The 72,089-nt window shown below is 40.4% G+C and overlaps 1 pseudogene; it reads right to left on the bottom strand.

The window, feature by feature from the left end:
• Nucleotides 1–29,061: 29,061 nt before the first annotated feature.
• LOC115519720 lies at nt 29,062–71,641 on the bottom strand (annotated as a pseudogene).
• Nucleotides 71,642–72,089: the final 448 nt, after the last annotated feature.

The following is a 72,089-nucleotide window of genomic DNA, read 5'->3' as shown; positions in this document are numbered from 1 at the left end:
TGGAAATATTGAGGCTTGGTATATACATTCCAGGGCCTTCATTAATCCCTCACAGACATCTTCTGTAGCCCTAAATATTCAAGGGTTTTCCATTTGTTTCATTTTTTAAAAATAATGTTTAGTATTATGCCATAACTAGGATTGCCATTTCCCAAAGCAGGACCATTCTCTTGGCTCTCATGGCATTACCTTCTGTGCTGCCGCTTGGAAGGATTTACCACCTTTACTTTATTAGAGCATTTTTATTGCTCAATAAAATTTTTTACTTTTATGTCCAATATTGTAAATGGTGAGAAGATGATGGAAAACTTTGAGAACAATCAAATATCTAAGGAAGTAACCAAATCAATTTAATAAAAGCCACATTCTTTTTAAAACTATTTCTTTCTCAGACACACAATGAGCAGAGCCACCCAGGGACATTTGTGCTGATGTGTCTTCACCCCTTGCTAGGGAAAAGAAGAGACTCGGTTTCTTGCCTATGGTCAAGAATAAGTCCTCTCTTTTATTGGCATTCAGTTTCAATCCCATCCCACTGAAAACATTTAACAAACATTTGCGAGGAATTTGCGAAATAAAAATCAAGGCCATTTATGGAAGGTGAGTTGTACATGTGTAGGGGGCCTCTGATAACCATCTACTTACTACTTATGTGACAGAGTTCGTGTTTCATCTGGAGAAGATAATATTTTTTCACACTGATGATTTCAGAGTCTAAGGAGATTACATATATGAAAACACTTAGCACAGTATTTAGCCCATCACAGGCAAAAACAGAAAAAAGAAATGTATGCTCACATTTTGTAATGAGGGGTATGTGATTAACAAATATGAAACATCTCATTTGACATATAAAGGAGGCAAAGAAGAATTCCAACAGGCAAACACTATTTAGGGACCACTCTTTCTATACTTTCTTCCATCTCCTAATGCCAGATGCACTTACAAGAACGGTTAATGACTTTATAATCCCCTCTGATAATCAACTCTATTTCATCACTAAGATCAGGTTTTGCTTGATACAACCATGCCTGGTATTTCAAAATTACTTCTTGCCGATTCATCTTCCTCCAGTAAAATTCTCCTTCCCTTAGAACAATGATTCTCAAATTTGGCTGCCTATATAACTAACTAGGGATCTTACAAAACAAACAAATAAATTAAAACAAAACAAAACAACTGATGCCAAGATCCCACAGAGATTCAAATGTCACCGATCGGTGGGGAGAGCCTGACCATGCGATTTTTGAAAGCTCCCCCAGTGATTCTAATGTTGACCTGAGGTTGAGAACAATGCCTTGAATTTGAAGGTTAGGAAAGCAATCTACGGATAACATGAATGGTTTTCACACAGGAAACCACATCTGAACTTTTTTAGAAATACAGATTCCAGAGCCTGTCTCAGACCTACTGGATCAGAATTTGTGGGAGTGGGTCCCAGAATACACATTTTTAGCATGTCTCCCAGGTGATTCTCACAGAGTTTGCACAGCACCAAAACATAATGAAATCTGATTATGCTCTGTGACCTCAATGTGAGTCATACCTGTTACTCATCCCTGGTACTTGGTCCCTCCTCTCCAGCTGCTAGCCGCTGAACATAGTGTATAGGCAATGGTTTTCCAAGAAAGTCAACAAAATATTATTAAACATTAATTGATACTTACAAAATGCTTACCAAACTGCAGGGACAGTGATAAGAAATTTGTATGCATTATCTTATTTGAATCCACACAACAAAGCTGTGAACTGGGCTCATTTCCTAGCTGAGGAGATGGTAGTTTGGAGGGGTAGTTTTCCCATGGTTATGCAAGTGGAAGAACTGGGATAGACAACTAGGTCTAACATTAGACTTAGCACCTGTGATTATGATTAACCTCCACATCAGTAGTTCCCAGAGTGTGGTCCACCAGTATCAGCATCATGTGGGAACGTGTTTGAAACACAAAATCTTAGGCCCCACCCCACACAGAATGAATCAGAAATTCTGGGGCTTAGGCCCATCAGCCTGTGTTTTAACGAACGCTTCAGGTGGTTCCGTTGCACGCTAATGTTTCAAAAGCACTGTTCTTCGCTATACCACTTACCCATTGAAACAGGATTCTCTTTCCCCAAGGCACTGAGCAGCATCTTTCAATCTCAGTGTCCTATAAAGTTCTCTGGGACTCTTCCTAGAAAATGAGGCAGGACATGTCCTGCAGGAGGGTTTGGATTTCAGCTGCAAGGGGAACAAATCAGACCCGTTAGGAGACAGATGAATGGAAAAGTGATTGACTTCACCCAACAGCAGGAAAAGTAATAGGAAGATAGAATGCACTGTCTCTTCACCCTTGACTGGCTTTTCTCTCTACAACCACTGTTGGCTCCCGCTGACTCCAGGAATACTAGAATTGAGACAGCACACACAACGGTAATTATTTTCTTATTGTAAATGACTTACCGTTACTACAATACACAATAATAATCATCACATCATTATAGAGGCTTTTAATTAATTTCAACCTTAAATCTTTCTCATGTGTGTGTAGTCCTCACACAGTCTGAATGTCTCTCATTATTTAAAACAATTACAGTGAGTATTGCTTCTGGGTTTGTGTGTGTGTGTGTGTGTGTGTGTGTGTGTGTTTCTTTTCCATGCCCAAACGAGTCTGATCATTTTTTCAATTTTTTTAATGTTTAGTTATTTTTGAGAGAGAGACAGAGAGAGAGTGTGAGCAGGGGAGGAGCAGAGAGAGAGAGAGGGAGACAGAATTCAAATCAGGCTCCAGGTTCTGAGCTGTCAACACAGAGCCTGACCCAGGGCTTAAACCCATGAACCGTGAGATCATGACCTGAGCTGAAGTCAGATGCTTACGACTGAGCCACCCAGGGAACCCACAAGTCTGATCATTTTAAATGCTTATGTGTGACATGTGTATAAATATCATCACTATATGTGCATGTTTTTCTCTTAGTTTAAAGTTACCACAATGTGGGGCGCCTGGGTGGCGCAGTCGGTTAAGCGTCCGACTTCAGCCAGGTCACGATCTTGCGGTCCATGAGTTCGAGCCCCGCGTCGGGCTCTGGGCTGATGGCTCAGAGCCTGGAGCCTGTTTCCGATTCTGTGTCTCCCTCTCTCTCTGCCCCTCCCCCGTTCATGCTCTGTCTCTCTCTGTCCCAAAAATAAATAAACGTTGAAAAAAAAAAAATTTAAAGTTACCACAATGGTATCTTTTGGCCTTATATAGTAAAGTCCCCTACCCTAGTAGAGATTGATGGATTTTCCATGTAGCTTGCAGAGAGCTGCTTTACTGCTACTGTGATAGCATAAAGCCAAATGGGTGGTGATATTTCAAGAGAGATGTGGGAGAGGACAGTTTGCACAGAGTAATGTATCTTGGAAAACTCCATTCTTGCCTCCCTCCCCAGTGTCCTTTTAATGATGAAGTCACTGAATAAGCCAAACATTCTAGGAGCATTTTAAATTTGTGTTTGTTAGTGGAACAGCTGATCAATATGAAATACAGGCAAAAAATGAAACCACAGACCTAAGGACAAATAAACCACAACTCACCAGTGGGTCAGATTTGCCTTCCTTTCTTCCTTCCTAATTAACCATGTGTTTATGGAATATACTCCAATGGAAAAAAGGCTGGATTTAGAGTGACTCAAATCAACGTTTGATTCTCAGTTCCACCTCTAAGCCTGAGTGCAAGCTTGTTTGGACAATTCACCTACCTTCTCTGTGCTTTGCTTTCTTCATTTGTAAATAGAGATACAATGAGTTACTGAGAAAATAAGGTAAGTGAGTGTGCATGTCAAGTCTTAGCATAGTGCTTGGCCTGCAACTCAACAAATAGATACCTTATTTATCTCTGCCCCTTCTACATAGTTCAACTGTGGCTCTATTCACACTAAGGATTCTCTTATGCTCTTCTTCAGAGGCCTCCAAGAGAATGATCAACACCACACTCTCCCTGACACATAATTCCCCATGGTATTGGGTAATTCTCTGAAAAATAGAAGAGAATGACCTCCTCAAGAGAATGTTGTTGCTTAGTAATGATTTGGGATGTCCCTCAAATATAGTCTCATTGTCTTCTAATTTGGAGCTGGCTGGAAAAATAAAGGTATTTCAGAGTACCAAAAAGATCCTGTATTCCCTTCCCAAGTTCTCTGTTATGCTATCTGATATCCCAATTCTCATGTGTTTCACAGGAGGGAACAGAGGTAAATAATGGCCAAATTATACAAAGAGCTCAAATGTCCATTGATTGACAAATGGATAAAGAAGATGTGGTGTGCATAATTATATACATACACATACACACACACATACATATACACAGTGGAATATTACTCAGCGATCGAAAAGAATGAAATTTTGCCATTTGCAACAATGTGGATGGAACTAGAATGTATTATGCTAAGCAAAATAAGTCAGTAGCAAAAAGATAAATATCATATTATTTCCCTCATATGTGGAATTTAAGAAATAAAACAGATGAACATAGGGGAAGGGAAGAAAAAATAAGATAAAAACAAAGAGGGAGGCAAACCATAAGAGACTCTTTTTTAATTTTTTTTTTTCAACGTTTATTTATTTTTTTGGGACAGAGAGAGACAGAGCATGAACGGGCGAGGGGCAGAGAGAGAGGGAGACACAGAATCGGAAACAGGCTCCAGGCTCTGAGCCATCAGCCCAGAGCCTGACGCGGGGCTCGAACTCACGGAACGCGAGATCGTGACCTGGCTGAAGTCGGACGCTTAACCGACTGCGCCACCCAGGCGCCCCAAGACTCTTAAATTAAGAGAAAAATCAGAGTTGCTGGAGGGGTGTTGGTGGGGAGATGTGCTAAATGGGTGATGGGCATTAAGGAGGGCACTTGTTGGGATGAAAACTGGCTGTTGTATGTAAGTGATGAATCACTAAGTTCTACTCCTGAAGCCAATATTACACTACATGTTAACTAACTTAGATTTAAATAAAATTTTTTAAAAAGAAGTAAATAATGTGCCCAAACAGGCACAGTCTTGCTCAGCCAAGAAACTCAGGAGCTGAGTCTGAAACCTAAAAATCTACAAGATTGCATACTCTGAGGCTAGGACCTGAGCCCAAATTATTCTCAAGTAGACATAGTTGGGTGTGTTAGGAAGGACTATTGAGCAGACAGCACTCACTGCACTTTCTGGCCATGTGATCTTGAAGCAATCTTGCTCAGAGTCTCTTTGAACCGTACTTTGCAATAATACTTGTTTGCACACATTGTGAGGATTGAATCAAATGAGGAATCTAAAGCGTTCAGTGTGTAGAAGGTAGTCAACACCTGGAAACCACGAATATTTTTATTTAAGGGATTTTTCTCCCACTCTTTTATCTGTTACTAAGCCCCAACTTTGACCTGAGAAACAGAATTTAATTATCTTGTAAGGCACAATAAGCAGCCACCAGTCCATTTTATCCAACATGGAGCTCACTGTAAAATATTAACATTCACCCATATGTCCTTCAATAAGTGAATGGATAAACGATGCTACATGCAGATAATGCAATATTAGTCAGTACTAAAGAGAAATGAGTTATGAAGCCATGGAGGAAGCTTAAATACATATTGTTAAGTGAGAGAAGTCAATATAAAAAGGCTACATACTATATGATTCCAACTACATGACATTCTGGAAAAGCAAAACTATAGAGACAGTAAAAAGATCAGTGGTTGCCAGGGGTTGGGGGAGGCAGCAGCAGGGGGTTGAGTAGATAGACAGAGCACAGGAAATTTTTAGGGCAGTAAAAATATATTGCATGATATCACAATAGTGGAATCATATCATTATACATTTGTCCAAATCCATGGAAGGTATAACACCAAGAGTGAATTCTAATGTAAGATATGGACTTGGGGTGGTTATGTGTCAGTGTAGGTTCATCAAATGTGTCAAATATCATGTACTACTCTGGTGGGGGAAGTTGATAATGGGCAAGACTATGTGTGTGTGAGGGCAGAGGTATGTGGAAAATCTCTGCATCTTCCTCTTAATTTTGTTGCGAACCTTAAACCACTCTAAAATAATAAAGTCTTGATAAAGTGATAAAAAAATAAAAAATGACACTCTGACCTTGGTCTAGTCCCACTGTTTGATACTATCTTTCTTTATCTAAAAAGTAGACAAATGTACCTAATGAATCTAATAGTTACACATCTTATTGTATATGGTTTGCAGCATATGTCACAATTAGAATAAATTCCTTACTTATTTAATTAATATCTATGTCTCACATCAGAATCCAAATCTCCATGAGACACTATCTTGTTCATCCCAGCATCCTCTAGGATCTGATATAGTACCTGGCACCTAGAATATATTTAATAACTCTTGTGAAATGAATCAATAAATATGACATAGAGGTGACACAGAAATTAATTGTTCTTTCACTCAACTCTTTCATTTATACAATAAATATTTTTAAATGACTGATATGTACAAGACCACATGCTCTGTGGTTGGCAATGCTGTATTCTCCTGAGATAATCTCATTCACAAAACATTGTGGGGAGAATTTGCCATTAGGCCCATTTTACAGATAAGAAAAGCAGAACTGAACGATATTAAGGAATATTAAGGAACGAAATAAGGATATTAAGGATATTAAGGAATCTATTTTATGATCACACAAATGTCAGTGAAAAAGTGAGCTAATAAATCACTTTTTAAATGTCAAGATATTTTCTGAGGAACCTCCACACTGCTTTCCAGAGCGGCTGCACCAATTTGCATTCCCACCAACAGTGCAGGAGGGTTCCCGTTTCTCCACATCCTCTCCAGCATCTATAGTCTCCTGATTTGTTCATTTTGGCCACTCTGACTGGCGTGAGGTGATACCTGAGTGTGGTTTTGATTTGTATTTCCCTGATAAGGAGCGACGCTGAACATCTTTTCATGTGCCTGTTGGCCATCTGGATGTCTTCTTTAGAGAAGTGTCTATTCATGTTTTCTGCCCATTTCTTCACTGGGTTATTTGTTTTTCGGGTGTGGAGTTTGGTGAGCTCTTTATAGATTTTAGATACTAGCCCTTTGTCCGATATGTCATTTGCAAATATCTTTTCCCATTCCGTTGGTTGCCTTTTAGTTTTGTTGGTTGTTTCCTTTGCTGTGCAGAAGCTTTTTATCTTCATAAGGTCCCAGTAATTCACTTTTGCTTTTAATTCCCTTGCCTTTGGGGATGTGTCGAGTAAGAGATTGCTACGGCTGAGGTCAGAGAGGTCTTTTCCTGCTTTCTCCTCTAAGGTTTTGATGGTTTCCTGTCTCACATTTAGGTCCTTTATCCATTTTGAGTTTATTTTTGTAAATGGTGTGAGAAAGTGGTCTAGTTTCAACCTTCTGCATGTTGCTGTCCAGTTCTCCCAGCACCATTTGTTAAAGAGGCTGTCTTTTTTCCATTGGATGTTCTTTCCTGCTTTGTCAAAGATGAGTTGGCCGTACGTTTGTGGGTCTAGTTCTGGGGTTTCTATTCTATTCCATTGGTCTGTGTGTCTGTTTTTGTGCCTCAGAAAATTAAAAATAGACCTACCCTATGACCCAGCAATAGCACTGCTAGGAATTTATCCAAGGGATACAGGAGTACTGATGCATAGGGGCACTTGTACCCCAATGTTCATAGCAGCACTCTCAACAATAGCCAAATTATGGAAAGAGCCTAAATGTCCATCAACTGATGAATGGATAAAGAAATTGTGGTATATATACACAATGGAGTACTATGTGGCAATGAGAAAAAATGAAATATGGCCCTTTGTAGCAACGTGGATGGAACTGGAGAGTGTAATGCTAAGTGAAATAAGCCATACAGAGAAAGACAGATACCATATGGTTTCACTCTTATGTGGATCCTGAGAAACTTAACAGGAACCCATGGGGGAGGGGAAGGAAAAAAAAAAAAAGAGGTTAGAGTGGGAGAGAGCCAAAGCACAAGAGACTGTTAAAAACTGAGAACAGGGGCGCCTGGGTGGCGCAGTCGGTTAAGCGTCCGACTTCAGCCAGGTCACGATCTCGCGGTCCGGGAGTTCGAGCCCCGCGTCGGGCTCTGGGCTGATGGCTCAGAGCCTGGAGCCTGTTTCCGATTCTGTGTCTCCCTCTCTCTCTGCCCCTCCCCCGTTCATGCTCTGTCTCTCTCTGTCCCAAAAATAAATAAATGTTGAAAAAAAAAAATTAAAAAAAAAAAAAAAAAAAAAAAAAAACTGAGAACAAACTGAGGGTTGATGGGGGGTGGGAGGGAGGGGAGGGTGGGTGATGGGTATTGAGGAGGGCACCTTTTGGGATGAGCACTGGGTGTTGTATGGAAACCAATTTGTCAATAAATTTCATAAAAAAAAAAAAATAAAATAAATAAATAAATAAATAAATAAATAAATGTCAAGATATTTTTATATTGTGATTATTATTGCACACACTATTTGAAGCACTTTGTAAGTATGAAATTCACTTAATTCTTAGCAAAAAAAAAAATGCATTGAAGTGATTACTATCATTATCCATCATTTTCAGATGAGGAAACTTGAGACCAAAAAAAGGTAGATGACTTTTCCAAGGACATAAAAATAATCAGAGATTAAGCAATTTGTCTCTGAACTCAGTAGATGGTAGAGAGGCAGGGCTTAACCCCACAGACTCCATGCACTTAGCCATTATATACTACGATACTTCTCAGAAACCTAAACATGATTGCAAAGGAAACACCAAATGTTGTCGAGCCTCCTTTGGATGGAGTCAACTGAGCTAGTGAGGGGATGGCTAAAAACTAAAGTATGGTAGGATTGATGCCTGTATGATCTTTAGGAAATTATTTGTTTCTCCTTATGAAATTATTTATGTCTAAGTTAACACAATGATGTGCTACATTTGGTGTATGCTCAATAATTTTTAACTATGTTATTATCAAAGTATACATTGTGAACTATAATCTGAGTCACAATCAAGAAATTCAAATAAAGGATAAATCAAAGCAATTGCTAATTATTCAGCTGGCCCTCTTTTCTTAGCATAACATCTGATATTCCAGAATAAGAGTTTCAACAAGAGTTGGCTTGGAATTTATCCTCAACAACTTCAGTTTAGTCCAGTTTGATCTCAGTACAGTAAACGTGTTATTCCCTTCATCTAAAAAGCAACTAAAATTGCTTGGAACTGGGGCTTTTAAAGGGAGGATTCATTGTGTAATATCATTACTGTTAAAAGTCAAGAGCTCAGGGGCACCTGGGTGGCTCAGTTGGCTGAGCGTCCGGCTTCAGCTCAGGTCATGATCTCCCGGTTCGTGAGTTCGAGCCCACGTCAGGCTCTGTGCTGACAGCTCGGAGCCTGGAGCCTGCTTCAAATTCCGTGTCTCCCTCTCTCTCTGCCCCACCCCCGCTCACATTCCGCCTCTCTCTCTCTCTCTCTTAAAAAATAAAATAAACATTAAAAAAATTTTTTTTAAAAAGGCGAGAGTTTATTTTTATAACTTTGAGGAGGGGCAGAAATTAGAATAAGAACCTCGAAATTCAAAACTAGTCTCTACTTGAGAATAACCTCATCTTCCATCTTAAGATGCTGATTTTAGTTTATGAAGCCTCAGCAACAAGAGTACCCCAAAATATGGGTTGTGGGGTCTTACAACTTAAGGTTTGTCAGACTGAGGACCTCCCTACACCCTTGGAAAGAAAACTAGCTGTAAAATCATGAAACTTTAACTGTTCGCAACTCTAAGCAGTTGCAAAATGAGATTGTGCCAAAGAAAACTTCAGAAGTAAGGGTGAATGCACAGAAAATAGCTGGGCTATAATGAGCCTTAGCTTCTCACAGCTACCTTAGTTTGAGCCAAATATATTTAAATAACATTGGCAATAGCTCATCTGGCTGAGATTCAAAAAGAATGAACTTTTCTCTTTGTTGAGGTAACTTTGAGACCAATTAGACAACCTCTGGGACATGTCAACAAATCCTGAGTTTAAAAAAAAAAAAAAAAATCCCCATACCTGTATTTTTATTTTCCTCAGCTATATTGTAATTTTCCATTGTACAACTCAGGCATATATCATGTATTCATTTAGTCATTTCACAGATATTTATTGAGTGCCTACTATGGATAAGATAATATGAAAACTTACATTTACTCTTTCAGTTCCTGTTATATAGCAGCTCAGTAAAATGGTTTGAATAATGCAATTTTTGATTTGTTATTATACTCATGTTCATCACACGTATGGTGTATCAACTTTTATTCTTCATTTAATATTCATGTAATAAATCTCTGTTGATTGTTCTTGAGCTACTATGTCAAGCACTGAGAACACAATGGTAAGTCAAACACATGTGGCCTCTGCCTTATGCGGCTTATGGTCAAAGACTCACCAACACTTATAAACATTTTACTGGAATGTGCTATGAAGGAGCGATTCTCATCAGTAGGAAAAGGAAGAGAACTTTAGGTAGTCAGCCACTCCTAAGAAGTGACATTTTACCTGAGATCTAAAGTAAGTGTACTATCTAGGTGTCTTAGATGGAGGTTCCCTAAAGGGCCTGAGACACACATTCTTCTACTAGAGATTTATCATAGAGTTGGGTAAGGGCTGGGAAAGTAGTACAGAGAAGGGGAGGAAGCCAAGCAAAAGTGTGATCTCAGGTAAGGCTATGCAGAGAGTAGCTGCAGCTAGAATCCTCAGGGGGACTCTGGATTGTAAACCTTGCCTCAGAGTTGTCCTGGTCTGTGACAAGCTTGCTCTCCCTTAGAGCTATTGGTTTAAGGCCCCTATGGGACAGGGGTTCAAACTCACAGGCACCTCCTGTCAGCAAAATGGCTGCAGTAACCAGAAGGGAATCTTCCCCAAAGCTGTTGAAAGTACCGTGTGGAACACATAGAAGGAGAGGTGCAAAGAACTTATATAAATGGCTCCTAGGAAATTGGGAAAAGCACTAGCACTGTCCTCCAAGGGTGGACCAGAGACTTGCCAGGATAAAGAACCGAATGAAATATAAAATAGTTGAAGCCGGCCAAGACTATGAGTAGATTGATGTGGGATAGACTGGAGAGGGAGATTAAACAGGTCATAGGTGGGATGAAAGCCATGACTTTTGTCCCATGTGAGGACACTGAATGGTTTTCATTAGAAACGCAATTGAATTTGCATTGAAAGACTTTTTCCAGCTGCACATTGGAGAATAAATTGAAAAGAGGCATGCGTGCAGGTCGGTAAACCAAGGTAGAAAGTAATCTAGAGACTAAATGATGATGTATCAGAGTTGGGTTTGGTAAAGAGAAGCATGCAGACTGGAGAAATTTTAGGTGAAATAACTAGGAATTGTTGATGGACTGGATGGGGGAGGGAAGACCTGAGAGGTATCACAATTTCTGGCTTCCCTGTCTAGATAGATGGTGGTTGCATTCACATGAACCTGTGAACACTGGAAAGTTAGGTTTCAGGGCTCAAAAGCAACAAAGACATAAACATGCACATGTGGGTGGGGGTCATCACCAATGGCTTTAATTCTGCCAAGAGATTACCCGTTGAGTGGGTAATATTTTGAGAACAAGGAGAAGAACCAGCAAGCAATTTCCAAATAGCAATTGGACAAATCTAGACAAGCATTAAATAGTCAACTTGCTCCAGAGATGGTAATACCCAATGAATGAGGTGGTACCTACTGGGAAGGCTGAACTAGTATAGATGAAAGAACCATCAAACAACATTAAACAGGATACAGTTAATGTCCATGTATGTGATTTAACTGTAAGTCTAAAGTACCTCAAAAAAGCTTTTAATTGAGTGAAATAATTAATATTCTAGCTTGTGATGGGTCACCAAAGTTGGTTCCAATGTTTTTGGCATGCTTAATAATGTTTCTTATGGGGTGGTGAGAGAAGTGGTGAGAGTATCTAATTGTTTTAACGTGTTTTTGTTTCATTTCTTGTGTAATTAGTTTTTAGTATCATTTTTTATCCAGTTTTCAAAAAGATCCTTATTGATTTTCCCCAATATATCCTGGGGTATTAGTAATTTTTCTCATTAATTTCTATGAACTCTTTACATATGACAAACTTTGTGTATACTTAACATAAATGCTTTCCCAAATACAGTTTTTATGTCCAGAATCTTTCTATCTAGTCTAAGGAAACTCTGTAAGATTTTCCTTCCTTTGGGATTTCTTCACTGCATTTTCAGCTTAGAAAGCTGTCATAGACTCTGGGTTTAGAGTTCTCTCTTGTTTAGCAACAGAGAGGATGCAGGATTAAAATGCAAGAGAGGCTAATGTCTTAGCCTCTCTTTTTTATAGGATCAGACCACTTACAAGTGTGATGGGTGTGCACAAAGAGACAATGAAATCATTAACATTAACTCATGGGAGTGGGGGAAAGGGGGGAGTTTGAAGATATGCCGTGTTAGGGGTTTGGGTCAATATAAAACAAAATCCTGGGGCTGGGCAGAAGATTGTTTACAGCAGACGTGAGCACCACCTCTGTTTACCTAAACTGGCCTAGGGGACTAGAAAGAGCATGCTACCTCAGGGTCAACAGGCACCGTTCTCTTGCTAATTAGCTCCCCTCTGGGCAACTCCCCTCTGCTGTGGTCTAAAGTCCTGTTTACCTGTTTACATATTTTGGTCCTTCCTACAAAAGCAACTTTCTGCTATTGTACTAAATTGGGGGGTGTTTCCGCCTAATCTTACTTACCTCATTTTTGATGCTTTCATCCCTAGGTATTTCTATTCCCATATCTTTGTCCTATACTGGGACCTTTGCCCTGTTTATGTAATCTTGTTTACCTAATCTTGGGTGCTTACATTCTGTGGCTTTCTATTTCTTTATGCCTTGTTAACCCTTGGGTGCAAGCTCAGGAAATTCCTAGAATTATTCCCCACAGAAAGCTTTCCTTTATTTAGAGATCAAAGTATGTCTAAAATTTGTTTTAAAGAAATCCAACAGGGTTGGAGGGTTAGTAATGAGTAGGTATATTAATGAACCAAAATTAGTCATGTGTGTTGTCCGTGTTGAGTATGGAAGTTCATTACGTTTTTTTTTTAATTTCACTAAATTTTTTATAGTAAATATTTTAAAAAATTTATAATAAATATTTTTTAAATTTCCATAAATTTTCACCAAAATTTTTATAACAAATATTTTTAAAACTTATTTCTAATTCAAAAACAAACAAAAAAATAGTTCTGCATAGTCTTCTATCTGGACTTCTTGTTCTATCTTCTTTCCTATCATCTGTTCTCAACATGACAACCATTGTTCAAATGTAAGCTTTTTAGCTCCTTGTTTAACTCAACCACCTTCAGTGGCCTACAAGACCCTAGGTGATCCATATACCATCATCCTCATTTACTGCTCTGATCTCACTACTCTTCCCCTTTGCTGACTCTCCTTCAGCTACACTTATATCCTTGCTATTATTTGAATAAGCCAAGCACACTTCCACTTCAGGACTTTTGTACTTGCTTTTCTTCCTAGTGCCCCAGACTTCTGCACGTGAACCCCATACCCTCCAGGTCTTATTCAAATATACCCTTCTCAGTGACACTATCCCTGCCTACTCTAGGAAAAGAGTACCTCCTCAGTTCTCTACCCTCTTACCCTTCTTTTACCTCATATCATCTGCCATAATTATGTAGTTACTTTTTTTTTTCATTATATATATCTTCCAGACTGTAAACTCTTAGAGTCCTTCTCAGTTTTCATTTTTACCGAATTTCCAGTGCCCAAAACAATGCTGATAAAAGAAATAGTCACTAAATAAGTATTGATTGAATGAATGAATGAATGAATGAATGATATATTCAGGCATCAAAGAAACGCTTAAGAACTCTAGCACATCTACGACAGGATACGAAAGTTATTGTAATTGAGATGACTTTTGGGGCACTTGGGTGGCTCAGGTGGTTCAGCATCCGTCTCTTGATTTCAGCCCAGGTCATGATCCCAGGGTCATGGGACTGAGCCCCACATCAGGCTCTGTGCTGAGCATGGGGCCTGCTTAAAGATTCTCTCTCCCTTCCTCTGCCCCTCTCCCCCATTCATGCTCTCTCTTTCTCCCTAAAAAATAAAATAAAATTGAGATGACTTTTTAATAATATAGAAAAATTCTCATCTTCTAATGCTAAGTGGAAGAAAAAGCAGGACACAAAATTTTCCCCTTAAAAAGTGTTGGTGAAAAATATCCGTGGGGAAATTAATCTTAACAACTCCATCTGAATAGAATTTTGTGTGATTATTTTGTATTTTTGTATATTTTTCATGTTTTCTTCAAAGATTTTTATAATAAATAGCAGTATTTTAAGAAAATATAACAGCAAATTATAAATCTAAGTTTTCACTTCTGCATCAATATCTTCTATGGCTAGTCATAATGTCTATACTCTATTTGTATATACGTCTTTCCTACTATACTAGACTATTAAGGTTTGTGTTGACAGAGGCTATATCTTCTCAGCTGATCACTATCATCCAATTGCCTTGCCCAGGGCCTGTCACATAACAAAGACCCAGTAAATATTTGTGCTATGATTGATGAATGGATATGCCCCAAATTCCCAGGTAGGCAGCATGTAGTAAACGTCATAAGGGGTTCAAATGGTTTAGGGAATTTAGGGAAGCAGAATTCACATCTTGTTTAAAAGAATCTGCAAAATACAAAAAAAAGAAAAAAAGGTATTTGAGCTTTGAGCCTGACAAAGAATGGTTGGATTTTTACAGGTATAATAGGAAAATGTCATTTCAATCGAAAAGAATAGAATGATTAGTGGCATCAGATGTGCTCCGGTGAGTTTTTGTGACTTGGTGCCCTTTGGAAAGTTAGTCCCATTTAAAGAAAAGTTTAATTGTAGGGACCCACAGCTGGTACCTTAAGTGCCAGATGCTGGTTTTGTTTTATAGTTAACGGTGGCGACACCGCTTAATTGTATATTTACAAGCAAACACATGTTGTTTCATGAAAACTACTTGATAATTACACAGCGACTACTGGAACCCCTGATAATTACACAGTTACACGTGTTACTGCTACCAAGTTATCTCCTGATAGCTGAGTAATTAACTTGTCAACTCAGCAAATGGGGCTGCAGGGGAGACGTCTGAAATGCTTGTTCCTTTTCTTACCGAGTTCTGTGGGTTCAGTTGGCACTTGTTGAACCTGGTACCATCCTCCTTTTAGTTACTTGGCACTTACACTAGAGGTTGAAGAAATGCTTTCTGCCTCCCTCAACTCCTAAATCTCTTCATATGTCATGTGACTGTAAACACACTTTACCTCGCTGGAAATTTGGGGCGTATGCATCCATCCATCAGTCCATCTATCCATTATTGCAGAATTACTTATTTAGCCCCTCCGATGCACCAGCCCCTGTCAGGGAGTCATTGTTGCTGCTTCCTAACACAGCATGGCACAGTCCAAAGAGTACAAATTGGGTTTCAAATTCTGGAACTGTCATTCTTCAGGTCTGTGATTTGCGGCCAATGTCCTAATCTATAAAATGGGTTTAAAATTATTTTTAACAGTGTGATTGTTAGGATGACAACAAGAAAGGTTAGCATAAAATAGCACTCAATAAATTTTAACACCCAACCACTGCCTCCCCCCAACCCCAGGCCCCAATTAGTCTTTACTGTTTTGCCGCTTCATCAAAATAGATCCCAGAATAACCTCGACTTAAGATTGTTAAAATTTCTGGATATGGTTGAAATTAAAATTAATTAATTAATTAATTAATTCTCAAAATTCAGATGTATTAACTAAACCGACAGGCCTTTTTCCAAAATATATTGAAATTAACAATTTTGCCAAATGGTGTCCAAAACACCTGAAACATAACACATATCTGTTTACTATTTCAATAAAACCAATGCTTTAGTGTCTGGGTGGCTCAGTTGGTTAAGCAACTGACTCTTGGTTTCAGCTCAGGTCATGATCTCATGGTAATAAGATCGAGCCCCACATCGGGCTCTGCTCTGAGTGTGGAGCTCTTAGGATCCTCTCTCTTCCTCTCTCTCTGTCCCTCCCCTGCTCACATTTTCTCCTTTCCCCCTCTCTCTCTCTAATAAATAAACATTAAAAAGAAACCAATGCTGGCGCATCTGGGTAGTTCACTCGTTTAAGCACCCGACTTGCACTCAGGTCATGATTTCGTGATTCATGAATTCAACCCCATGTCAGGCTCTGTGCTGATAGCTCAGAGCCTAGAGCCTGCTTCAGATTCCATGTCTCTCTCTCTATCTCTCTCTCTCTCTCTCTGCCCCTCCCTGGTTTGTGCTCTGTCTCTCTCTCCCTCTCTCTCTCAAAAAATGAATAAACATTAAAAAAAAATTTAAAGAAAAAGAAATCAATGCTCATGTAAAAACCATGAGCCCTAATCACATGGAGTGTATATTCTTAGAAGGTGGAATTTAGGAGTCCTCAGTGCTCCTGGTCATTGGAGACTTCTCCCTGCCCTCACCTCTGCTCCCTGCCTTGCCTGTCACAAAGCTTCCGTTCATGAGGAAGCAGCTCTCTGTCTGGAGAATGGGCCGCCAGACACTGTGCCGGGACACAAATAAAACAGAAGGTGAAAATAACACCGACCCCTGGGATTAAGTCATATTGAGGCTGAGACAGATGGAATGGCTTGTCCATGTTCATGAAAGTAGGAGGTGGTAGATCTGGAGTTCAAACTCATCATTTTTACTCCCGACCCACCCTCTTCAGAGAACACCACCAAGTCACTTTGCACAGTGCCTTGAAAAACCTCCCATTCAATGCTCTATTCTGTGTTTACATTTATTAAGTGTCTACTACATGCTGATAAAACGTTATGCCCTAGAGGAATAAAATTACATATAACTAGCAACTATTCAATGTCAGCTAAGCGACGGGTACGATTAGCCTGTACACATTAGCTCACTGGATCATCTAAACTGCAGTGTAGAAAAGATGCCATTATTATCCTCACTAAATGCTTGAAGAAACCAAGGCACAGAAAGCTGATTTCACCTGCCTGAGGGCACACCCCCCTGAAGTGGCAGAAGTGAGATTTGAACGTAAGCTGACTATCTCCAGAGTCCACGCTGTTTGCCACCAGGGTAGCTCTGCTGTTTTGGTAAGATAGCTACAAGACCCAGCACAGTAGTGAAACAAGGGGAAATGTGCTCCAGACCCTGGACACAAAAAGCTCACAGTCTAACAGAGACGAAAGACACAGAAACAAATACACTTCAGTGTGCCGGGTGTTATCGTGTGTGCCAGGATCCCAATCCCTGCTCAGTCACTTAAAGCTCCTGAGAAAATATAACACAAAAGATGCCAACCATATGTGCCCTGGTTATTCCTTGCCATGGTTCTTGCCTGACTCCCTGCCTACTCTAGAGAGCTGGAATAGATCCCATACGGAGTAAGTGAATCAAAAGTAAATTTCAGGAGAGAACTCTAAGACAGAGCTCAGATCAATCCCAAATAAGTATATTTTTCCCCCTTTTGCATTCTCTCATGGTACCTACCTGGTCCCATCTGGCTCTCTCAGTATTGGGATCTCCCTAGTAAGGGTCTACCCAGCCTAAATTTTATGTTCCAGCCACAGGAGAGGACAGAGAGTGTCACATGGCAGGAAGTCATATTGACCCCTTTGTCCTTCATACATCACCAGAACACTCTCTCTGGTTAAAGACGGGAGAGGACTCTGTGTCACCGTAACAGAGGACTGGTGACATGCCCAAGGGAACAACTCTACACACTGCCTGTGAGGAGAAACAGAGGTTTCCGAGAGGAAGGGATGTTTGATAGATGAGTTAGAAATGCCAAACACACGAGGAAGAAGAAAATTCCCGACAGCGAGAATGTACAGAGGCACAGAACGGGAAATGGTAAGAAAACCAATGGGCACTTGGGCACCTGGACAGGTACAGGGAGGCAAGTGATAAGGGACATAACTGGAGAAGTGATTGGGGCAGATTAAGAAGGAGTTTGCTTGTCAAGGTGAATAGTTCTAATTTTTCATGGGAGATCTGAAAGCATGGGACTGGCATGATTTATTTTAACATCATCAGAGGCAGGAAGACAAGTCAAGAGCCTATTCTAATTTTTCAGAGAATGTGAGGTTGTGAATAAGCCAGAGACTGAACCTGGGGTTATTTATGAATAATAACCTTCAGGGCTCAGTGTCAGAGATGGGGAGAGATGGAGAGAAGAGCCTCAAAGCCTCAACAGAAGGGAGAATGACACATAGAAACACAAACAGAAAAACCCTATAAATCTGTTCTTAAAGAATTATGATAGCAACGTGGCCAAAACTGTGGGCAAGCTTACGTTTCAGACTCCTGTTCTCCTGATAGGTAGATGGTGCTAGACATGGGTGGCAAAGTAGGGGAGATTAAACTGGACTCCCAGGTAGAACTCTTCTTCTCAGTCCTAATGGCCCCCATGCAGACTATGGTGTCCAGTGTGGGTGGGTGACCCCCTCTGAGAGAATATCCCATCTATGCCAGAATGCCCCCTAGCAATTGGCTTCTGAAGAACCTATATCTGCTCCAAACACAAGAATCTTAATTTTCAGATTGGATCTACCCACCTAAATAAAGTATTCATCAACAAAATGCTGGAATCTAACCTTTAACTCTACACATGAAACAAAAGTATTATTGAGAATGACTGAACCCATTCTCTGAAATTGTAATAGTTTAAATAAGAGCTAATGTTTACTAAAGACTTTTTTAATTCTCAACCTTGTACTAAGGGGGTTTATATATAAATAGCTAATGCAATCTTTGATGTGATATAAATTTGAGTTTAGGTGCCTATTCTCCTCCCAAATTCACTCCCTATAGTCCTCCACAGCATTACCAGCTACCATGGGAACAAGAGTAGGTCCATTGTTTATTTGGGCCAAAACGTAATAGAACTTTTACAGCTAAAATGGCAAGCAGTGAAGTATAATGGGAAATGTTTGGGGCTTTGAAGACAGTGAAAACTGGCTTCAGTTCAGTTCAGTTCAGTTCAATTCAGTGCAACAGAGAGACGTTGAGCCTCTATGCCAGGAGTTTTAATAAATGCCCACTAACATCAGGCAAGCACTATATTTCTTAGCAGATATACGAAAGAGAATGAAGACAGAACACCTGCTCTTAAGGAGCTTGCACATAAATAGACATTTCCACAATAAAGTGGACAATATTAAGAGAGAGGTAAAGAGAGTGCCATGGGAGCACGGAGGAGAGGCACTTAGCACAGCTGAGGTGATTCCTGACCTTCATCGTAGAAGATAAGGAAGCAATCCCAGCCAGGAATGGTGAGAATCCAATTCCAGGCATTGAGAATATTACGAGTGAAGACACCCAGGAAGGACATACAGAGGATGAATGAAAAATTATATAGAAGATAAAGTTAAAAGGAGGGCACACAGACTGTGAGCCTGAGCAAATTCCCTTACCTTTCTGAACCCCAGCGACCTCTTTCTTCACTAGCTGGTTGCAAAATTTAAAGATGAAAAGCACATTGGGGCGCCTGGGTGGCGCAGTCGGTTAAGCGTCCCACTTCAGCCAGGTCACGATCTCGCGGTTCGTGAGTTCGAGCCCCGCGTCGGGCTCTGGGCTGATGGCTCAGAGCCTGGAGCCTGTTTCCGATTCTGGGTCTCCCTCTCTCTCTGCCCCTCCCCCGTTCATGCTCTGTCTCTCTCTGTCCCAAAAAAATAAATAAAAAACGTTGAAAAAAAAAATTAAAAAAAATAAATAAATAAAGATGAAAAGCACTAAAGGCCCCAGAACAGTGTTTATATCAGAAATTCGAAGTACAATATTCATAAAACATGTACTCTATGGGATGTTAACAGATGTTCTAAGTCCCATGGTCAGTTGTGATTTGGAATATGCTGTTGAACTAGGTACAGACTTTGAGCGTATTTCTTTAGAACTACAGCTTTTCATATGCTAATTTTCATTGTGGGTCTTTAAGGGTATGAGAGAGAGTAAATTCAGCTTTTCCAAACCTTTCTTTTTCTTCTTTCTTCTTTCTTTTTCTTTCTTTCTTTCTTTCTTTCTTTCTTTCTTTCTTTCTTTCTTTCTTTCTTTTCTTTTCTTTTCTCTTCTTTTCTTCTCTTTTTTTTTTTTTTTTTCTAACCAGGCATCCTAAAGGACTCATGCTCCATAATCACACTGGGAAATATTGGCCAAGACAGACAGAACATACAGGACTACAGGATGCCCAGCACAGCTTTGATCCCTCTGGTTCTTACCAGTAGGGAAACTGTTGCTTCATTAACTCATCACTATATATGAAAGCCAAGATTTTTTTTAATCCTATACAAATCAAAGTCTGTGTGACAATGACCCATAGTAATTGATGGTTTTATCTATGTAAAGTCATTGAAGAGTTTTCCTTCAAGCCTTCAAACAGCTGGCTTGTTGGAAGGGCTGGGCTTCAACCCCTGGTCTTGTAAGTATTTGAAAGACCATCTGGATTATAATCTATTGCCTTATAAGTAAGGAGGCAGCCCATGTGGTGGCTTCGAGCTCCACAGTGATGGGAAAAATCACCTCAATTCTCTACACCTCAGTTTATAATTTTGAAAAACAGGATATTATTATACATTCCTATAAGATTCTACAACAATATCATATCCTAGGCCAGCCTGGAGAATACTGTCAGACCTCTGAATTTGGTGAGGCAGGAAGCCATGGTTTCCAGAACAGAATTTCATAGTTTCAGGAGGACTCTGCATTCAGTGATACCTGGGCAGTAATGTAAGGCAGGAAGAATGGATGAGCCAAGTGGATAAGAGTAGTATCTCCATCTAGCCTAAGGCGTCTTGAAAGAAAGTAAGTATAACAGCATGTGTTCAATTGAATTAATTTTTTTAAATGTTTATTCATGTTTGAGAGACAGAGAGAGACAGAGCATGAGCGGGAAGGGGGCAGAGAGAGGGAGACACAGAATCTGAAGCAGGCTCCAGGCTCTGAACTGTCAGCACAGAGCCCGACGTGGGGCTCGAACTCATGAACTGTGATATCATGACCTGAGCCGAAGTCGGTACGCTCAACTGACTGAGCCATCCAGGCGCTCTTTGTTCAATTGAATTAAAAGAGGCCAGTGGACAGAAAAGACTAGGAAGAAAGTTATTTGCATAAATGCAATTTGGCCAGCTCAGGAGACTTCCATATCATCACCTCCAAGGCTATAGACTTATACATCCAACTTGCAGGTAAACATCTCCACCTGCCTATCCAACAGACACCTCGAAATAAATGTGTTTAAAACAGAACTTGTGTTTTTGCTCCTCTACATATCTCTGAAGCAAGGCACTTCTAAGAGACCCCACAGGTCCAAGGAGGCATTTTCCTGCCCTAGGCTGGACAGTCCTGATGGCATTTTCCTAAGTGGACAGGAGAGAACCACCAGGAACTGTATCCTTTATCTTCCATGTTTTCACTTGTTCTCTCTTATTTAATCCCTCATAAAAACCACAAATAATTGTGTCTTTATCCCTATGTTTACAAATGCTGAGAGGTGAAACTCCAGAGAAGTAAATGATTGCTCAAGGTCACATAGCCAGGAAGGCTGGGAGCTGGAATCTGTACCTACGCTTGACTCCAAAGCCCACGTTCCTTGGACGAGGCTGTCTGTCAGAGTTGGTGCAAATGATGGCAGGGCACAAGGCTGGCGAGCTCCGGGTCTGGGGAAAGGCTGCTCCTTGTTCTGGGTGGTACATTCTGTCACAAGTGAGCATCTCAGAAGCACTGGCTGTCACTGCAAGAAAGTCGTAGAACTGTCAAGCAGGGAAAGAGATGTTAGGGTCCAGGTTCAGCAAGTGTCTCATGTGATAGATTAGCAGTGCTGTGCTCGCTCTACATGTTACCAGAGAGCCTCGCTCCCACACACACTGTAGCTCATCCCACTACCTTCCTCCCTCCCCCCTCGCGTCCTTCTCACTCTCTTGGTCTCTCTCACATGTGTACACACGCATACACACAACACTCCCTCTGCCCAATTTCTGTGGGCAATGATAAAAACATACAAGATTTATTTTGAGTTACCAGACAGCTATCCCCAGCTCACATTTTATAGCTCTCATTTACTGAACACCTATTATGAGCATCTGCTCCTCATGCCCAGGCCAATTTAATTCTCACAAAATTCCTCTGACATAGGTGTTATCTATTACATTTTGAAGATGAGGAAACTGAGGCACAGAAAGATGCAAAATTGTTCACGGTCACACAGCTAGTAAGAATGGAGAAGTAGAGGAGAGGATACCCAGATGCAAACTCAGGTCTGTCGGGCTCCAAAGCCCAGGATTTGGCCAGGGCACCTGGCTGTCTCAGCAGGCTCTCTCCGTGTGGTGCTGGGTAGACAATCCCATCAAGACAGCTTCTTGATGAAGAAAATTAATTTTAAAAATCACTGATCCCTTCATTGCCTTAAATTTAACCCTCACAGCAGCTGAAAAAGTGCATATCGAAGAGTTCTTATCCCTTTTCTTTGGAGCAGAAAAAAAAAAAAAATCTAATGAATGCTATTTCATCCTGGCTCACCTAAGAGTTAGTTGAGTGAGGAAAGCAGGAAGCATTTCCTGCTGCCAAAGACAAGTTCCAGAGACCTCCCTCCAGTGCAGCAACAGTGACACCGTGTGGCCAAGTGAGGTCTCCCCAGCCCCTCCCTGGATCCCCTCCCACACTCAGACTCTCAGGAGGGGGGGGTGTTAAGGAGGACAGAATCTTTGAGAAAGAACCAGCCACTGGGTTGGGATAGCTGCTGGTGGAGTTCATTTTGCTTTCATCAGAAGACAAATCCTGTGGTAAACAACCAAATACAAACCTAGTTCGTGGCATGGGAGAACAGGAAATTAGACATCTTTTTTCTAATTTCTGCATTTGCTCATTTATCAGTTTCTATATCCCTTACTTTGTCCCAAATATACTTATAGGCAGCTTTAAAAAGATACATTGGTGTTCAGTTAGGTAATTGGTTTTATAATTTGGTGGGTAAGGTGAAGCAAAGATAAACAATGCCAGAAACACAGGTCCAGAAATAAAGTATATACAATATGCATAACTAGAAACTGTAATCCAAGGGCATGGATAGGACATAGATTTATCTCTGGGTCTTTGATAGGCCAATGGAAATCTGGGAGCCTCATTGGTTACAGACTAGGAGATAAAAACGAACCATAAGCCAGAGAGGAACACAACTGCTCTTCAGGCTAACAGCAGGGAGGGAAAACCCTCCCAAAGTCCTCATAGACCTTTAGGTCATAAATACTGTCAGTACACACATAGCATAACTGGCCCAGATGATCTTTCTCTGGGGCTCAGCAACTCAGAAAATGCTTACGCTCAACTCACCCTTCTACCTTTGCGTTCTTAAAATAGTGCAAGGCTTTTCTTTCTTTCTTGTTTCATTATTGGTCTTGATTGTGTTTGTGTGTTTAGAACACTTTGTGCTTCCCCTTTAAATGATTGCTGCCAATTAGTTGTATTGGTCTCAAATGCAATAAGATTCCATTTTAAGAAGTCGATGCGGGGCTTTTACTGAGGAACACAATAAATTAATCATTAAATCAATTGTATTGATTGGACCTTACAAGACATGAAAAATTGCAGTGTAAGAGATATTTCCTCCAAGGGGTAGGAAGGGACTTCAGCATCCTAGGGGAGCTTGAGTCAGTATTCCCTTATAATGTCATTCTATCCCTTCTCTTTTGTTTATCCACTCTAAAATAAATATGGAGATCATTTAATTTTAAACATCTACCCTAAATAACAGTTTTCATTTATGAAGTACTCACTAAGCACTCCACACTATACTTAGTGCCCTTATACATCATCTCACGTAATTCTAACAATAAATCTGTGAGGAACCTGTTCCTATCCCCATTCTGTAGATGAGAATACTGAGGCTAGTGAACCTAGAAACTTGCTCAAGGTGACCCACCTAATGAGAAGTAATCTCGGGATTTGAACCCTGAGTTCTGAGTAAACCCAAAGCCCATGCTCTCAACACTAAAGTACACCTTAAATTAATAAAAGGATATAGGGGTAGGTAAAAAACTCTACAGCACACTTTTCTGCCTCTTTCTGGGCTGTTCATGCTTCCTCCTATTGTGCCAACACAAGTACACAGAAGGGGAGCCAAGATCAGATTTTATTTGGAGGAAAAAGTGAATACTGGTTACCGATGTCTGGACGATGAGCAGAGACCCAGGTTAAGTACTGAGACACCAAGCAGACCCCAGAGTGGTTCACCAACATGGGAGCTCATAGAGAGGAACACGAAGGAAGGTAGGAGTCACGGGCTGAGTTGTCAGCTGCCCCCATGAAGTGACACAAAGTGTTTTCGGCAGTACCTACCATGATTCGGGGGATATACGGATGTAGTTTTCAACCTTAAGGTTCACATACCTTCAACATGCACCTTAAAATCTCTAAGCCTGGGGGCGCCTGGGTGGCTCGGTCTGTCAAGCGTCTCACTTCAGCACAGGTCATGATCTCACAGTTCCTGAGTTCGAGCCCCGCGTCGGGCTCTGTTCCTACAGCTCAGAGCCAGTAGCCTGTTTCTGCTTCTGTGTCTCCCTCTCTCTCTGCCCCTTCCCTGCTCATTCTGTCTCTCAAAAATAAATAAATGTTAAAAAAATTTTTTTAAATAATAAACACAGGGCACCCGGATGGCTCAGTTGGTTGAGTGTCCGACTTCGGCTCAGGTCATGATCTCACAGCTCATGAGTTTGAGCCCCGCGTCAGGCTCTGTGCTGACAGCTCAGAGCCTGGAGCCTGCTTCTGCTTCTGCGTCTCCCTCTCTCTACCCCTAACCCACTCACATCCTGTCTCTGTCTCTCTCAAAAATAAATAAACATTGAAATAATTTTTTAAAATAATAATAAATACATAAATAAAATCTCTAAGCCTGTTTCCTCACCTATAAAATAGGAGTCATAGCCACCGCACAGAGCTGTTGTGAGGTTTAAATGCAATAATGTCTGTGAAGTTCTAGAGAGAGCACCTGGTGGCTAATAAAAGCGTGCCCCTTTCTCCTCTCTCTTAATTTCCCTTAGCAGAGCCTCTATTAAGGAAACTCCGAGCTGGACGTTGCCACAAAGGGTTCTTATTCCCTAGCTGTTTCCTATGGTTCCAGTCAGTTTATCTCTTTGCATGCTAAATAGCCTGCCCTGAATCTGAAATCCAGCTTTGCCACTTTTACTCTCAAGGGAATCTCCACTCATGGACCAGGTACCAAAGGGTAATCTGCCAGTAATCCTCACAAGTGTCGGGAGGGGTGGGGGTGCTGATGACAAAGGTGTCTGCTTTGTTTCCTGACTCTGCTCATTTTCACGTGACCAAGCCATCTGGTCTCAGAAGACTGGTCTTGATTTCCAAGGAAGCAAAGACAGAAAGAAACCAAGGCCGATCTCCCCCACTACCTTCTCTCCCAGAAGCAGAACCTCTCCCAGGCTTAGGGCCAGAGGTAACTATTTTTCAGGATGAATCACTCAGAAAGACTGATATGAAAGGCAGAAGAGGCACTATTGCTTGACCAAATTCTAGCCACAAAGAAACAAACAAACAGACAACTCAAGTGGGCTTTTCTTTTGCTGGGCACATTTGACAGATGCGTACCTGTCGGCCCATGAAAAGTAAAGGCGGTTACTTATTCATGCCACCACTTCTCGAGGAGGCCAGAACTAAGAGGAGAAAAAGAAAAGTCTCCATCACAGCTGCAACAGCGTTTAAGGATGGCTGAGTATTCAGCTGAGATTTGAACTTGAAATTCTGGTACCAGATACAGTTTAGGATTCTAGGAAGGAACAGGAAATGGCCTAGCTCAGAGTATTTCTTTTCACTTCTTGAGTCCATTTATTTTATGGTTCTGACCGCATGCCAAAGCCATTTGGAATTTTCAAGAGTTTAAATAGCGAGGTCCAATTAATAAGGCATAAAACTGCAGCTTCCTCACCCCCGTGCATTTAGCGAGCCCTTCTCTGTTCTGAATGTCTGATTGATAGGAGACACTCGCAGCCTGTGTTTCCAAATCCACGCTAAGGATGGGAGCAGTCAGAGTGGTAGTGGTCTCCAGCATGGCTTTGTGTGTTTGGAACCATTCGAGCAGTCATGTTAAGATGAATTACAGTTCCTCATGGACATGTGTCTATGATTGGAATAGGATGAAAGTTCTGGTACTTTTATTTCTTTCTGAGACATTCTGGAACATTTTAGCAGTGAATGTGTCTCCTGGCTTTTTTGGACTACAAACTGCGCACGTATTATTTTAATAATGAGGCATTCTGCTGAGGAATTAATGAGTTAGAATTGCGGGGTTCAAAGTGACAATGAAAGCTGTTGTTTGTTTGTTTGTTTGTTTGTTTCTCCCGGAGATGTATTCATCTCTTTCAAAATGATTATTAAAAAAAAAAAAACAACTCATGTTTAGATTTTACCTTTACTTGAACAGAGTCAAACTGGCAAGTATATGGGAAACAACTTGGTTCCAGGAATATTCGATCATATTTAATGGGAGAGTACATTAAATCTTTCCTCTTCTGTGTTTTTTTCCCCTTTATTGAACTGGTTTTAGGTTATAGCAGGTATTCGCTATCCTATGTAGAAAGCTAAAAAATCTCTTTTTTTTTTTTTGCTGAAGCTTTTAGGATTGGGTGGGGGAGGCAGGAGAGAATGCAGTGAGGACCTGTGATCTTTTCCCTACATAATTTGTAGATTACACAAGCCCTTGTGCCTTTAATAGATGGTTCCTCGTTAGACAGCACAACAGAAAAAAAATAATTGTCCTCTATTATCCTTGAGAGGCAGGGCCAAGTATTCCCCCCCAAGACATTATCATATCAAACAACTACTTTAAACCCAACGCGAAACACAGGCTTTATGGGAAACCTTTGGATTTCTCACTCCTGCCAAAGGAGTTCTAAAAGATGAGCCCCTTTGTTATGGATGGCTCTGGAGTTCCTCTAATAGGTGTACCAGATGAAAGATGACTAAAGGCATCCCAGATGGAAGAGTTGGCTAACAGCAGCGCCATAAATACCTGATGGATATACAAGCCTCTTGGCGTGAAATATGGTCTTTGCTCTGATTTACACTTTTAGGACATATTTAAAAGAATGCCACATTTGCTGGGGGGCGGGGTGGGCATTAATAAAATAAATTCAGATCGGTGGAGAGAAGGTAAAGAGAATCTCTACTCCTTGACACATACGTTGTTGCTTTTCCTCACTGGAGCCCCACTTTCTAAGGACACCGTCACTTTTCTGAACAGAAGTTTTTGCTGGAGAGGGCGAATGCCATTTGTCTAGATTAACTCTGAGCTATTCTGCTGGATGTGTAAGCTATGGTATTATGGAAATAGGGCTGAGTCCATAGATGGGACTCTTTATTTTCATACACTTTTACTTATTGGCTTGCTTACCTTTGTCACACTGTTGGTGACAGTACTGAATCTGGTACTTAGTAGGCATTCAGTAAATACTTGTTTATCTGGGCCTCAGTTTTTTCATCTACAGAGTGAGAGCGAGTTCTACGCCATAAGGACCCAAACCATGTTTAACAAGAACCTCTGTGGGCTATATTCTTTGCTCACACCTGCCTGGACAAGTGCAGGACAGAAGGCAAGTGAGTAACAACACATCAACATGTGAAGAGGTCATAATGTAGTGAAGGTAAGCAAACCTGAATTCAAGTCCCAACTCGGCTACTCGCTAGCTTAGCTGGCCTGGGAAACATACTTGGCTTCCAGTTGCCAATTTGTAAAATGGAATCTTAGAAGTTTCTACCTCATATTGAAAACATCAAATAAGATGATGCTTTAAAACTCTGAAGAAATTGCCTGCATATTGTAAGTACTCTATAAATCTCAGTCAGCACCTTGGCTGGACTTCATGAAACCTAGTGCCTAGAATGAGCTCTTCACTACCTTTCCCTGATCTAACCATGTCTGGGATGTTATTTTTATTTGTGGACATCACAACTTCGATATGTATTGTTACATACAAAAAAAAAAGACAAAGTTTTGAAATTATTTTATATGAAAAATGGTTGAACCACCTAATAGCTCGGTTTAAAGGGAAAAAATCCATCACTATAACACATATTTGAAGAAGTATTTAAGTCCGAAGGGAATTAAAAAAAAAATTAACTTTTATTCATTTTGGAAGGACAGAGAGAGAGCACAAGTTGGGGAGGGGCAGAGAGAGAGGCAGACACAGAATCCGAAGCAGGCTCCAGGCTCCAAGCTGTCAGCACAGAGCAGGACGAGAGGCTCAAACTCAGGAACCTGTGAGGCCACGACCGGAGGCAAGGTCGGACGCTCAACTGACTGTGCCACCCAGGTTCCCCTGTCTGGAGGGATCTTTAAGGGCAAAACTAGCACCATGTGGCAGGAGGTAGACACCATTTCTATCTAGAAGAGGATTGTCTGATATTTAAGGCTTTGTGAAATGAAATGTTCTCTTCTGTGTAGGCATTAATCTCCTGCCACTCAAGAGAGTAGACCTCCTTTCTGCCTGACATGGATCCAAGCATAAGGTAGAGGACTGGACTTCCTTCAACCTTAAATGTTCTGTGACTCCGCAGAACAATCAGCTGGCTCACTCCCCTAATGTTATATACTGAATGGCAAAAATCCAGACAGATGCCGACTTTCCAGCCACTTAATGGTAATGTGTGCTATGGATTCACTTGGCTAATTCCATTCCATTTATAGAAAGTCACCGCTTCACTGTGAGCTTCTCCAGGTGCCCCCCCCCCCTCCTTGTGTACAGGGCCAAGCCCCTCACATTTGTTCTTGACTCTGTTCCCGCCCATATTCTCTAGAGTTAGATCTGAAGCCTCTTCCTCTCTAACTTCTTGCTTCCTGGAAAAACAAAAGGAGTCAAACCTCCCCTAAAAACAGTCGGTGAGCCCTCTTGTGGGCTCCCCTATCTAACACTTCATTTTTCATTTTGTGTCTCAGTGCAGTCTTGCTGCCTCCCATTACTCACCTCCCGCTTAATTCTCAGTCTACCTAACACACGACTGAAACAACTCCAGGAGACACTTCTCAGACCTTGCACACCGCCAAATCCGATAGACGTCTTTCAGACCTCCGCATACTACGCTTCTCTTATGCTCATCTGTCTGGGCTTTCTCAGCCCACCACTATCACACGTGTAGATATACTGTGGCAACAGGGAAAAGTGCCCTAAACACAGCAACAGATTAGCAATACTGCGAAGATAAGACATTTTGAGGACGTATAAGAGAAACGACCAGAGTGATTCACTTTGGCTCTCTGTGGCCTAAGGATAATGTTGGTGGTGAGGCCTAACAGCATTCTGCAAGGCCTTACATGCCAGGCTAAGGGACTGAGAATGGTTTATATCTGCAACAAGAAGCCAGTTCATGTTTCTTAGTAGAAAACGGTCATGACCTTTAATTATGATACACTGGATTGAAGACTTGGGGTGAGAAAATCGTTAAGGGGTATGTATTTATTTTCTGAATCCTTCTTTCTGCTTGCTACCTAGTAATCTGTGTTGTTTCACCTGAGATGGTATTCAACATGCACACCTGCTTGACTTCAGAAGAGAGACTAATAATATCATCACTATCCTGATGAGTTTCCCAAAGTATGGGCATGGGACACTGACGGTCCTAGATGGTGTGGGGTGGGCTAGAGAAAGCATACATAGCTTTGCACCACATAAAGAGAATTTCTCTCTCTTTTTTTTTAATGTTCACTTTTTTTCTGAGAGAGAGTGCGTCCAAGCAGGGGAGAGGTGGCGGGGGGAAGGCGGTTAGAGAGGATCCCAAAGAGGCTGTACACTAACAGCAGAGAGCCCGATGCAGGGTCTAAATCCATGAACCATGAGATCATGACCTGAGCCAATTCGGACACCCAACCAACTGAGCCGCCCAGGCACCTCCACAACAAGAATTTCAATTCTTTCGATCTGTTTGATTCCATCAAAGAGAAAAATATCATTTTGGTTCTCCATGTCTTTGGCACTGCTCTAACACTTAGCTAATCTTCCACTTTCATGAGGAAAGTATTCCTTGGACACAGAGCCTCCCAGACACAAGACTCTACAGCAAGAATTCAATAACCCTATTGCATTTTCATTTATTTACTTTTGTTATTACCATCTATTTGTGGCAAGTGAAATTGCTTTCCATTTATGATGGCACCATACATCTTCCTTTTAAAATGCACTTGTGTAAGTAAAATTTGGGAAGGAGAGGAACTGATTTGCAGAAAAATGTACAAGTGCATGCAGATATGGTGAAACACAAAAGGGAACACTAGTTAAGAGAATTCGGAAAACCATAATTTGGTAGAAAATGTGGAACTTGGCATCAGACAAAACTGGCTTCATATCCAGGGCCTGCTGAATAATGTAAAGCAGTTTCCTTAAACTGTTTCGGTCTTCATGTCTTCATTTGGAAAAATGAAGAAAATAAGACTTACTTAATAGGTCTGTAGAGAGGAATTAAAAGAGGAAATATTTAAAAAGCACAGAGCACAACACAGTGCCAAGCACAAAGTAGACACAGGGTTCATTTCGGCCCCCCCATTCCCGTTCCTCCCCACCTCACCACCTGCTGACTGCTCAGCTTGGCCCCTGCCCCTGTTCCTAGGGTCCCCCTTTCACAGTGTAACCTGTGGGCAGGCTCTCACGTCTGACAGCCTCTGAGTGAGTTCTCTTCTTGCCAGTTTCTCCACTGACAAGCTGGCAAGGGGCCTGCCCTCAAGCTTCCAGGAGGATGAATTGACTGATTGCAGGAGCTCCCAGGCAAGACCTCCTCACAGACACCCCCTTTCCTCCTATGTCAAGGAGTAGAGTCATTTCATTTGTTGCTCCTCCTCTCCCCTTCTATGTGCAAAGCAGCTAACAACATGCTCTTTCATTGGATTTTCCATGGAGTAGTTCAGGAGCCCAAACCAGTGCAGTCAAAACAGGGAGAACCAGCTGCGCTCTGGCTTCTTCAGGAGTCTTCAGATACAAAGTCAAATCCTACTGTACCTCTTACAAGCTTGGGAAAGACGATTTCCTTGTCGGAATCACAATGTTCTTACCTGCAAAATGGAATCGTTAAGGCCTTCTCCTTAGGGTCACTGTGAAAACATAAAGGCTTCTCCCACGGTGCCCGGCACCTGATACGAAGGCTGCCTTGCAGTACTGGTCCTCTCTGAGCATGGCTTCATTCACAGGTAGAACCACCTGTTCAGAGCTGAAAAGAATTTGGAGATTATTCCATTTCTCTGTCATCAGAAGCAAGAAACTTCTCCGGTATTAAAACTTCCCACTCTCTGGCTGGAGACTCCCTACCTTGAAAGGTAGTGAGTTTTATTGTTTGTTACCAATTTGATTCAAATACTGAGTCTAAATTTGTCTTCATTGTTTATCTGTTGTTCTTTCTGGAGCAAGCCTATGTAAGCGGAAGATTTAATGATTTATTTGTTGTTATTATTCTGTTTTCCGATTGCTTCCCATCTGTTATTTCCCCAACCTCTCCTGTTCCTGTGAAGGATTTTCCCACCGCCTTTGGCTTCTCAGTAAAAGATAGTTGTCGTTTTGGTTTTTTATTTCCCCTTAACCTACTGTTAATCCCATGAGCCTCATTATGGTCATCGTGAAATAGAAAAGACCCCAAGATATTCAGACAAAAATCTTGCATTATTCTGGGATTTCTGGCCAGAAAAAAAAAGGGGGGACGGTTAATAAGCTAGCATCTAAAAGGGAAGACATCACAAGTTGTCTTCAAAACCTAGACTCATAGAAATGTTGAGGGAGGAGGGTGGCCACATGGTGGTTGGGGCAAACCATTGCACAGAAGAACAAATTCAGAATGGTTTGCCTGGCAGCACGCAAGAAGGTCATAATCGCACAAGGTAAGATTTGAAAGAGTCCCTGAAGCCTGCTAGCTTTTTCCTTCCACTATTACTGGTGAGGAAGTTGGAAGCTGCCGTGGAGAAGTGATAAGTAACAGCCTCACAAGGGCCGAGTAAGGTCCCAGTTCTCAGACACCTTATCCAGTGCTCTTTCCCCTATACCACATTGTCTCCGGCCCACCCACCACCACACTCCCTCTTGATGACTGTCCCCATCCTCCAAGTCTCATCTGACCATGTGTGGTGGCGTTAGCTTAGCCTCTTACAGAGTCTGCACAGGATTAGACTTCAAACAAGCCTTTAATCTGTAGCAACAAAATATACAAGAATCTAGACTATGGGAAGGAGAATCAAGAGAGTCTAGTACAAATCTTCGTTTACAAAGGGAAAAAGAGAGAAGGAAAAAGAGAAGACCAGACCCAACCTGAATTTATTTTCCAAAGGTTACACATTTTGTTACTGGCAGAGCTGGGATGCAAGTAATAACAATAACTGATTTTACTGAATGGTTATTATGTGTCAGATACAATATGTTATGATATATACACCCATTGCCTGTTTATTCCTTTCAACAACTCTGAGGTATGCACAGTTTTGCCTGCATTTTCCAGATGAGGAAACCAAAGCATGGAGCACTTAAATGTTTTATGAGAGACCATACATACATTTAGTTATATGTAAGACACTGGGGATAGAAAAGTGACTAAGTTCTCTCCCTGTCATCCACAGGGAGTACATAGTCTGGTCATAAAGACACCCACATAAATAAGTGAGTCTTAGTCACTGTGATGAGTGCGACAATAAGAAATATGGAAGGGCAGTTCAGGAAACAAAGTAACAAATTTCCATCCGGTCTACATTACATACGAATCTGAATTCCATTACTTTTTCTTAACATTATCATAAAGGCATTTGCCATGTTATGAAAAGCTTTTTTGTAAGATCCTCATAGTGTTCTATGAAATAGATGAACTGCCATCTACTTAAACAGAACTGTTTTAAAATATTCACTATTATAAATACTTCGTCAGTAAAAATCTTTGAATATTCAACACTTTTTTCTTTTGACCATAAAATACAATTAGCGACTCAACATGGTCTAATTTCTTTCCCCAAAGCCCCTTTCCTCATTTTATATACAAACAAGCCAAATTCCAAAATCATTAAGCTGTGTGACCATGTTAACGTTAAGTAATAAGCAGTTGATGTGAGCCTGGAATACAGGTCACACAGTTTCCAAAGTAATGCCTAAAGGCTGTAGGAGGAAACTGTTCCTCTAAGTCATGGTTTCTCAGTCTTCATACTATTGATATTTGGACCAGGTAATTCTGTCTTGTGTGAGAGTGTCCTGTGATTGTCAGGGTTTAGCAGCATCCTTTGCCTCTATTCAATAGCACCCCACACCCATACTAGTTGTGACAACCACAAGTACCTCCAGATATTGCCACTGCCCCCTGGGTCAGGGGTGGCAATATGTGCCACTGGTTGAGAACCACTGCTCTGCAAGGTTATCTGCTGCTTGAATTCTGAAAACAGATCCTCATTGACAGCATTGCCAGTAAGAAGTCATCCTTTTCAATACTGAATGTACTTCAGTTCACAGCCATATGTGGACAAATAAATCAAGTGTAACTTACATACTAAACCTCAACAAATTCAGGATAAAATACATAGAAGATTTTCAAGTAGGTTATCCCAAAGAACAAGAGGAAATATATTATTTTGAAAGGCTTGCAGGATTCCTGCTGGTGTCCAAGAGAATATATGATCTGCACGGACAATAAAATGAAGGAAAGGAACATAGAAACAGACATCAACTCCACGGCTATCACGGCCTTCCAAGCTGCTAATCTCCTAAGATTTCTCTGAAAAGACAAACCATATGGAGAGCTTGTTACCTGGCACTAGTGTTTATGAGTCCTTGGATAGTGATACAGGGCCTTGGGAAGACTCTGGCTGTCAGTGGGGGAAGAGTATAAAGCTGGAGGAATCACTTTCAGCTAATGCATAGGTGTCTGGTTTCTTATAACACAGAATTAAGGGAGTCATAATCTTGTAATGGGTCCACATATGTGGCCACTGACTGCATCCTTTGAAACTCTGATTTCAAGAGACCATGGTTACAGGGTGCTAGCTACTATTAAGCAACCCAAATGTACCATTCCATTGCACACACTCTCCTGGCAGCTGCAAGGTATCTAGAAATTGTCCCAGGAGACCACCTCGACCTGCTTCTGGAGACTTTCCCCTGAAAAGCAGCTTCGTGGTATTGTTCTCTTTCTGACCAGGCCTAACGGCCAGCACAAAATCCACTGTTCTGGCTTTGAGGCCTATGAATAGTTCTGTGATATTTTAAGTGGTAGGATATTGACCTGAGTTGAGTCCTGGTTACCTGGGGAAACAACAACTTGGGGTTTTTCCCTGCCCTTGACCTAATGGATACAAGTGGGCTAAACTAGCCTTTGTTATGTTGGGAGGCTGGAGAGAGGAGCCTGTCCAGGCTGGAGGACCATCGCCAGGGCAGGCCAACTTCCCAGATTCACACGTTCTGGGAGGGCAGGGCTTCTTCCAGGGGCAAAAAAAAAAGAAAAAGAGTCTTTGAAGTGGAAAGGAAATGAGGGTCAGTGAACTCCCCAGGATGGGTCTTTTGGAGGTAGATGTAATCTTAACCATGTAAGCAAGGCTAAGACTTCAAATGAGTTGGCAAAGCTCATGCCCTTTGAAGCCTGGAAGCTTGCTTTTGGCCCTAGGCCAGGATGCACTTTGGGCAGTTCTTCGGAAATAAGAAAGCCTCTGGGGCTCTTCCTATACTGCTTACCTGGGTCTGGAGATTCTGGGTGGGGAGAGCACTGGGTGCTTGAGGCTTCTGGTGTCAGGCTCACTGGAAAAGGTTGCTGAGGTAGAGTGGGAGCTGCCTCTATCCCTAGTGGGAGCTGCCTCTATCCCTAGCCTTCTCCCATGGGAGGGCTTTTTGCTGAGCTGATGCCTTCACCAAAGCTTGAAAAGAGTGGAAAAATTGACTAGTGTCCCAGGAGTCTTCCAAAGGTGACAGGGATTCAGTTACCAGCCACAATAGAGGAAGGCTCTGAGTTTACTCAGTCTGGCCTCATTCTCCCACTCCCACTGCTCATCCAGGTATCCAGGCTGGCCAAGCTGTTGGGTCAAGTCTCCAAAGATCTTATGCATTTCAGGCTATTATACCACCTGTACTTAAATCAAGGACTCAAAGCTGAGCTAGAATTAATGCAGTGAACTATTGTAGAACTGCTATCTTATACAGGAGCTGCTTGTTCCTGGCTTTAGAATCATCCCATGCAGGCCAAAGCTTTGCTTAAGCCTGGTGGAGTTTCGCCAGCAGTGGCCCCAACTTCTCCTTTTCCTTGTATTTTTCCACCCTGGCCTACAATCTCCTACAATCTTACCAGGACTGCTCTGCCATTTCACCGGCATGTAAGGTTAAGGAAGACACTGCCAAACTTTTTAAAGGGCTCAACCACAGTCTTCTGGATCTGGTTCACCTTTTTCTGGTTGAGGGCATCCATCCATTTGTGGCCATGTCCAGTGCTGTCACCAAGTTCAGAAAGCCCTGGTCTTGCTCACAAAGAGGGATGGAGAATAAGTCCGAGGGTATCTCTCTCCTCTTTATGTTCTTCTTCCTCTTGCTCTGCTCTTCCAGATGCTGGAGTTTTCCATACTTCCTCTCAAAGTTTCTCTCCACTGTTGTGGAGAGAACAACACTGTTGTTGTTTCCTGGGCTGCCCAGGAAGTTGTTTCACTTAAAGTTAAAAATTATGCCACGGATTAATTCAACACAAATATATGTAGAGGATATTACACATGTAAAAAAATCTTGCAGAGGGTTGTATCAATGCAGAAACAAGAAGCTAGGAGCAAGGAAGCATTCTCCCCTACAGGTTTCAGAGGGAATATGGCCCTACAAACACTGGATTTCAAGTTTTGTGCCTTCAAAACTGTAACACAATAAATGTTTATTGTTTTAAGTCATCTAATTTGTGGCACTCTGTTACGGAAGCCATAGGAAACTAATGTATATCCTCTACACAAACAATTGCCCAGCAAATTAGAGCATTTCAACTCATTTGTGTTGTTCTAAATTAAACTCCTCTGTGAAAAATGCTCTTCACTATTGCTGGAGGTGCTCAAACACAGGAAGACCATTCGGTGGTGATGTTGTTGAGAAATTTAAGTTATTTCTAAGATTCCCACCTAAACCAGATCTTCTAGGGATTCTGGGAAGATGGCGGCGTAGGAGGACGCTGGGCTCACCGCGCGTCCTGCTGATCACTTAGATTCCACCTACACCTGCCTAAATAACCCAGAAAACCGCCAGAGGATTAGCAGAACGGAGTCACCAGACCCAAGTGCCCACGGAAGAGGGTAGGAAGGGCGGCGAGGCGGTGCGCGCTCCACGGACTGGCGGGAGGGAGCCGGGGCAGAGGGGCGGCTCGCCAGCCAAGCAGAGCCCTCGAGTCCGGCTTGCAAAAGCGGAGGGGCCTGACGGACTGTGTTCCGACAGCAAGCGCGACTTAGCGTCTGGGAGGTCATAAGTTAACAGCTCTGCTCAGAAAGCGGGAAGGCTGGAGGACAAAGGGAGGGAGAGCTGCTGAGCCCCCGGACGACAGAGCTCAGTTTGGTGGGGAACAAAGGCGCTCGCCAGCGCCATCTCCCCCGCCCATCCCCCAGCCAAAATCCCAAAGGGAACCGTTTCCGGCCAGGGAAATTGCTCGCTCCGCGCAAACACCCAACTCTGTGCTTCTGCGGAGCCAAACCTCCGGCAGCGGATCTGACTCCCTCCGGCTGCCACAGGGCCCCCCCCCCTGAAGTGGATCACCTAAGGAGAAGCGAGCTAAGCCTGCCCCCCCTGCCGCCGTGCACCTTGCCTTCCCACCCCAGCTAATACGCCAGATCCCCAGCATCACAAGCCTGGCAGTGTGCAAGTAGCCCAGACGGGCCACGCCACCCCACAGTGAATCCCGCCCCTAGGAGAGGGGAAGAGAAGGCACACACCAGTCTGACTGTGGCCCCAGCGGTGGGCTGGGGGCAGACATCAGGTCGGACTGCGGCCCCGCCCACCAACTCCAGTTATACACCACAGCACAGGGGAAGTGCCCTGCAGGCCCACTCCAGGGACTATCCAAAATGACCAAGCGGAAGAATTCCCCTCAGAAGAATCTCCAGGAAATAACAACAGCTAATGAGCTGATCAAAAAGGATTTAAATAATATAACAGAAAGTGAATTTAGAATAATAGTCATAAAATTAATCACTGGGCTGGAAAACAGCATACAGGACAGCAGAGAATCTCTTGCTACAGAGATCAAGGGACTAAGGAACAGTCACGAGGAGCTGAAAAACGCTTTAAATGAAATGCAAAACAAAATGCAAACCACCACGGCTCGGATGGAAGAGGCAGAGGAGAGAATAGGTGAACTAGAAGATAAAGTTATGGAAAAAGAGGAAGCTGAGAAAAAGAGAGATAAAAAAATCCAGGAGTATGAGGGGAAAATTAGAGAACTAAGTGATACACTAAAAAGAAATAATATACGCATAATTGGTATTCCAGAGGAGGAAGAGAGAGGGAAAGGTGCTGAAGGGGTACTTGAAGAAATCATAGCTGAGAACTTCCCTGAACTGGGGAAGGAAAAAGGCATTGAAATCCAAGAGGCACAGAGAACTCCCTTCAGACGTAACTTGAATCGATCTTCTGCACGACATATCATAGTGAAACTGGCAAAATACAAGGATAAAGAGAAAATTCTGAAAGCAGCAAGGGGTAAACGTGCCCTCACATATAAAGGGAGACCTATAAGACTCGTGACTGATCTCTCTTTTGAAACTTGGCAGGCCAGAAAGAATTGGCACGAGATTTTCAGTGTGCTAGACAGAAAAAATATGCAGCCGAGAATCCTTTATCCAGCAAGTCTGTCATTTAGAATAGAAGGAGACATAAAGGTCTTCCCAAACAAACAAAAACTGAAGGAATTTGTCACCACTAAACCAGCCCTACAAGAGACCCTAAGGGGGACCCTGTGAGACAAAGTACCAGAGACATCACTACAAGCATAAAACATACAGACATCACAATGACTCTAAACCCGTATCTTTCTTTTTTTTTTTTTTTTTTTAAATTTTTTTTTTTTTCAACGTTTATTTATTTTTGGGACAGAGAGAGACAGAGCATGAACGGGGGAGGGGCAGAGAGAGAGGGAGACACAGAATCGGAAACAGGCTCCAGGCTCTGAGCCATCAGCCCAGAGCCTGACGCGGGGCTCGAACTCACGGACTGCGAGATCGTGACCTGGCTGAAGTCGGACGCTTAACCGACTGCGCCACCCAGGCGCCCCTAAACCCGTATCTTTCTATAATAACACTGAATGTAAATGGATTAAATGCGCCAACCAAAAGACATAGGGTATCAGAATGGATAAAAAAACAAGACCCATCTATTTGCTGTCTACAAGAGACTCATTTTAGACCTGAGGACACCTTTAGATTCAGAGTGAGGGGATGGAGAACTATTTATCATGCTACTGGAAGCCAAAAGAAAGCTGGAGTAGCCATACTTATATCAGACAAACTAGACTTTAAATTAAAGGCTGTAACAAGAGATGAAGAAGGACATTATATAATAGTTACAGGGTCTATCCATCAGGAAGAGCTAACAATTATAAATGTCTATGCGCCGAATACCGGAGCCCCCAAATATATAAAACAATTACTCATAAACAGAAGCAACCTATTGATAAGAATGTGGTAATTGCTGGGGACTTTAACACCCCACTTACAGAAATGGATAGATCATCTAGACACACGGTCAATAAAGAAACAAGGGCCCTGAATGACACACTGGATCAGATGGACTTGACAGATATATTTAGAACTCTGCATCCCAAAGGAACAGAATATACTTTCTTCTCGAGTGCACATGGAACATTCTCCAAGATAGATCATATACTGGGTCACAAAACAGCCCTTCATAAGTTTACAAGAATTGAAATTATACCATGCATACTTTCAGACCACAATGCTATGAAGCTTGAAATCAACCACAGGAAAAAGTCTGGAAAACCTCCAAAAGCATGGAGGTTAAAGAACACCCTACTAACGAATGAGTGGGTCAACCAGGCAATTAGAGAAGAAATCAAAAAATATATGGAAACAAACGAAAATGAAAATACAACAATCCAAACGCTTTGGGACGCAGCGAAGGCAGTCCTGAGAGGAAAATACATTGCAATCCAGGCCTATCTCAAGAAACGAGAAAAATCCCAAATACAAAATCTAACAGCACACCTAAAGGAAATAGAAGCAGAACAGCAAAGGCAGCCTAAACCCAGCAGAAGAAGACAAATAATAAAGATCAGAGCAGAAATAACAATATAGAATCTAAAAAAGTGTAGAGCAGATCAACGAAACCAAGAGTTGGTTTTTTGAAAAAATAAACAAATTGACAAACCTCTAGCCAGGCTTCTCAAAAGAAAAGGGAGATGACCCAAATAGATAAAATCATGAATGAAAATGGAATTATTACAACCAATCCCTCAGAGATACAAACAATTATCAGGGAATACTATGAAAAATTATATGCCAACAAATTGGACAACCTGGAAGAAATGGACACATTCCTGAACACCCACACTCTTCCAAAACTCAATCAGGAGGAAATAGAAAGCTTGAACAGACCCATAACCAGCGAAGAAATTGAATCGGTTATCAAAAATCTCCCAACAAATAAGAGTCCAGGACCAGATGGCTTCCCAGGGGAGTTCTACCAGACATTTAAAGCAGAGATAATACCTATCCTTCTCAAGCTATTCCAAGAAATAGAAAGGGAAGGAAAACTTCCAGACTCATTCTATGAAGCCAGTATTACTTTGATTCCTAAACCAGACAGAGACCCAGTAAAAAAAGAGAACTACAGGCCAATATCCCTGATGAATATGGATGCAAAAATTCTCAATAAGATACTAGCAAATCGAATTCAACAGCATATAAAAAGAATTATTCACCATGATCAAGTGGGATTCATTCCTGGGATGCAGGGCTGGTTCAACATTCGCAAATCAATCAACGTGATACATCACATTAACAAAAAAAAAGAGAAGAACCATATGATCCTGTCAATCGATGCAGAAAAGGCCTTTGACAAAATCCAGCACCCTTTCTTAATAAAAACCCTTGAGAAAGTCGGGATAGAAGGAACATACTTAAAGATCATAAAAGCCATTTATGAAAAGCCCGCAGCTAACATCATCCTCAATGGGGAAAAACTGAGAGCTTTTTCCCTGAGATCAGGAACACGACAGGATGTCCACTCTCACCGCTGTTGTTTAACATAGTGCTGGAAGTTCTGGCATCAGCAATCAGACAACAAAAGGAAATCAAAGGCATCAAAATTGGCAAAGATGAAGTCAAGCTTTCGCTTTTTGCAGATGACATGATATTATACATGGAAAATCCGATAGACTCCACCAAAAGTCTGCTAGAACTGATACATGAATTCAGCAAAGTTGCAGGATACAAAATCAATGTACAGAAATCAGTTGCATTCTTATACACTAACAATGAAGCAACAGAAAGACAAACAAAGAAACTGATCCCATTCACAATTGCACCAAGAAGCATAAAATACCTAGGAATAAATCTAACCAAAGATGTAAAGGATCTGTATGCTGAAAACTATAGAAAGCTTATGAAGGTAATTGAAGAAGATTTAAAGAAATGGAAAGACATTCCCTGCTCATGGATTGGAAAAATAAATATTGTCAAAATGTCAATACTACCCAAAGCTATCTACACATTCAATGCAATCCCAATCAAAATTGCACCAGCATTCTTCTCGAAATTAGAACAAGCAATCCTAAAATTCATATGGAACCACAAAAGGCCCCGAATAGCCAAAGGAATTTTGAAGAAGAAGACCAAAGCAGGAGGCATCACAATCCCAGACTTTAGCCTCTACTACAAAGCTGTCATCATCAAGACAGCATGGTATTGGCACAAAAACAGACACACAGACCAATGGAATAGAATAGAAACCCAGAACTAGACCCACAAACGTATGGCCAACTCATCTTTGACAAAGCAGGAAAAGAACATCCAATGGAAAAAAGACAGCCTCTTAACAAATGGTGCTGGGAGAACTGGACAGCAACATGCAGAAGGTTGAAACTAGACCACTTTCTCACACCATTTACAAAAATAAACTCAAAATGGATAAAGGACCTAAATGTGAGACAGGAAACCATCAAAACATTAGAGGAGAAAGCAGGAAAAGACCTCTCTGACCTCAGCCATAGCAATCTCTTACTCGACACGTCCCCAAAGGCAAGGGAATTAAAAGCAAAAGTGAATTACTGGGACCTTATGAAGATAAAAAGCTTCTGCACAGCAAAGGAAACAACCAACAAAACTAAAAGGCAACCAACGGAATGGGAAAAGATATTTGCAAATGACATATTGGACAAAGGGCTAGTATCTAAAATCTATAAAGAGCTCACCAAACTCCACACCCGAAAAACAAATAACCCAGTGAAGAAATGGGCAGAAAACATGAATAGACACTTCTCTAAAGAAGACATCCAGATGGCCAACAGGCACATGAAAAGATGTTCAGCGTCGCTCCTTATCAGGGAAATACAAATCAAAACCACACTCAGGTATCACCTCACGCCAGTCAGAGTGGCCAAAATGAACAAATCAGGAGACTATAGATGCTGGAGAGGATGTGGAGAAACGGGAACCCTCTTGCACTGTTGGTGGGAATGCAAATTGGTGCAGCCGCTCTGGAAAGCAGTGTGGAGGTTCCTCAGAAAATTAAAAATAGACCTACCCTATGACCCAGCAATAGCACTGCTAGGAATTTACCCAAGGGATACAGGAGTACTGATGCATAGGGGCACTTGTACCCCAATGTTCATAGCAGCACTCTCAACAATAGCCAAATTATGGAAAGAGCCTAATGTCCATCAACTGATGAATGGATAAAGAAATTGTGGTTTATATACACAATGGAATACTACGTGGCAATGAGAAAAAATGAAATATGGCCTTTTGTAGCAACGTGGATGGAACTGGAGAGTGTGATGCTAAGTGAAATAAGCCATACAGAGAAAGACAGATACCATATGGTTTCACTCTTATGTGGATCCTGAGAAACTTAACAGGAACCCATGGGGGAGGAGAAGGAAAAAAAAAACAAAAAAACAAAAAAGGACGTTAGAGTGGGAGAGAGCCAAAGCATAAGAGACTGTTAAAAACTGAGAACAAACTGAGGGTTGATGGGGGGTGGGAGGGAGGGGAGGGTGGGTGATGGGTATTGAGGAGGGCACCTTTTGGGATGAGCACTGGGTGTGTATGGAAACCAATTTGTCAATAAATTTCATATATATAAAAAAAAATAAAAAAAAAAATAAAAAAAATAAACCAGATCTTCTGACCTTCAGTAAGATGTGAAGACCTTGGAGGGGATGCATTCTGGGTTTATATTACAATGTTTGGAGGTGGCTCTGACTCACGTCACTAGTTCAGTCAGAGTTTTACAAATTTGCCCCGTCTTGGGGAGCCTGGGTGGCTTAGTCAGTTGAGCGTCCTACGTTGGCTCAGGTCATAATCTCGCGGTTCGTGAGTTTGAGCCCCGCGTCGGGCTCTGTGCTGACAGCTCAGAGCCTGCAGCCTGCTTCAGATTCTGTGTCTCCCTCTCTCTCTGTCCCTCCTGTGCTCATGCTCTGTCTCTCTGTCTCTGTCAAAAATAAATAAACATTTAAAAAAATTTTAACAAATTTGCCCCATCTGATGAGCTCTGGCCATCAATTAGGAAAAGATTTTTTAAGTTCTGCTAAGATATTTTTCAATGATATATCCACTTTTAAACAATATTCACCTTCCATGGGCATTGTGGATTTAATTGCTTTGTCTGTTTTTTGCCATTTTTTAGCCCTAGAGGGAAAATGTGTGTTTCAGATATAAAATAACCCTCTTGAACCAAGAAAGCAAGAGGAGACTCACCCAGGCACTCCAACAGAGCCCCAAACTCTTCACCTCCTCTTGGATGACATTAGAGGACAACGGCTGTGGAAACTGCCAACATTATAATGAAGCAAACTGCACCAATTTCAAATTTCTCCCCCTGGGTACGTTTCTTGTTGGAAATGAAGCCCCCTGCCTTTTTATTGTTAAAGAAGTCTCTTTTCCTTTCTCCCGATTATCCCCCAGTATTGAATATTGATTTATCATTTTCATAAAATTGCAAATGGGGGCCTGTTGCCTGAGACCAGTCATAAATTATGAAAATGTGTTCAGCTCCCCTGGAGGGACTGACTTCTTATGGGGAGAGTTTCCCAGAGCTAAACTTAAGTGCTTTGCATGGGTTTGCCAGGTTTGATGTTTCTGACCCTCTGATAAGGAAGGGATTAACATTTGCTAACAACCTAGTAGGGACCAAATTCTTCGCATGTTACTTAATTTAATGCTATTAACACAACGGTGCATAATCACCCTCTGCTTTGACAGAAGACAAAACAGCAGTCCAGGATGGTTTAAAGACTTCTGCGGAAGGGACATAGCCAGGTTCAAACCTAACTTTGTCTGCTTCCTGAAATTTAACGCTTTCCCATGTACTGCATTGTCTTTCATTCTAAAGTGGAATAGTAATATCTCAGTAGGGGTGGATAGGGTAGTTTTCATTAACATCAACGTAAGCCTTAGGCTCTTCAAGTTCTGATAGATTTGCTCCAAGGAGCCATTAAGAAAGGCCACTGATCCAAGGGTTATAAATTAACACTTTCTTCATACAGAGCTATAAGCAGCTATTTAAAACCTGGATAATATCATCCTTAAAATAAGTATCAGTTTTCTGGGTATTTATGCTCTGTCACTCTTGGTTTTTCCATCCTTGACTCCATTAATAGAATTTTTCTTAATTCCTTTTCTCTTTTTATGGCTTTGCAAGGGGCTAATTTGCAGGCAAAATTGCTAATTTTACAGTTGCTTTCTGCTTTGTCAGCATGAGGCTGACTCTCAGAGTTATTAATAGAAGAATAGGATTCCCTTTTCATCCTTTTGCTCTTGACTGTTGTAGGAGGTGGGACAAAATCCATTATTTAATAACATTTGTTCTTCTTGAAAGGTCATCATTCCGGCCTTTCAGTTTCCACTCAACTATAGCAGTATCAGCAGCAACAGCAGCCACTTTCTCTTCCTGAAAGGCTTCTGGAATTCTTCCAGGTTATACAGTTGATGTAAAACTGTCTTTGAGATCCACCTTGGGAATGGGGTCCAGCTGGGAAATTTTCTCAGTATTTCTGCGCATTTTCTAAGGAGTAATTTCTAGCTGTAAGTATTCATAAGTGTCCCAGTCACCTACACTCCTGGAATTGATACTGAATTCGGGATACTCACTTAGGAATTGCATCTGGCCACTATAGCAGAGGATAGAAATAACAGTGTCCAAAACAAGATGGAAATTGATGTTTTGCATAAAATATATCTTAAAGTAGACACTCAGGATTGGTACAGTAAACTCACACTGTCATCAGGGACCCAGGGTCCTTCTGCTGTCCAGTTTTATTGTCACTATCATGTGGTTTCCATCTTCAAGGTTGACCTATGGTCTCAGCCACTGCTCCCAGGACTGTGAATACATGATTCTAAGAAGGTCAGAACATATGAGCAAAGAGTAAAAAGGGACAGATTGAGCTGTCTATCTGTTTCTGATGGAACTTTCCAGCAGTCCTCCTAACAATTTCTGTTTGTGTCCTCAAGCTGCAAAGGAGGCTGGGAACCACAGTGTTCTGTCTGGGTGCTTGCTGCCTCTAATAAAACCCAGGTTCTCTTACTACAGAGAAAGGGGAGGACAATATTAGAGAGGCCAGCTGTCTGCTGCATAGGACCAAGAGAATGACTAAATAAATTAAGCCAATGTGACTTTATTAAGCACCTATTTTGTTTACAAATGAATAGAAAGTTTTGATTCATTTCTTTAAGGAACCAAAGCTTACCTACCTTTTGCTCATGCCTTCTTCTTAGCCTAGAGTGCTAAGGCTCACCTAAAAACGTGCTCACCTAAAACACGCATTAATTATTCATTTCCTGCTCACCTAAAAACGTGCATTAATTATTCAAAGTTGTTCTCAAATATCACTGCTGTCCGATGCTTCCCTGAAAGACTGTTCCCAGGAAGAATTCATTGACTACTCAGCTCTGTCCCTATACACTTTATCCTTACTTCTATTATGCCACTTACTTCCTCGGAGGTGGAGGCGGTATACTGAAGTGAAGAGAGGCAGGTACCACACCCCCCACGTCTGCCACCTACTAGCATCGGGCCACATACTTTTGCCCTTTGAGTTTTCTGTCTTCAGAATAGAGATAGAGATCGCTCAATTCCACCTCTAGGGCTCTTGCAAAGATTAAATGAGATAATGTGTGCAAAGCACAGTTTCAGGCAATACTTACTTTAGTTTATCTCAGCATGCTGTTTTATGTGCCTTTTATGAGTTCCAGAAAAAAGAAATAAACTTCTAAGCCACTATTATTTTGTGGGGTTTCTTTTTAGAACAATGAACAGAAATTTAATATTCTAATTAGTAAAGTTTGTGGAGATCTATTATTTAAATACCTTTCCTTAAAAGCCTATTTAAAGATACACCTCATGGGGCACCTGGGTGGCTCAGTCAGTTAAACGTCTGACTCAGGTCATAATCTCCCCGCTCGTGGGTTCGAGCCCTATGTTGGGCTCTGTGCTGACAGCTCAGAGCCTGGAGCCTGCTTCAGATGCTGTGTCTCCCTCTCTCTCTGCCCCTCTCCTGCCCATACTCTGTCTCGGTCTCTCAAAAATAAATAAACATTAAAAAATTTTTAAAATAAATAAGTAAATAAATAGAGATATACCTCATGCAAAGGAGAAATATATCAAAATTCAGTGGTCAAAAGTGGGGAAGTTTAATATGAAAAGACACAATGAACACTAACCCATGCAGCTGAGAATTGAGCCTAAATAATGATAGTTAGAAAACCATCTCTTGGAAATCAAAAATACATAAATGTGAAAAAAACAATAGATTAAGTATAATAGAAAGGCATAAAATGTCCAGATCATACAAATAGAAACAAAAAATAGAGCAAAAGAGCATTAATTGATGAAGGTAAAACCATGTGATTTGTCTTCATTTTTCACCAGTGAGTTAATAGAATTATGTTAGACTAGATAGGATTTCATAATATAGCACATATTATGAAATATAAATGTCAGTTACTTAAAGTTATAAATATAATTCTGAATGGAGCTAAAAGCCAACTGTATACCTTTCAAATTTCTAAATGAGAAGAACAATGACAAAATTCTCTACCTATGAATAAAGGTAAAAATTTTTAATTTTTTTAAGTTTATTTATTTATTTTGAAAGAGACAGAGACAGTGTGAGTCGGGGAGGGGCAGGAAGAGAGGGAGAGAGAGAAACCCAAGCAGGCTCCATGCTGTCAGCACAGAGCCCAACACAGGGCCCGAACTCACAAAACCATGAGATCATGACCTGAACAGAAACCAAGAGTGAGATGCTCAACTGACTGAGCCACCCAGGCACGTCAAGATGAAATTTTTAATGGAAGGAAAAAGGACATATTCTTTTAAAAATACCAGATGTAAATGGAAAAGACAGATGTGAAACTGTAAGAATTTTGTTAAAGCAATATTTGGTAATTACAATAGAATAAATAAATTTTAGTTTAAATGTTTACATTAAATCAAAATAAAAAGTGATACGTCTAAAACAAAACATCTTCAAAAAAACTGATGAAAAGGAAGGGCAGATGAAAAGCTTGACTAATAAAAAATAAGAATACATTACTATTATTATCAGAAAGACTCGGAATCAAGGTAAAATTGATTAAGCGTCCTAGATAAGGAGGTTTACTAAAAACACAATATCATATGAGACATAACTAGTGACTTTTAAAGTACTCAAATAAGTTGAACCAAGTATATAGAGCAAAACTCATGAAAATGGAGGCTAAATAGCTCAGAATTTCTGGCCACAGAGCACTCAAATAATACAAAAGTAATTTCAAATAATAGGTAGATATAAGCAAGCTAGAGAAATAAATACGTAAATAAATAAAAATTGAGCTGAATCAAATTTTATCATCTGTAAATATAAAATACACATTCTTTTTATGGACCCATGGAATAGCTTTAGTAATGATCACATATTAGAAAAATTTTAAAACCTCCATAAAACTCAGAAAATAAGACTATCACACACTATACTTTCTGGCAAAAGTGTGATAATACTAAAAGCTAATAAAGCAGACATAAAAAAATCCACGGTCTCTTTAATTTGGATGTCAAAAGGAAGGATATCTAGAAAATACCTAGAAATATCTGAAAAATTACAAAATTAAAACACTAATATCGTAATGCATGTAACTTTGCCAAAAATGGACTATAAGAAAAATTCACAGAATCTAAGTAAATTAGAATATATTAATTATATATTTAATTAAGACTTAGAAAATAGATTAAACAATCTAATTGCTGACTAAATCCCAGGAGAGTTCCTTTGAAGAAATAATGAAATAAATCAACCATTATTATTTGAAGAAAAATAAGTGGGAGAAAACAAAACATATGAAATAAGGGATGAACTGGAGACAAAGGTCTTGAAGTTATAGGGGAAATTAATGCAAATGATATTTGTGCAATATATTGTAAAAAGTTTTTAGGTTCTGGATGAAAGTGACTATTTTCTAGGGAAATACATGGCTTTAAAAGTAGATTCAAGGAAAAAAATTCTAGATTTTTTTTCTGTAAATATGGTCCACTGAAAATCCTGTCTACTCTCTTCCTGTAAAATACCTAGAAATAATGATAAAATACAAGGGAGGAGGGCATTTTTGAATGCAGAACTCAGCTTACAAGACCAAAAGTAAAATTCTTAATTATGAAATATAAAATAAGAGCATGGACTCAGACAGGTAAGCAAACACTTTAAATGGTAACTGCCCTTTGTATATTTATAGATTCAAATATGTATTGCAAACTTCTCATTGTCCAGAATGAGATTAGGAGATCTAAGGCCATTACAAGGTAGAAAATAGAAATGGAGACCCCTCAAAGAGCTGAAATTCCCAAATCATTAACAACAGTGTAAACTAAAAAAGGGGGGGGAAGGAAAAATGCCCTACATGGAAAGTTTACTCTTTTAGCATTGGATAGGAATGAAAGGAGAAAAAGTATTTCCCCTGTGAATTGATGCCTGTATCAACAGTATCATCTTTCCTAAAACCACAACCTAAACATTTAATTTAAAGGTCTTCTTTTTTAACAAATATTATTAATATCTATTTTTGGGAGAGAGAGAGAGAGACAGACAGAGACAGAGTATGAGCATGAGGAGAGGGGCAGAGAGACGGAGACACAGAATCCAAAGTAGGCTCCAGGCTCTGAGCTGTCAGCACAGAGCCCTATACAGGGCTTGGACTCATGAACCACAAGACCATGACCTGAGCCGAAGCTGGATGCTTAACTGACTGAGCCATCCAGGTGCCCTAATTTAAAGGTCTTCTGGGTCAAGAGCACTTTCCAGCACTTAAAATAAGCAAACACAATTCATTCTTGAAAAATATACCCTTAATCTAGGTCCAACGGAAGCCCCATAATAAATTTCATAGTAAAATAATTTCAAATATAATTTCACGATAAAAATGCACAAAGCATATGTAGCACAAAGCATACAAATGTAGCACAGAGCAAAACCTCCATGAGTGACAGCAGAAAATGTCCACAGCAAAAATAAACTCCTAAAGACCATATACATAAGTATACGTTCAATATGTTTGAGGAAATAAAAGAGGAATTTCAAATAAAGCCCACACAATTATTAAAACAAACCCAGAGACTTGAAAAAGAATCAAAAGGAAATTCTAAATGTTGAATGTATAATAATTGAAGTCAACAACTTAAACAATACATTAGGTATCAGATAAGATAGCTAAAGAGTGAATGAATTGAAAAAACATCTCATGAAAGACCCACAATGTAATACAAACTAAGATAGGGACAATGTAAGAGTTCATGAGACTTAAGCAAAAAAAAATGGAGAGGTCTAATATGTATCTAATTATAGTTCTGTTGAAAGTTGAGTTTAAAAAAATAGAAAAGGGGCGCCTGGGTGGCGCAGTCGGTTAAGCGTCCGACTTCAGCCAGGTCACGATCTCGCGCTCCGTGAGTTCGAGCCCCGCGTCGGGCTCTGGGCTGATGGCTCGGAGCCTGGAGCCTGTTTCCGATTCTGTGTCTCCCTCTCTCTCTGCCCCTCCCCCGTTCATGCTGTGTCTCTCTCTCCCAAAAATAAATAAAAACGTTGGAAAAAAAATTAAAAAAAAAAAAATAGAAAAGAGAGGACACCTGGGTGCCTCACTTCATTGAACATCCGACTATTGATTTCAGCGCAGGTCATGATTCCAATATCATGGAATGAGCCCCACATCAGGCTCTGCGCTGAGTGTGGAGCCTGCTTAAAATTCTCAGCCTTTCTCATTCTGCTTCTCTCCTCTACTCTCTCTCTCTTTCTAAAATTAAAAAAAAATTTTTTTTGGTGGAGAAGAAAGGATATTTGAAGAAACAATCACTAAGAATTTTTCAACCTTGATGACAACAGTCTAATGAATCCCAAGCTGGATAAATAAAACAAATCTACACTTGGCCATATCAGATCAATACCAAACAATATCAAAGAAAAGACCAATTTTAAGAACAAATAAAGAGAAGAGTTAACTCACCAACAAGGGAACAATAATTAAACTAATAATTAACTTCTCAAAAACCATAATAGCAACTTAAAGAGAGAGAAAGAAAATATATACATAGAATGCTATTAGAAAATAGCTGGAATCTTAGAGTTGTATATACAGTGAAAGTATTTTTTCAAAATTACAGGGAAAAAATAGGTTTTTAGGTAAACAAAACTGAGAAAGTTTACCACCAATAAACCTTCAATAAAGAGAACTACAAAAGATGTATTCCAGGAAAATATTACCAGCCCCACAAGAAAAGCTGGAGAAACAAGAAGGAATATTGAACAAATAATAAGGTTAACATGTGGAAATAGAAACAAACATTGACTCTATAAAAAAGTAAATAATAATTTTCAACTTGTAGGTTTAAAATGAAACTATTTAAAGCTAAAATATTGTAAAACACACCATATAAGCCAGTTGGTAAACCATTAGAATCAGAGTATTTTAAGATTTTATATTATTCAAAGGAAGGGGAAAGATGTTAATCGTAATTTAGACTTTAAGTGTAAACACTTAAATTTCAAGGTTGACCAGAAAAAAATAAAAGAAATAGTATATCACTTTAAAATCAGTAAAAGGAGAAAAATGGTATGAGATTTTTAAAAATTTCATCCTAAAGAAGATAAGGAAGAAAGGCAAGGACACAGAAGAAGTAAAATTAATAAAAAGCACCAAAAAAGGTGCTAAAAATAAATCCAAATGCAACAATAATTACAACAAATATGACTAGATTAAAATTCTAAATAAAATTCTTTAGTTTGGACTTTTTTTGATACTAACACTTGTTATTTGTAAGTAATATATGTAAAGCCATCAAGACACCAAAATATTAAAATGAAATGGAAGAAATGTGACTTCTCAGACATATGCTATCCAAAAGAAATTTATGTCAGCCATGCCAAAATTAAATAAAATTGATGTGAAAGCGAAAAGCATTTTTTAAAAGGGAAAAGATTATCATGTAATAGTGAAAGTTTTCATTCTCCTAGAATTTTAATGATTTTAAATCTGTATGCACTTCAAAAGGTGACCTCAAAAATACATAAGGCAAAAAAAAGTGAAACTTGAGGTAAAAATGGATAAACTGAAGACTCATTAGAATATTTAAAATAATTATCTGTCTAAAATTAAGCACAACAATCACTAAAGATATGGAAAATTTGAACAACACAGCTAACAAGTTTGGTCTAATGAACATATATGTAAACAGTCTTGCATCAGTGTTGGAGAACACATATCCTATTTGAGCACACTTAGACCCTTTATGAAAAATTATGTCCTATACCCTGAAGTAAGTCTCAACCAATTTCAAGGATGTGTCATCATACAGACCATATTCTCTGACCACAATATAACTAATGCAATGGAAAGTTACTTGCAAAAAGATACTTTAAAACAATATGCCACTGAAAATTTTTAAATTTACTTTTTTTTAAATACTCAAGTATTACTGACATCCAGTGTTGTATTAGTTTCAGGTGTACAACATATCGATTCAACAATTCTATACATTACTAAATGCTCACCATGGTAAGTATCATCATCATCTGTTACTAACCTCACTGAGATACAATTCTCTACTTACTGTCCAATGTTCTCACAGCAGAACTGGTTAGAGAAAAAAAAACAAAACCCTACTGATTGCTCTCATTTGAAATTCAGAATAGTTAAACTCACGCAGAACTTCAACTTTAAGGTTGCTTGATAATTATGCTAATTTCACTCACTCTCCTACTCTGTTACATGACTATTCCAGCTATATTCTCTCTCCTCAAACTGCTACACCTACTCCCATTCTTGCTCTCAGCTTAAGACCTTGCTTACTATTTCCCTCAGAAGAAAGAAGTAATCAGAAGAGAACTTTGACAAGCTCACATCACAAAATAAATTTACCTGTTTCTTCCTGACCCTCTGTTTTAATGCCCAAACTCTTCACATACCCCTGTACAGATCTCAACCCTTCCACTCTTACACCACATCCCATTTCCTGACACCTCCTCAAGAACTTAGCTCCAGCAACTCCACTTTATTTCCTATATCATCAATTTTCATAATCACATAGACATGCAAATTTTCCATTTATAAAGAGAACATGTTTTCATTCATGTACCACACTATTTCCTTCTGCTTTTTTACAGAAAAAAATCCTTATGGCAGCCATTAAAATGCCTCTGGCAACCTCCAACTACAGGGAGTGTAACTAAAAGCCCAGTTGCTGTGCTCTGAAATCCACCTCTACATTTGCACAAAGGCCATGTGTCCCACAGCTACCTCTAGTCAATGACTAAGTGCAGCATGACCCTAAAGCAGGTACACTTAGTCCACTGAAATGGGAATCCTCTGATGGCAGACCTTGGCTCAAGGACTCTGACAACCTGTAGAAATGTCTTTAAGATGCACAACATCTGATGTGTCCCCCCGACCTTCGACCCCTTTCTCTTTCTTGCAAGGTCAGGCTTGCATCACACTCAGGGGACTCTACCAGGTCTTTTAGCTCCCCCTCCATTTTCTCCAACACAGCTATGTTCACTAAATGAATCTTTGTACATATAATTCCATCTTGGAATGTGCTTCTCAGAGGACAGCATAACACATTCCTCTAAAGAGTCCACTTTCCTCCCTCTCTAATTCATCTCCTCTCACTTTGTCTTCAGTCCAGTCCAATCCAAATTTTGAGCCATAGCTCCATTACACCTGTTCTTGTCAAAACATCTATAATTCCAGATCTCTATTTTGAAAGATTAAATGATAAATTGAAAGATTGAATCTTATCCACATCTTAATCTGCTCTACTAGCAACATTTAATATAGTTCCTCTCTCCCTCTTCCTTTACACAATGAGCTTATAGGACACACTAAACTGCATCTTGTTTATCCAATTCCTTCTCAATTTCTCCATTTGGTTGTTTTATTGTTATCTCAGATTTAACCTGTCCAAACCTGGGGGTTTGGGACACCTGGGTGGCTCAGTTGGTTAAGCATCTGGGTTCTTGGGTTTGAGCTTCACATCAGGCTCTGTACTGACAGCTCAGGGCCTGCTGGAATTCACTTCCTGTCTCTGTCCCTCCCCCTGCTCACACACTCTCTTTTTCAAAATGTATAAGCAAACTTTAAAAAACTGGGGGTTTGATCCCCTCCCAAATATTCCTTCTACCTTTATCTTCTCTAATCCATAAATGAACAGTCCATCTTGAAAGGACATTAATTACTACAATCTCATGGACACTGAGAGGATATTGAAGTGATACTATGAACAATTCTATGTCCACAACTTTGATAACCTCCATGAAATGCGCCAATAACTTGAAGGACACGATTTGCCAAAACATACACAGAAAGACATACACAATATGAACAGACCTTTATCTATTAAGGCAATCAAAAATGATTTGCCGAGAGGTGGTCCTTGTCTGCTCCATACTGGTGAATTGCCACTTCAAACATCTGCCTGCTTTCTTCCCTGAAGAACAGATTCTGATTATTGCTATGGTCCCTATTAATTTCCTTTCATTGAGTATTTTCTATGAGCTATTATGCTGTGCTGGTTGCTTTTGATACATACTTTTCACTTCTTTTAACCACCTTCCCATTTTACAGATGAAGGAATCATAGTTCAGTGAAATTTAGTTGTTGCCCAATTTTCCAACAGCTAGCCAGGTGGATAAACTGGGATTTGAAAACCTTTAACTGACTCCGAAGCCTCTGCTTTCTCTACAGCTCCATGCTGATGCATTAAAAGGTAGAGCTGGTACCCTGGAACATGTGTATCAATGAGATATTACTTTCCAGTCTCTAAAGGGTGATTATCCTTAACTGCTCCTGTTCTAGCTTCTTGGAAGAAGGTGTTGGGTGTTTGCCTCTACAACATCTATCATGAAGTCAACTTCAAAGCACTCAACCTGGGTGTTTGATCTCCTGCCGGCATGCTTTCTGACACACGCTGGAAAATGAAAGTAGGAAATGAGGAACAGTTTAGTCATCCTTGTTAAACATTTCTGGTGCCAGTCAGGAAAGATGTTGACCTTAAAATTAAGAATTAGAAGCACACATTCTGGAAAAATAAATCAGTCCAATAAGAACCGAACCAGTGAGACCCAGGAGAGACTTCTGAGTGCCCACAAAAGACATGAAGCATAAGCAGCTGCTAAATGTTCTTTCTCCTCTGGCTTTCCCTATTTATGGTACAACTCTAGCGTGGTACAATTTTACCCTGTACACATGTTTTTCATGAGAGAAGGCAGGGAGTGGGGATCATGCCATTTTTGTAGTTTCAAAGACTTGAAGTAAAAAAAAAAAAAATCCAGGTAAACCAGAGAGTTAAACAGGTGTTTCAGACACATCTGCCTTTGAGACCATCTATACTTTGATTGTGGCAAAGTATACATAATATAAAATTTACATTTTAACCATTTTAAGGTAGACAGTTCAGTGGCCTTAGGTACATTCACAATCTTGTACATCCATCACCACCACCTAGTTCCAGAACTTCTTTATCCCAAGTGGAAAGCTTGTGTCTATTAGTACTCACTTTCTGCCTCCCCCAGCCCCTTGTAGCCACTAATTTCCTTTTTGTCTCCCTGTATAGATTTGCCTGTTCTGAACATCTTATATAAGTGGAACCATGCAACATGTGGTCTTTCATGGTGGCTTCATCTTTACTGAGCATCGTATTTTCAATATTCACCCACGTTGCAGCACAGTAATGTTCCAGGTGACATTCCGTTTCATGTTCATTTTCCAACAAAACGATGATGGACATTTGAGTTGTTTCTATCTTTTGGCTGTCATGAACAGTGCTGCTTGGAGATTGTTTTAGATGTGTGCAAATCAAATTTTCAGGTCTTGAGGCAAGTTGTGAGAACCTTATACTTCTTCCAAGTGCCCCAAGGAGCCACCCCTTTGCACAGACTGCCAGTACCACTCCCACACTGCTTCACCAGCTTCAATGATATCTTCTCAGGGTCCTGTTCCTCCACCAGTGTACAAAGCGATTCCTCGCCCTGCCGGTCTCTATCTTGGGCACTTCTGTGTTTCCTTCCATAATCACAATTTGTAATGAGGTTGTTGATTTTTGTTTTTAAATGTCTCTCTCCTCTAATCTTTAAGGGATGTCAACTCCTCAAGAATAGGAAACCCTATCTGTTTGTTTACTGAGGAGTTGTTCTCAGCACTAATGTCACTGCCTGCCACATACAAGTGCTTCGGTGTTGGTAATGGAGATACTGATCTACACGGGCTTTAAAGATGTTATCAGACTTGATCCCTCGAGTCCAGACTGGGCTCCATTTAAACTCTGAGGACCAAATAACGTGTGGCTTAAATACCTACGTCAATGGATTGCTCAAGGTTGTCCAGGCACTATGAGGCAAGCAAGTGGTTTTGATGCTACTGTTTTGCTTAGCAGGAACCAGAAAATGTGAAGGCTTTAAAACCAGATACCCTGTTCTTAGAGAGTTCGCCCCCCAGAAACTCATCTAGGTCATTCCCTAGGTTTTTGCTGTAAGGTCCTTACTTTCTGAGACATTTATTAATCACCTTATTTAAATCTCTGGCTGTGGTTGCTGGGCGCCTGTTTTCTTACATTTCTTATCCCTCTTTTTGAGCTTATTTTTCTCCTTAGCACTTGTCACTCTCTGACAAACTCTCTTGTCTATTGGCTGCCTCTTCCTGTGAAAATGTAATACCAGGAAGGCAGAAATTCTCATCCATTTCGTTCACTGCTGCAATCCAGTATCTTGGACAAAAACCGTGCACACAAGTGCTCAATTAATATTTGGGGAATGGATAAATAAATAAATAAATAAATGAATAGCATTTTTCCTGTCAGTCCACAAATTTCTCAGTCACATCTAGACCAGGATGTATGGTACTCTATGACTCTTGGCTTTAGCAATGATCTTAGTGTTAGCAGTGATCCTAGAATTCTTGGGTTCTAGTCTGGTTCCAAATAGACAATATGCTTCCCTAATTTTTACCCAAATGTTTCTCTCCAGAGTTCCACCCTATTCCTCTTCCAGAGATATCTGTGGTTCTAATCTTGCAAATCATCTTTTTAATTTTTGAGAGAGAGACAAAGAGAGTATAAGCAGGGGAGGGAGGGGAGAGAGAGAGAGAGAGAGAGAGAGAGAATATCCCAACCAGAGAGAGAGAGAGAGAGAGAGAGAATCCCAATCTGTCAGTGCAGAGCCTGATGTGGGGCTAGATCCCACAAACCTCAAGATCATGACTTGAGCCAAAATGAGAGTCAGACTGAGCCACCCAGGTGCCCCTATCATGGGCTATTTCTATCTCTTCTGAATAGAATGGTCAGTCTTCCCAGGAGGTGTGAAACAATGTTTTGTGTGCTAGGCATTGCGTAAACTTTATCTCATTTAATTGTGGCCACAGTCCTAGAATCAGGTGGGTATTATTCTATCTCTTTATAGGTGAGGAAGTAAACATCTGCAATTAAACCCAACGTCACTTAGCATGTAACAAATGATAATCATGATGAGCCCATGTTTGACTATAAATCTGCAGTTCAAACTATTTCCACCCTTGGATATTGCATAGTTTTCTACTACAAACAAACAAAAAACAGGTCATATTTAGCAGCCTGACACAACACTCATTCACTATCTCATAGCTCTGTAGTGCAGAAATGTGGCACTCTATGCATGCACTCTCTGTGCAGGCTACATTAAGGTATCAGCTGGCTATGTTCTTATCTGAAACTCAGAGTCTTCTTTCAAGTTCATTCCTGTTACCAGTGGAATTCAATTCCTTGTCTTTTTAGAACTGAAGCCACCATTTTCCTGCTGGCTATCAGCTGGGGCTGTGCTCATATTCTGGAAACCAACCACATTTCTCATCCCATGGCCCCCTTAAGTCAGCACATCAAATCTTTCTCATGCTTGGAATCTCTCATACTTCTTCTGATACCAGCCAGGGAAAACACTCTGCTTTTAAGGATTGTTCGGTGGGTTAAATGTCAGACTCTTGATTTCAGCTCAAGTCATGATCTGCACGATGACTGTGTGGAGCCTGCTTGGGATTCTCCTTCTGCTCTCTCTCTGCCCCTCCCCAGCTTGTGCTGTCTCTCTCAAAATAAATAAATAAACTCTGAAAAAATAATAAAAATAAAGACTCCATGTGATTATATTATACCCATCTAGATAATCTCCTTTTGCCATAACACAATAATCATTAGAGGCTATCTGATCATGTCTATAGGTTCTACCTCCATTCAAAGGGGAGGGTATTATACAAGGATTAAGATCACTGGGGTCATTCTTAGGATTGTGCCTAACACAGATGTTGCAAACCTGAAGCTCAGCCTGGCTCTTTACTGACAGCCACATGGTCTCAAGGCAGGCACCAATAACCTCATAGCTTTCCTGCAACCTATAACCTTCCTAAAAGAGCCAGGATCAGATTTCTACCTTATCTTATTTCAATCCCCTCCAATTCCATGAAACTCCTTCATTCTCTCCAAGAGCTGGCTGGCCTAGGCAGGAACTGAAGCAGTTACAATTAATTGCCTAATGGATATGTTGATGACAAAGGAGTTGGGGACAAATAAAGGCAAGCATTTAAATGTATGTTCATAAGTCTAACTAGAAACTAGAGGAATATATCAAGAAGTAGTCGCCAAAAATATCTTTCTTATCTTTATAAAAAATACACTGGGTACCCCCCTCCCTTCAATAATTTTTGTCTTTTCCAGTTTCACGTAAGCTCCAAGCTGCAAGAATGAAAGCTCCATGCTGGTTCCCCACACAATGAAGCCTCAAATAGTTTGAAATGACTACTAGCAATTGGTGCTAATTATGATTCAAAACTGAGGATATGAAGGTCTCTTCAACTCAGACAAAGGGCACTGCTATCTAGAGAGCTGCTGGGCTCAGCTTTCCCCTACCCACCACCACACACAGCTTGACAAGAGGTGACACATATGCCTCAGATTTCAATAAATGCCCCTGGGGGAGAATGCAGAAAGTAGGCGTTCTTACTTGAAAGAGAAGAAGGATCCTATAACACTCTAAAGTATAACAGCATGTCCTAATGGAACACTTGAACCAGTAAGAACTTTCTGTCTACCCTAGGATTTCTATGTCATCTCTCAAACCTCCAACAATTAAATGAAAATTTATAGCTGCTAGTTTTCTAAATAGCTCTCCTCTGTGGCCTTTCCTGAGACCCTGAGAAATTGCATAGTTCCTTTTTTTCTCAACTCTGTAAGAGACTGTGCATTTTTTAGCTTATATTGCCATTATTTTTCTTATCACTTTCATGAGACTATTACCCTCTTGAGTGTGGAAACTATGCCTTGTTGTACATTTCTATAGAATTCAATGTCTGGCACATAGTAATTGATTAATAAAATGTCAAGTGATATAACACTAGTCTAATCAGTGTTTTGTGTTATTTTTCCTGTTGTGCTGGGGTTTTTTTTCTAAGTCTTCTTTAAAACCAGGGTCATAGGAGCTCCTGGGTGGCTCAGTCGGTTAAGCGTCCAACTCTTGATTTCTGTTCACTTCATGAACTCATGGTTTGTGAGTCGGAGCCCCACATCGGGCTCTGTGCTGATAGCACAGAACCTGCTTGGGATTCTTTCTCTCCCTCTCTCTCTCTGCCCCTCCCCCACTCACACGAGCTTACTTTCTTTCTCTCAAAAATATATAAATAAACTTTAAAAAAACCCTCAAGGTTATATACTTGTGAGTTAGTGGGTTGGAATAGGGTACTGCTTCTTAGTGTGAGCTAACCAGAGAGACTTAGCTTCTGTTTCTGCTTGCAACTAGTCACAGTGTGAGCCAGCTGGGAGCATCTCAGATGGATTCACAAGGACCTAGTGAACAAAAAAAAACCCACAGAAATTGAGTGATGAAGTTCAAACACAGACTGGTAAATCCATCCAGAGAAACACTGAGCTCCAAAGGAAGGTTTAGTTTGGGTATGGACAACATCTCATGCCACCGAGATCCATTTATTCTCTTCTTTCATAGGAAGTTCCAGGACTACAGTGGAGATGTCTTTTTTTTTAAAAAAGGAAGGTATTCTCCTTGCTTCTCTGAGAAGAAAGGGAGAAGTCCAATAATTCATATTCAATATGGTGGCCAGTTGTGGTATCCTAGAAGAGTAAAACAAAAGAGCTTCTAAGACAAGTTACGGTCCTGCTGATTTAGTTTGTCTAGAGGGCAAAATTGATATTCATCAACTCCTTCATCAACTATCCATCTTAGATTCTCTTTACCCTTGGCTAACATGTTAACTGGTCTCGGTTGTTTGCCTGGCAGAATGACCCAGATTATAATCTCTAAGAGATCTGAGTTCTTAGTTTTTCATTGTTTTGCCCTTGTTTAGGTATGTTTGCTATAGTTGACCATAGTCATTACCAGACACAGAAGTATGAAGAGACACCTCACAGATTCCTCTGGACTGCAGATCTACCCTCTTAGAGTAGTAGTCACCCTTTCTCCGTAGGTGGTAGGATAAATTACCACCACCAGTACCATAGTGCTCCTCTAAGCCTATTAGTCTACTGCCATTTGAGCAGTCCAAAGTGATTTAGTAGTAGTTACAACACCCAGTTTAGTAAAAATCTATTTTATCCTTTGGAAAAGAATTTTCCACCACCACAAAACTAGGTTCTGTAACATGGCAGGGTCTTAGATTAAGGGAATGGAAGCAGATTCTGTAAGTGGATCCCTGGGCATAAGATTTTGGCGCCCATTTTCACTTTCATTCCTCATTCTCTAGAGCAATGTATTTAAACAGGACAAAATACTACTAGTTCAAAGTATACACCACATTTTGAAGGACAGTATCCTATCCTGCAAGCATATTCCCACTGCCCAATCCTAACGCCCTCAGATGAGTCTTCACTGGCCTTTCCACTCTTATCAGACTGGCTGTTTCCAAGTAATAAGGTACGTAGTGAGATCACAAACCCATAACCATGAGCTCATTGCCATACTTCTTTTGTTATACAATGGGTCTCTTTATCAAAGGCAATGTTGTGTTGTACTCATATCAATGGATGAGACTTTTTGTAAGCTTTCAGATAGGAAAGGGTCTATGGGAAGGGAAGTTAATATGATATCTGGAGTATGTGTCAATTCTAAAATGACTTCTTCCTCCAAGGTAGAAGGATTTTGATGCTGTGATCTGCTGCCAGGTGGCTGCTTGGTCTTCCTGAGAATTGTTCCTTGGTTTTTGCTGCTGGCAGATTTGCACTCAGCAGTGACAGTGGTTATATGAGCCTAGGTGAGGAGGAGCTTATGTTGTGGAGATTGTGAATAACGTACCTATGTGCTCCCATGATCTATCTAAATGTACAAGCACAGGAATATTGAGGAAAAAATATGGCTGACATCCTAAGAATAAGTCATTCTTCCCTCTTGCATTAGATGCTACCTGGTGACATTAAATGTGACACAGAAATTTGCACATTTCAACTATTCCCTCCTGTTCTTCCTGATACACATTAGACAAATTTTGGAATTGCCTTGACTTAGGTGTTTTTCTTTTCAGACCTAAGCTTGTACTTTTTTTTTAATGTTTATTTTTGAGAGACAGAGACAGAGAGAGAGAGAGAGAGAGAGAGCGCATGAGCAGAGGAAGGGCAGAGAGAGAGACAAATACAGAATCTGAAGCAGGCTCCAGGCCCTGAGCTGTCAGCACAGAGCCCAACGCGGGGCTCGAACTCACGAACCATGAGATCATGATCTGAGCTGAAGTCAAATGTATAACCGACTGAGCCATTCAGGTGTCCTTAAGCTTGTACTTTCTATCAAGGCTGTACTGAGACCTAACCATAATTGTCAGCCAAGAGGCAATGAATGACAAGTGGTAGGGGTGAGTCTTGAAATAAAGAGAGTCACTTTATGAGACACTTGCTGCAGGCCAAATTATTACATGGTCTCCAGAAAAGGGGAGACTATTCTCCTCTGGAAAATATAAGAGATGTTGCTTTTACTGGCCAGAAAGATCAGAGAGAATTGGGGGTGTTCCAGATTTTCAGATTTATTTATTCAACTGTTTCTATCCCTGGTCTTGTGCTTCTACTCTTTTTCTATCAAGGCCCTGATTGGGACCTAAGAGACCTACAAAGACTATGCATGTATCTCCTTTGCAGCCCAGTCACCCTTATCATGAGTTCCTGGGCCTAATTTCATCATAGCTGTGTCTTGAGACTGCAGAAGACTGACCTATAAAGCTCTGATAAAAACCTTCTGGTTTTTATATTCTTCCTTAAGTTGAAATTGACTCTCCTTTATCTTTTATTTTTTTGAACGATGTCTTTAATGTTGTCTAAGTAGCCACCTCATTTTACAAACTTTATTTGAAAAAACCTTGCCGCCATATCAATTAAGAGGTACAGTTTCTTGGTCTCTCAATGCCTTATCCTTTAACTGCACTTCACCAACATCGACAGCTAAACACTTAAGTGATTATAATGTACAGCATCTTACTACCAGCAATGAGTCTTACTGCTTCTAGACAAGTAGGCAGTATAATTTTAAAACTCTGTTTGCTAGAATCACATCTGGTTTTAGCCAAGTCTCTACAGAGCAGAGCCTGAGGCAAGGATTGAAGCGATAATACTTTATTTAGAAGAAACAAACCTAGAGATAGGAAAGTGAAAAAAAATAAATGAGGTAAAGAAATATGAGAAGCAATGCAATGTATTTTATCACATTGGCCACTTTTTCTTAGTAAGTCAGGAAGACTTACAGCAGTTTGTTATCAGGTATGTTTGCTTGACCTGCAGGATTTCTTAGGAAGGTTCACAAAGAAATTTTTCACCTCAGAGAAATCCCCAAAAAGATAAATGAGGTGGAATTATCTGACTAGCTCCCTTCTATCTCTCATTTGTCACTGGTCTTGGTTTGCCCCATCGCACTAGATCAACTTCTATAGCAAATACGAGCCACAGCACCCTGTTTGCAAAAATATCTAAACCTGAAAGCAACCAAATGTTTGGAAGCCATATAAAACAGTAAGAGTTAATGAAATAAAATATACAGACAAATATATCAAGTTGACTGTTAATAAGTTACGATAGGTAATTAATATTATGGAGAAGACTGAAGAGGAGAAAAAACAATGGAACCAGAAATCCATAGAGAATTCTTGGGAATGTTCTTCTGATTGACATGAAATATGTTTACATATTCATGATTCTTTTTTTAAAAAATCAAGAAAAAATAACAACATATTTTATATAATTCTACCCTAAAAATAAATATCTTCTCCTACAGTGAAACAAGTCATTACTTGTCAACATACAAAAATTAAGTATTAGTTGGTGCGTACTTTTTTTTTATTTTACCTTTAAAGCAAACCAAGTACTTGATGTAAAGCAGAGGCAAAGGAACAATGTAAGGAGTACCCATTCTTGAGTGACTTTTGGATCCATACCAAGATTTTTTAATTTTTACCTAAAAGTGTGCTCAAAAAAGCATATAGTATCCTCATGGATATGTACTTTGATACTGTTGCTACAAATACTGCCTAATCTAAATCTAAAGGTCACTGGATTGTACCTTCTGTAAGAGCATGGACTGCATGTTTTAGTCACCAATGGATATAGTATATCAAACTTGGTAAGCACCCAATTAGAATTTTTTGAATGATATAATAAGCCAATTAATCAATCAATCCAAAAAGGCCTGATATACTTTTCCATCTGTCATTCTCATTGCTCTTGGTTAACCCTATTTGAAGTCTTGATTCTACATCAAATACAAATTACATTGACAAGACAATATTTGAGTAGTCCCCTCCAGTTTGCCTCATAGATCTTCCTCAGTGCAGTGAATATGAACATTGAAAATTATATAAATATGTAGCTAAAAAAATGAGACTTCAGAATGTTATGAGGTTGATGCATGAGTTAGGCATGGCTGAATTTTTGTGGTCATTTAGGGTAACTTAGGTACCTTCAAAGGATCCACAATGGTTTATTATGTCAGTGTTCATAGTTTTACAGGGCGTATTTGTCTTCAATCTAAATGTATAAAGAAACAAACATCATAGCTTTTTGTAGGCTTATGTGATGAGTCACTCACATAGGATTCATTATAGACCTACCATGGGCCAAATTTCCCTATTGGTAGCAAATTTTTCTCTGCCTTTGTCTTATTTAATATGCTTCAGTCCATTATTAATAGCCACAGAAAAATAAGCCTGAATTTTGATGCTTATCATGGCCTGCAGTCCAGAGCATGGATCCATGGATGATTCTCTACGTCATGAGACAGAATTGAAAATGAATGGATAACCAGTGTGGCCTCAAAATAATAAAAATGTACTAAGAAGGGCATGGATCTTCTCCCTCAAAATGTAAAAATGTCATTCCATAGGATATTTGAGAAACTTCCTACTTTTTCCACAACATTTCCATATGTTATTAATGTTCAGACCAAATGGGAAAGGAAATAACAACCTGCAGTACAAGGGAGTTCACCAATTCTCCATTCTAGCAGAAGTATTCTTGTCCAAATTTGATCTGTTTCAAGACTCAATATTTTTTTTTCAAAATTCGTTTTTTTTTAAATTCTTTTTTTTTAATATGAAATTTATTGTCAGATTGGTTTCCATACAACACCCAGTGCTCATCCCAACAGGTGCCCTCCTCAATGCCCATCACCCACTTTCCCCTCCCTCCTACCCCCCATCAACCCTCAGTTTAGTCTCAGTTTTTAAGAGTCTCTTATGGTTTGCCTCCCTCTCTAACTTAAGACTCAATATTTTTAATATGTGCTCACGTTGTCAACACCAACCAACTGAAAATACGTTGGAAGCATTGATTCTTGGAAGAATAAGGAGTCAGGGAAGTTCTTAGAGAACTCCATGGGAATAGAAAATGATTCCCTGGTCAATAAAAACAACAAAGGTGTGAAGAGAAACAAGATATTAGCTATCAGTGGAAAGAATTAAGTGCTTCTCATACCTGGTGACATCAGACACAAAGTCCAAAATTAATGTCTCAGGTGACAATTGATGCTAGGCAGATAACAGCTAGTGGGGTTAATGGCTTCTTGGAAAACCAGGTGTGACTAGATTACAGGTAAACTCAGTGGGACCATACCCAGTTGAATGGAAAGATGCTCATTAAAAGGGGGTGTGACTGAATTTTCTTGCTTCATCCAAAGCTAAATTCACATAATGGAGTCTTAGGAGAGCTCAGAGTCTGAACACATACGTTTCTCAAGTTTTCCATACTTACTCAGGAAAAGGAGTAAAGCATCAGTTGTCTAGGTTAGTTGAATAGCTCTTGAAGAATAAAGTTGTTCAGCAATTATCAGGCCCTAGATCCCATTTGTTCATTTCTCAACTAATCTACCATTGTCAATATGATCTGCTGTTTAAACTTACATATCTTTGGGGCGCCTGGGTGGCTCAGTCAGTTGAGCGTTCGACTTCGGCTCAGGTCATGATCTCACGGTTTGTGAGTTTGAGCCCCGCGTCAGGCTCTTTGCCGACAGCTCAGAGCCTGGAGCCTAAAGCAGGTGGAATTATCTGAAGGATTCTGTCTCCTTCTCTCTCTGCCCCTCCCCAACTTGTGCTCTGTCTCTCTATGTTTCTCAAAAAAATAAATAAGTGTTAAAAAAAATAAAAATAAACCTATCTTTGAGTTGAGATCATCTTCCAATATTCTTAAAAAAAAAAAAAAGATGGGGCACCTGGGTGGTTCAGTCTGTTAAGTGTCCAACTTCAGCTGAGGTCATGATCTTGTGATTTGTGAGCCTGCCACATCAGGCTCTCTGCTGTCAGCACAGCACCCACTTGGGAACCTCTGTCCTCCTTTCTCTCCCCCCCCCCCCCCCATTTGTACTCTCTACTCAAAAATAAATAAACATTTTTTTAAAAAAAGATCATTTGCCAATATTACAGTCTAAGAAGTAAATATTGTTCTTGCCCACATTTCATGAAACTAACAACCTGGTGACATCAAAGAAGACTACACAAGTTAAAGCTTCCTTTTTTAGTGCAGGCAGATGAGAATATTTTAGGAGCTTTCCTTTCTCCTATATTTTTTTCTCCAACTGAATTCTTTAACACTGGATTTTCCCTTCTATATTATTAGAGAAGTGATCAATATTTTTTCTCTCATGGGCCAAGCAATCTTCATGGACTCCCAGTCTTCTGGTGTGCCTGTCTGTGTCTCTGAAAGACAGTATGATACAACTATAAGGATCATGGGACTAGAGACAGAACAGAAGGCTGTCTGTTCTGTTCTCACAGCTCAGCCACTAGCTCATGTTGTACAACCTTGAACAAGTCATTTTCCTTTTCTAGGTCACAGTTTTGTCATCTGTCAAAGGGACGTATTCAATGAATAATTTGTAAGCTCAATTTACAGCTTAAATGTTCTTTAATTCAAAACGTAATTTGGGATCTAGATTTCCATGATACTTTCAGGAAGCTCACTTACTTCAACAAAGATTAGAGTTTCTGGATATTAAGTATAGCTAATGTGTGTCTATGTCATGAATGTACAGAAAGTAATTGTTAGCTTTCTTAAAATTTGTGAACTTTTCCAAGTTCACTTTGGATACCTTTGCAGAACTCTGGAAGAACTTATTTGCATATCCAATCTCAGTGGCCTCAGTGATTTGAAACATGTCTCTCAGGTGGACAAATCAATTCAGTTTCATAAATGGGTCAGTCTCTGTTGGTCCTCTTTGGGAATAGCCTTTCTACTTAAGAATATGTTAGGAAGGAAATGGGAATTATTCAATGACTAGTGTCTTTCACACTCTGCCTCTTAGGTCCAATGGACCTTTAGCAAATGCCCAATCTGAGAGAGAACCAGGGGGTTACTAAGGCATTTGCAAAAGAGTATCCATTTGGATTTAGTAATTAGTGCTTCTCAATCTTTTATTATCCTCACTATGGCTGATTGAATGTGAATTCTTCATATATACCATTACTCAATGGTTTTTCTTTTTTTTCCCCATACACCCTAATATATAAGACAGAGAGAGAGATGAAAGGATCCCTCAGGAAGTTTAACTCTTCCTACATTGATGGAAAATGCTTCAAAGTTGGCAAAAGACCAATTTAGAGCCCTTTAGAATATTGTTTCAAGGAACGAGCCTATGTGATATCAAATGCTGCAAAGTCTCAGTTCCCATCTATAATAGAGTATGCTTCCAATAAATGTTTATTATTATTATTACTATTATTACTATTTTCAGGAGCAATATCAGTACTGGAGAATTTGCATTCTATTCGATATAACACTTTTCCATAAACCACATCCTCACCAGAGTTGTAAGGGTTGAACTGAACACATGATGTGTTGGATATCATCTGTTTCTCCTCTACTTCGACTGTCTACCCTTTGTGCCATGTGATACAGGAGGCTGGTCCATATAAATATATAATTGGGCTAATGTGCTCTCTACTTTCCAAATGGGTATGGCCAATGGAGAATACCATCAGGAAATCAGAGGGGCAAGAGCAAAGTGAGGCTGAGTGTTTATTGCCCTGCTCCCTCCCATTATGATTGGTTAGTTGCCATCAACCAAAGGTCTCATTCCCTATTAGGCAGTTTTCTTCACTCAGCTATCTCTGTCTCCAGGTTAGTATCCACTCTCTCCTCTTGCCCATCAAGCTAGTACTTTCCTGTTACTAGCCAGACAACACTGCACTATTTATGGTTTACCTGCACTCAACCACACCTTGGCAAATAGTCCTTTTATTAAACTGCCTTCAAATTATCGAGTTTAAGTGTGGCATGCCTTTCCTGATACAATCCTGCCAATGCGCATGGTCTTTGTGCTATTAGCTCTATAGGGACAGGGATCTCTATTTTGAGTTTTTAGTTGCTGTATCCCCAGCACATACAGTGCCTGGCATGTATTAGACACTTAAGTAATATTTGTTGAATAAATGACTGTTCTTTAAATAGGGCTTTAGCACAGGTCTTATGGAGACAAAAGCCTTAACAATTTTGGAGGCTCTCTTTAAGAAAAGAATATACATATATGTCAATGTTGCCAAGTTTACAAAAATATATTATCCTATTGGTAAGGCCTCTCCCAAGGCCTTGAATGGGTCCCATAAGAATGAAGGGCCCTGAAACTCAAGCTTCTCCAGCTTCAGCCTACCTCTTCTTGGACAAACTCAAAGTTTCAAGGAAACTGCCAGTTGCCTGTGCATAAATGTGAAGAGAAAAGCATGGTGTCGTGAAAAATGCGTAGAAGCGGGAGTCAGATACACATGGGTGAGGGTTCCAACTCCTTTGCCTATTAGTTATGAACTTGGATAAGGGACTTAACCTCCAAGAGACTTGGCCTACTTAATCTACAGAAGACAGTTAATAATTCTTCCTTCAGAGGACTGCTGTGAGGATTACCTAAAATCACGATGTGAAGTTCCCGGCATACAGTAGGTGCTTAGTAATCATTCAACCTTGCCTGGTGAAGGTATTTTCCCAGCAGCTTTCTTTTAAGCCTTCCCCAGGCCTGCTTCCTTTCTGCTATGATTGAATTGGATTTTCCTCCTCAGTCCTCTGAGAGCCAGTCTAAGCAGCTGCTACTTCAGGACCAAGACCATGGCCCTATTCACACCAACTTCTGGAGTCAATATTTGCACAGTGGAAAGTCCAGCATGCAGCACAGTTTGCCTGCGGCCAAATATCCAGCCCTATTTGCCAGGGATTCCTTTCTGTCACCAGCCATAACTCAGCCAGATCTCTGAGGAGTCATTTAGATGCTCTAAGCAAATTTTTTCATTCCTTTCTCAGAGAAAAAATTCTCCCCATATTTCATTTTCTAAGTGATCTCAATGGCATGTCAGTTGCCTTTTACATAAACATTATAGGGTTGAGCAAGCCACATTTTAGAGGCTGGGTTACCTTTTTTTTTTTTATTCTATGTGCTCTTTTATTAATGTTCTCCTCTTCCAGTTACTCAGATATGAATTACACCCAAATCCTTGTTTAAACAATGCAAAATCCATGAAGACAGGTTGATATTTGCTTTATTCATCATTGTACTCTTAAAGTAGTGCCTGGCATGGAATAAATGTTCAATAAATATTTTGAATTAACAAACGAATGATTAGATATATCATGCAGAAAAGAATGTAAAAGGATGACCTAGGGGATAGGAGTTATAAGGATAAACTTAGAAATCAAATATGGGCAATATTTCCTACCATATTATGTACAAGGGTTAACTATCTTGTGGGACAGTGAGGTCCTCGTGACTGGAGGACATCTGTCGGGAATTCTGTAGGGAAAAAGTTTGCATTGAAGATAGAAGTCGGTCACATCTAATTTCAATTCCAACTCTGAGAGTGTAGGATTTCATAAGGTAATATTGCCTAAGTATTAAATAGTGGCTTGTGGAAATTTGAGAACCTAATTGGCTTTGGATCCAATTTCACTTTCAGTATACTAGCTTTAGTACCTGGGCCAAGTTGACTTCCCCAAGCCTCAGTTTCTACATCTATAGAGTAAGCATAACACTGACTTCACAGGATTATTGTGAATTAAATGAGATATTAAATTTAAGAACCCTCACGCGTCACTCTAAGTATCTATGAACAATCCAACAAATACTAGATTCCTCCTCTACCCCTATCCCTCAAGTTTTTATTCTTAATAAAGGCAGAATAGTTAAGCAACTCCTTTTTTAAAGAGGTTGGTGCTGCAATTGGGAAGACCTGGCTCATCAGTCTGTCACTGGCCATAGTCACTCTGTGACTTGCAGCAGATCGTATACCATCTTTAGTCTCTGGCTCTTCAGTTATCACCTGAAAGCCTTAAATTAAGGCTTTCTTGGGTTATCTCATGTCCTGAAGATAAGAAGTTCCTTCAGAAAGCTCAGTTCACCTTCATTTTGGAACTCATTCAATACTCGGAGTGATATTAGGAAAACCCCCCACTTCCTTGTCAATTTTTTTGACCATTATAGGTGGGATCTCAGCATGTGGCTGAATCTTACCTGGTCCCATGAGTGTAGTAAGGTATACTTTGGGCTTTGTAAAATACAATAACCCACACATGGAATTCATTAGCTAGAATCAACCTCTCTTGGCTGAGATGCAGACACCCTTTCTGACGCAGAACTCTTTCACAATAACTTCATTTCTTCCCGGAATGAGACTAAAGAATTAATGCACTATAGCTATCAGGATACAATTTCAATTTTTCAAAGGGAATAATCTTAACATGGGCCTGGTATCCCTCCTTCTGCCATACAGTAGGGCCTTCTACCTCCTTTAGGAGCCTTCCCTGGAAAGCCAGGAAAAACTTTGCTAAAACTGTACTTCCATAACCATAGTGGGGAACAGATCATTTTCGCTTCTTGCCCGGGAACCCTACAGCACGCTGGTTTGTCTTCCTCAAATCTGATTAGCTCTTCAAATAAGAAACCTAATGCCTTTTCATTATATCCTTCCTCCCCTGGGAAAAATCTTCAAAAATAATAATATGAATAATAAAGCATAACATTAAAATAGGGCAAGCTATTCAGGAAAGATGAAGAGCAAAGGGTCAACAAAAGACTCTTTTGCCTCTAACTGGGAAATTTAACTACCCTCTCAGTTTTGGTTATAAAGGAAAAAGAAAAAGATTTCATTCAACTGTGAAGGCAAAAGATCTGATTGATAGAGCTGTTATCCTTGGTTAGCTTTATAATGACTTAAGTTGGATGGGTTGATTTTAAGAAAACTTGATATCAAAAATGTGCCTCTGCCTCCATGTCTGTGCTTAAGTCACAGCCACACTCCCCCGACCCCCATAGTACTTTCTCAAAGCACTGTCATCATTAATGAGTAGTGTTCAGGTTCCGGATGATTTCAGGCCTCGATCTGCAGATACACAGGCAGATCCAGGCTGTGTTAAGCTTTAAATGCTCTTCTCCAGAGGTTTCAATGTTTCTGCCACTTTCTCTTAATTCCAGTAACTTGCAGGGTCTACTACACTGAGACTTTTCAGGAACCTTCTACAGACCCAAACCACCCACCCCAGCTCAAAGGATCCATTTGGATGTGACTAAAGCTTGAATCCACAAGCACAGAAATACTGTGGGCTATGGGGCACCTGGATGGCTCAGTCAGTCGGCTAGGCATCCTTTTGACTCTTGATTTCACCTCAGGTTGTGATCTCACCAGTATGACATCTAGCCCCACTTCAGTGCAGAGCCTGCTTGGGATTCTCTCTCTCCCTCTCTCTCAAAATAAATAAATAAATATTAAAAAAAAAAAGAGGGATGCCTGGGTGGCTTCCCCAGTTCAGCGTCCAACTTCAGCTCAGGTCATGATCTCACAGTTTATGAGTTCAAGCCCTGCATCAGGCTCTGTGCTCACAGCTCGGCGCCTGGAGCCTGCTTCAAATTCTGTGTCTCCAGCTCTCTCTCTGCCTCTCCCCCACTCATGTTCTGTCTGTCTGTCTCTCTCTCAAAAATAAACATTAAAAAAAAAAGAGAGAGAAATACTGTGGACTAAAATAAAGAACAGAAAGAAGGCCATAATGTAGACACCATCCTCCAAAAAAGACTGCAGCAAAACAACTCTTGAGTATGGGGCACATGGGTGGCTCAGTTAGTTGAGCGTCTGACTTTGGCTCAGCTCATGATCTCACAGCTTGTAAGTTTGAGCCCCGCATCAGGCTCTGTGCTGAGAGCTTGGAGTCTGGAGCCTGCTTCAGATTCTGTGCCTCCCTCTCTCTCTGCCCCAACTCACTTGAATTCTGTCTGTCTCTCTCTCTCTCTCTCTCAAAAATAAACATTAAAAATTTTTTTTTTTAATTTTTTTTTCAACGTTTTTATTTTATTTTTGGGACAGAGAGAGACAGAGCATGAACGGGGGAGGGGCAGAGAGAGAGGGAGACTCAGAATCGGAAACAGGCTCCAGGCTCTGAGCCATCAGCCCAGAGCCCGACGCGGGGCTCGAACTCCCGGACCGCGAGATCGTGACCTGGCTGAAGTCGGACGCTTAACCGACTGCGCCACCCAGGCGCCCCTAAAAAAATTTTTTTAATAAAAAAACAAAACTCCTGAGTAGAAATCAGAGTGCTTGAGTTTCAGAGTCAACAAATCCTAAGCACCCACTTAATAGTGATAAGCTGACATGTTTCACCTAACTAGAATTCTAACTAGAATCTGTACTTTAAGATATCATTATTAACTCTATCTTATGATGAGGGCACTGAAGCTCAGAAAGGTTACATGACTTTTTTTTTTTGGGACAGAGAGAGACAGAGCATGAACGGGGGAGGGGCAGAGAGAGAGGGAGACACAGAATCGGAAACAGGCTCCAGGCTCTGAGCCATCAGCCCAGAGCCTGATGCGGGGCTCGAACTCACGGACCGCGAGATCGTGACCTGGCTGAAGTCGGACGCTTAACCGACTGCGCCACCCAGGCGCCCCAGGTTACATGACTTTTTTAAGGTCACAAATTTGTTTCAGTGTTGAAATTTGAACTCACATTTCTTGACTCATGTTTTTGTTCTTTTCAACATATTACAGTGCTTCTTCAATGAAGTGGGAATCTTGGCTCTGCTACTTGGTAGCTGGATGTCCTTGGTCAAGACACCTACTCCCTCTGTGTCTTTTCTTTTCTATAAAATATCGAGAATAGACCAGAAAAGGAAAACAAGGATTCTGTGCCTGTCTGGCATTAAAAAAAAAAAAAAAAATGCCACTGATTGCCTCTCAGAACCAACGGAACAGAATTAAAACCCCCTTTGACCAAGATAAAACTATTAATCATTAATTAGTCCCTTGCATTAAAAGTGCCTTGCAATCACTAAGATTTTTTCCAATGATCATGGCTGCCCATAGGTGTCAGGATAAAGTTCACAGTTCTTACCTTAGCCTACAAGGTCCTTGATCACCATTTTTCCTATTCCTTTGCCTTCCTTTCTCCTTAATCCTCAGAGGCTGGTCTCCCTCTACACGGCCACCTTCTACTACAGCCTGTAATTGCAATTTCCCTCCACACACCACTCCTCCAGTGGGTGCCTTCTCCCCTTTGCTCATCCAGATACCCAAATATATCTTTAAAATACCAGCTCTGCAGTCTCCTCCTCTGGGAATCCCACCTTGACTCCAGCTTAATTTAGATGCCTCTCCTCTGTGTCTCCCTACACAATATGGGGACCTGACTCATAGCAGTTCTTCATAACGGCCAACTGACTTGTTTTTCTCCTTCACCAGGTTCAGAATTCCTTAAGGACAGGACTATGCTGAATTTATTTTGTATCCTCAGCATCTATCATAGCAACTGAGGCATGCAAAGTGATTTATAAGTGATTTTGAGTGAAATGATTAAATCCAGATCTATCAGGAAATGGCTACAAACACAAATGGAAAACACTTTCTATTTCTTTTCTTAAATTTTTTTAATGTTTATTTATTTTTGAGAGAGAGAGAAAGAGAGAGAGAGAGAGAACAAGAGACAGAGGGGCAGAGAGAGAAGGAGATACAG

The sequence above is a fragment of the Lynx canadensis genome, chromosome C1, assembly GCF_007474595.2.
Source record: "Lynx canadensis isolate LIC74 chromosome C1, mLynCan4.pri.v2, whole genome shotgun sequence".
NCBI classification, from domain to species: domain Eukaryota; kingdom Metazoa; phylum Chordata; class Mammalia; order Carnivora; family Felidae; genus Lynx; species Lynx canadensis.
This window is presented reverse-complemented; position numbering and strand designations above follow the sequence as displayed.